Genomic DNA, 69,876 nt, shown 5'->3' with positions numbered 1-69,876 from the left:
GACCCTACGGGTTCGAGAACAATGTAGACATGACCGAGACACGTCTCCAGTCAATAAACAATAGCAGAACCTGGATGCTCATATTGGCTCCCACATATTCTACGAAGATCTTTATCGGTCAGACCGCATAATAACATACGTTGTTCCCTTTGTCATCGGTATGTTACTTGCCCGAGATTCGATCGTCGATATCTTAATACCTAGTTCAATCTCGTTACCGGCAAGTCTCTTTACTCGTTCCGTAATACATCATCTCACAACTAACTCATTAGTTGCAATGCTTGCAAAGCTTATGTGATGTGCATTACCGAGAGGGCCCAGAGATACCTCTCCGACAATCGGAGTGACAAATCCTAATCTCAAAATACGCCAACCCAACATGTACCTTTGGAGACACCTGTAGAGCTCCTTTATAATCACCCAGTTACGTTGTGGCGTTTGGTAGCACACAAAGTGTTCCTCCGGCAAACGGGAGTTGCATAATCTCATAGTCATAGGAACATGTATAAGTCATGAAGAAAGCAATAGCGGCATACTAAACGATCGGGTGCTAAGCTAATGGAATGGGTTATGTCAATCACATCATTCTCCTAATGATGTGATCCCGTTAATCAAATAACAACTCTTTTGTTTATGGTTAGGAAACATAACCATCTTCGATTAACGAGCTAGTCAAGTAGAGGCATACTAGTGACATTTTGTTTGTCTATGTATTCACACAAGTATTATGTTTCCGGTTAATACAATTCTAGCATGAATAATAAACATTTATCATGATATAAGGAAATAAATAATAACTTTATTATTGCCTCTAGGGCATATTTCCTTCATTCTTAACAATAAAATCATGTGCCACCATACTTTTATGATCTAGATAAACACGGGGTAGCACTTCTTCTTCCTTCTCAGCATGCCTAATAGGTATGTTAAAATGTGCGGCTAGGCGTGTGGCATAAATGCCTCCAAAGATGGGGCCCTTAGTACGGTTCATATTTAACCATCTAGCAATAATACCGCCCAAACTAAAAGTGTTATCACTATATAAACCTTGGAGCAGAATAATTAAATCAGGGATACTAAGGTTTCCAGAATTTCCGCGTCCAATTAAACAACGACTAGCAAATAATGCAAAGTAATGCAAAACAGGAAAATGTATGCTAGTGATTCGTGCATTGGAAACCTTCCTGGTTTCTCCTACAGTGATATTATCAATAAACCCAGCCACATCATCATGATGTGGTTCTTCTGTCTTTCCCTCAAAAGGGACTAAACAAATCCGACAGAAATCATAAAGTGACATCTCATTAGGCTCATCATATAAATGAAATTCCACCGTAGGTGGTGAGTTCCTAGGATGAAAATAAAAGTTTTGCACAAAGGTATTTGTGAGTAAGAGATACTGATCGCATTGGTCGTGGAGGAAAGTGGTGAGGCCTGCATTGTGAGCTAATTCATAAAAATCTTCATAGATACCGGCTGCTCTCAAGAAATCTTCAGAAGGCCATTCACACGCCCGAATCTCCGCGGTGCGTGGCAAATTATACTTAGGCTTAGGTGCCTTTTCCTTTGAGTTTTGGCTTGATGAGCCCCTCAATAATCTCCTCATCATTTTTCTGAAACAATCTGAAATTTTTAGTAACTTCAAAATAAAAGTAAACCAAACTCAATAAAACTGATAGTAACTACTGTTGGGTTTCGTAGTAATTTCAAAATTTTCCTACGCACACGCAAGATCATGTGATGCATAGCAACGAGGGGGAGAGTGTTGTCTACGTACCCAACGCAGACCGACTGCGGAAGCGATGACGCGACGTAGAGGAAGTAGTCGTACGTCTTCACGATCCAACCGATCAAGTACCGAAACTACGGCACCTCCGAGTTCGAGCACACGTTCAGCTCGATGACGATCCCCGGACTCCGATCCAGCAAAGTGTCGGGGAAGAGTTCCGTCAGCACGACGGCGTGGTGACGATCTTGATGTACTACAGCAGCAGGGCTTCGCCTAAACTCCGCTACAGTATTATCGAGGAATATGGTGGCGGGGGGCACCACACACGGCTAAGGAATAGATCACGTGGATCAACTTGTGTGTTCTAGGGTGTCCCCTGCCTCCGTATATAAAGGAGTAGAGGGGGGAGGCTGGCCGGCCAAGCTTGGTGCGCCAGGAGAGTCCTACTCCCTCTGGGAGTAGGATTCCCCCCCGCCCCCCCAATCCTAGTTGGAATAGGATTCACGGAGGGGGAAAAGAGGAGGAGGGGGCCGGACACCTCTCCTAGTCCTAATAGGACTAGGGGAAGGGGGAGGCTGCAGCCCATCTAGGGCAGCCCCTTCTCTTTTCCACCAAGGCCCACTATGGCCCATATAGCTCCCGGGGGGTTCCGGTAACCCTCCCGGATACTCCGGTAAAATCCCGATTTCACCTGGAACACTTCCGATGTCCAAACATAGGCTTCCAATATATCAATCTTTACGTCTCGACCATTTCGAGACTCCTCGTCATGTCCGTGATCACATCCGGGACTCCGAACAACCTTCGGTACATCAAAATGCATAAACTCATAATATAACTGTCATCGTAACCTTAAGCGTGCGGACCCTACGGGTTCGAGAACAATGTAGACATGACCGAGACATGTCTCCGGTCAATAACCAATAGCAGGACCTGGATGCCCATATTGGCTCCTACATATTCTACGAAGATCTTTATCGGTCAGACCGCATAACAACATACGTTGTTCCCTTTGTCATCGGTATGTTACTTGTCCGAGATTCGATCGTCGGTATCCAATACCTAGTTCAATCTCGTTACCGGCAAGTCTCTTTACTCGTTCCGTAATACATCATCTCACAACTAACATATTAGTTGTAATGCTTGCAAGGCTTATGTGATGTGTATTACCGAGAGGGCCCAGAGATACCTCTCCGACAATCGGAGTGACAAATCCTAATCTCGAAATACGCCAAACCCAACATCTACCTTTGGAGACACCTGTAATGCTCCTTTATAATCACCCAGTTATGTTGTGACGTTTGGTAGCACCCAAAGTGTTCCTCCGGCAAATGGGAGTTGCATAATCTCATAGTCATAGGAACATGTATAAGTCATGAAGAAAAGCAATAGCAACATACTAAACGATCGGGTGCTAAGCTAATGGAATGGGTCATGTCAATCAGATCATTCAACTAATGATGTGACCTCGTTAATCAAATAACAACTCATTGTTTATGGTTAGGAAACATAACCATCTTTGATTAACGAGCTAGTCAAGTAGAGGCATACTAGTGACACTTTGTTTGTCTATGTATTCACACATGTATTATGTTTCCGGTTAATACAATTTTAGCATGAATAATAAACATTTATCATGATTATAAGGAAATAAATAATAACTTTATTATTGCCTCTAGGGCATATTTCCTTCAGTCTCCCACTTGCACTAGAGTCAATAATCTAGATTACACTGTAATGATTCTAACACCCATGGAGCCTTGGTGCTGATCATGTTTTGCTCGTGGAAGAGGCTTAGTCAACGGGTCTGCAATATTCAGATCCGTATGTATCTTGCAAATCTCTATGTCTCCCACCTCGACTAGATCCCTGATGGAATTGAAGCGTCTCTTGATGTGTTTGGTCCTTTTGTGAAATCTGGATTCCTTTGCCAAGGCAATTGCACCAGTATTGTCACAAAAGATTTTCATTGGACATGATGCACTAGGTATGACACCCAGATCGGATATGAATTCCTTCATCCAGACTCCTTCGTTCGCTGCTTCCGAAGCAGCTATGTACTCCGCTTCACATGTAGATCCCGCTACGACGCTTTGTTTAGAACTGCACCAACTGACAGCTCCACCGTTTAATGTAAACACGTATCCGGTTTGCGATTTAGAATCGTCCGGATCAGTGTCAAAGCTTGCATCAACGTAACCTTTTACGGTGAGCTCTTTGTCACCTCCATATACGAGAAACATATCCTTAGTCCTTTTCAGGTATTTCAGGATGTTCTTGACCGCTGTCCAGTGATCCATTCCTGGATTACTTTGGTACCTCCCTGCTAAACTTATAGCAAGGCACACATCAGGTCTGGTACACAGCATTGCATACATGATAGAGCCTATGGCTGATGCATAGGGAACATCTTTCATATTCTCTCTATCTTCTGCAGTGGTCGGGCATTGAGTTTTACTCAACTTCACACCTTGTAACACAGGCAAGAATCCTTTCTTTGCTTGATCCATTTTGAATTTCTTCAAAATCTTGTCAAGGTATGTGCTTTGTGAAAGTCCAATTAAGCGTCTTGATCTATCTCTATAGATCTTAATGCCTAATATGTAAGAAGCTTCACCGAGGTCTTTCATTGAAAAACTTTTATTCAAGTATCCCTTTATGCTATCCAGAAATTCTATATCATTTCCAATCAGCAATATGTCATCCACATATAATATCAGAAATGCTACAGAGCTCCCACTCACTTTCTTGTAAATATAGGCTTCTCCGAAAGTCTGTATAAAACCAAATGCTTTGATCACACTATCAAAACGTTTATTCCAACTCCGAGAGGCTTGCACCAGTCCATAAATGGATCGCTGGAGCTTGCACACTTTGTTAGCTCCCTTTGGATCGACAAAACCTTCCGGTTGCATCATATACAACTCTTCTTCCAGAAATCCATTCAGGAATGCAGTTTTGACATCCATCTGCCAAATTTCATAATCATAAAATGCGGCAATCGCTAACATGATTCGGACGGACTTAAGCATCGCTACGGGTGAGAAGGTCTCATCGTAGTCAATCCCTTGAACTTGCCGAAAACCTTTTGCGACAAGTCGAGCTTTGTAGACAGTAACATTACCATCAGCGTCAGTCTTCTTCTTAAAGATCCATTTATTCTCAATTGCTTGCCGATCATCGGGCAAGTCAACCAAAGTCCATACTTTGTTCTCATACATGGATCCCATCTCAGATTTCATGGCTTCAAGCCACTTTGCGGAATCTGGGCTCACCATCGCTTCTTCATAGTTCGTAGGTTCATCATGATCTAGTAGCATGACTTGCAGAACAGGATTACCGTACCACTCTGGTGCGGATCTTACTCTGGTTGATCTACGAGGTTCAGTAGTATCTTGATCTGAAGTTTCATGATCATTATCATTGGCTTCCTCACTAACTGGTGTAGGTCTCACTGAAACAGTTTTCTGTGATGTACTACTTTCCAGTAAGGGAGCAGGTACAGTTACCTCGTCAAGTTCTACTTTCCTCCCACTCACTTCTTTCGAGACAAACTCCTTCTCAAGAAAGTTTCCGAATTTAGCAACAAAAGTCTTGCCTTCGGATCTGTGATAGAAGGTGTATCCAATAGTTTCCTTTGGATATCCTATGAAGACACATTTCTCCGATTTGGGTTCGAGCTTATCAGGTTGAAGCTTTTTCACATAAGCATCGCAGCCCCAAACTTTAAGAAACGACAACTTTGGTTTCTTGCCAAACCACAGTTCATAAGGCGTCGTCTCAACGGATTTTGATGGTGCCCTATTTAACGTGAATGCAGCCGTCTCTAGAGCATAACCCCAAAACGATAGCGGTAAATCAGTAAGAGACATCATAGATCGCACCATATCGAGTAAAGTACGATTACGACGTTCGGACACACCATTACGCTGTGGTGTTCCGGGTGGCGTGAGTTGCGAAACTATTCCACAGTTTTTCAAATGTACACCAAACTCGTAACTCAAATATTCTCCTCCACGATCAGATCGTAGAAACTTTATTTTCTTGTTACGATGATTTTCAACTTCACTCTGAAATTCTTTGAACTTTTCAAATGTTTCAGACTTATGTTTCATTAAGTAGATATATCCATATCTGCTTAAATCATCTGTGAAGGTGAGAAAATAACGATATCCGCCACGAGCCTCAATATTCATCGGACCACATACATCGGTATGTATGATTTCCAACAAATCTGTTGCTCTCTCCATAGTACCGGAGAACGGTGTTTTAGTCATCTTGCCCATGAGGCATGGTTCGCAAGTACCAAGTGATTCATAATCAAGTGGTTCCAAAAGTCCATCAGTATGGAGTTTCTTCATGCGCTTTACATCGATATGACTTAAACGACAGTGCCACAAATAAGTTGCACTTTCATTATCAACTCTGCATCTTTTGGCTTCAACATTATGAATATGTGTATTACTACTATCGAGATTCAATAAAAATAGACCACTCTTCAAGGGTGCATGACCATAAAAGATATTACTCATATAAATAGAACAACCATTATTCTTTGATTTAAATGAATAACCGTCTCGCATTAAACAAGATCCAGATATAATGTTCATGCTCAACGCTGGCACCAAATAACAATTATTTAGGTCTAATATTAATCCCGAAGGTAGATGTAGAGGTAGCGTGCCGACCGCGATCACATCGACTTTGGAACCGTTTCCCACGCGCATCGTCACCTCGTCCTTTGCCAATCTTCGCTTAATCCGTAGCCCCTGTTTTGAGTTGCAAATATTAGCAACAGAACCAGTATCAAATACCCAGGTGCTACCGCGAGCATTAGTAAGGTACACATCAATAACATGTATATCACATATACCTTTGTTCACCTTGCCATCCTTCTTATCCGCCAAATACTTGGGGCAGTTCCGCTTCCAGTGACCAGTCTGCTTGCAGTAGAAGCACTCAGTTTCAGGCTTAGGTCCAGACTTGGGTTTCTTCTCTTGAGCAGCAACTGGCTTGCCGTTCTTCTTGAAGTTCCCCTTCTTCTTTCCTTTGCCCTTTTTCTTGAAACTAGTGGTCTTGTTGACCATCAACACTTGATGCTCTTTCTTGATTTCTACCTCCGCAGCTTTCAGCATTGCGAAGAGCTCGGGAATAGTCTTGTTCATCCCTTGCATATTATAGTTCATCACGAAGCTCTTGTAGCTTGGTGGCAGTGATTGGAGAATTCTGTCAATGACGCAATCATCTGGAAGATTAACTCCCAATTGAATCAAGTGATTATTATACCCAGACATTTTGAGTATATGCTCACTGACAGAACTGTTCTCCTCCATCTTGCAGCTATAGAATTTATTGGAGACTTCATATCTCTCAATCCGGGCATTTGCTTGAAATATCAACTTCAACTCCTGGAACATCTCATATGCTCCATGACGTTCAAAACGTCGTTGAAGTCCTGATTCTAAGCCGTAAAGCATGGCACACTGAACTATCGAGTAGTCATCAGCTTTGCTCTGCCAGACGTTCATAACATCTGGTGTTGCTCCAGCAGCAGGCCTGGCACCCAGCGGTGCTTCCAGGACGTAATTCTTCTGAGCAGCAATGAGGATAATCCTCAAGTTATGGACCCAGTCCGTGTAATTGCTACCATCATCTTTCAACTTTGCTTTCTCAAGGAATGCATTAAAATTCAACGGAACAACAGCACGAGCCATCTATCTACAATCAACATAAATAAGCAAGATACTATCAGGTACTAAGTTCATGATAAATTTAAGTTCAATTAATCATATTACTTAAGAACTCCCACTTAGATAGACATCCCTCTAATCCTCTAAGTGATCACGTGATCCAAATCAACTAAACCATGTCCGATCATCATGTGAGATGGAGTAGTTTCATCGGTGAACATCATTATGTTGATCATATCTACTATATGATTCACGCTCGACCTTTCGGTCTCCGTGTTCCGAGGCCATATCTGTATATGCTTGGCTTGTCAAGTATAACCTGAGTATTCCGCGTGCGCAACTGTTTTGCACCCGTTGTATTTGAACGTAGAGCCTATCACACCCGATCATCACGTGGTGTCTCAGCACGAAGAACTTTCGCAACGGTGCATACTCAGGGAGAACACTTCTTGATAATTTAGTGAGAGATCATCTTATAATGCTACCGTCAATCAAAGCAAGATAAGATGCATAAAAAGATAAACATCACATGCAATCAATATAAGTGATATGATATGGCCATCATCATCTTGTGCTTGTGATCTCCATCTCCGAAGCATCGTCATGACCACCATTGTCACCGGCGCGACACCTTGATCTCCATCGTAGCATCGTTGTCGTCTCGCCAATCTTATGCTTCCACGACTATTACTACCGTTTAGTAATAAAGTAAAGCATTACATCGCGATTGCATTGCATACAATAAAGCGACAACCATATGGCTCCTGCCAGTTGCCGATAACTCGGTTACAAAACATGATCATCTCTTACAATAAAATTCAGCATCATGCCTTGACCATATCACATCACAACATGCCCTGCAAAAACAAGTTAGACGTCCTCTACTTTGTTGTTGCATGTTTTACGTGGCTGCTACGGGCTTAAGTAAGAACCAATCTCACCTACGCATCAAAACCACAACGATAGTTTGTCAAATAGACTCCGTTTTAACCTTCGCAAGGACCGGGCGTAGCCATACTTGGTTCAACTAAAGTTGGAGAGACAGTCGCCCGCAAGCCACCTATGTGCAAAGCACGTCGGGGGAACCGGTCTCGCGTAAGCGTACGCGTAATGTTGGTCCGGGTCGTCTCATCCAACAATGCCGCCGAACCAAAGTATGACATGCTGGTAGGCAGTATGACTTGTATCGTCCACAACTCACTTGTGTTCTACTCGTGCATATAACATCAACATAAATAACCTAGGCTCGGATGCCACTGTTGGGTTTCGTAGTAATTTCAAAATTTTCCTACGCACACGCAAGATCATGTGATGCATAGCAACGAGGGGGAGAGTGTTGTCTACGTACCCAACGCAGACCGACTGCAGAAGCGATGACGCGACGTAGAGGAAGTAGTCGTACGTCTTCACGATCCAACCGATCAAGTACCGAAACTACGGCACCTCCGAGTTCGAGCACACGTTCAGCTCGATGACGATCCCCGGACTCCGATCCAGCAAAGTGTCGGGGAACAGTTCCGTCAGCACGACGGCGTGGTGATGATCTTGATGTACTACAGCAGCAGGGCTTCGCCTAAGCTCCGCTACAGTATTATCGAGGTATATGGTGGCAGGGGGCACCGCACACGGCTAAGGAATAGATCACGTGGATCAACTTGTGTGTCTAGAGGTGTCCCCTACCTCCGTATATAAAGGAGTAGAGGGGGGAGGCTGGCCGGCCAAGGAGGGAGGCGCAGGAGAGTCCTACTCCCTCTGGGAGTAGGATTCCCCCTCCAATCCTAGTCCAACTAGGATTCCTCGGAGGGGAAAAGAGGAGGAGGGGGCCGGCCACCTCTCCTAGTCCTAATAGGACTAGGGGAAGGGGGAGGCGCGCAGCCCATCTAGGGCAGCCCCTTCTCTATTCCACTAAGGCCCACTATGGCCCATATAGCTCCAGAGGGGTTCCGGTAACCCTCCCGGTACTCCGGTAAAATCCCGATTTCACCCGGAATAGTTCCGATGTCCAAACATAGGCTCCAATATATCAATCTTTACGTCTCGACCATTTCGAGACTCCTCGTCATGTCCGTGATCACATCCGGGACTCCTAACAACCTTCGGTACATCAAAATGCATAAACTCATAATAATAACTGTCATCGTAACCTTAAGCGTGCGGACCCTACGGGTTCGAGAACAATGTAGACATGACCGAGACATGTCTCCGGTCAATAACCAATAGCGGGACCTGGATGCCCATATTGGCTCCTACATATTCTACGAAGATCTTTATCGGTCAGACCGCATAACAACATACGTTGTTCCCTTTGTCATTGGTATGTTACTTGCCCGAGATTCGATCGTCGGTATCCAATACCTAGTTCAATCTCGTTACTGGCAAGTCTCTTTACTCGTTCCGTAATACATCATCTCACAACTAACATATTAGTTGTAATGCTTGCAAGGCTTATGTGATGTGTATTATCGAGAGGGCCCAGAGATACCTCTCCGACAATCGGAGTGACAAATCCTAATCTCGAAATACGCCAACCCAACATCTACCTTTGGAGACACCTGTAATGCTCCTTTATAATCACCCAGTTACGTTGTGACGTTTGGTAGCACCCAAAGTGTTCCTCCGGCAAACGAGAGTTGCATAATCTCATAGTCATAGGAACATGTATAAGTCATGAAGAAAAGCAATAGCAACATACTAAACGATCGGGTGCTAAGCTAATGGAATGGGTCATGTCAATCAGATCATTCAACTGTTGATGTGACCTCATTAATCAAATAACAACTAATTGTTTATGGTTAGGAAACATAACCATCTTTGATTAACGAGCTAGTCAAGTAGAGGCATACTAGTGACACTTTGTTTGTCTATGTATTCACACATGTATTATGTTTCCGGTTAATACAATTTTAGCATGAATAATAAACATTTATCATGATTATAAGGAAATAAATAATAACTTTATTACTGCCTCTAGGGCATATTTCCTTCAACTACTCCTACAAGTGCCTAGAGCCTACATCAAGCATTAGAACTACTTGGAACCATATAAATTTGACATGCAAGCTCAAGAACATGGTCGCCTATGCACAGGGACGAAGCTAGAAAAAATTGTCATTGGGGTCAACCAATGTACAATGCCTACTACAGCACATGCTATGGTGTGACTCACGCTGAGAGTAATATAAAGAGCAAAAACCAAAAATATGCCCACTATAACACAAATAGAAATATCATCCAAGGGCGACATGAAGAGCGAAAATATGCAATGAGCCAATGATAAACTAGTATCATAATAATAAGATTGTCATACCAAGTACTGGTTCCGCAAAGTCATAAAATCATTTGTTTACATATTCAGGGAAAATAAGCAAAAACGATGACTTCCTGAAAAGGATGAACAAAAGTAATATATTATATTCACAACAATGGTGTGTAATAAATAATATAGAGAATAAATAGCATAAACAAAAAGTTAGAGTGATGTTAGACTCACATTTTATAACTTGCCTTCTCGATCTCCCATCTTCTTAAATAGATCAACTACGGCGTCATTCGTAATGGTAGCAAATATATCTTTCTCCACATAGCAAATCAAGCAATCACTCATGAACTGGTCACCCATTTTGTTGCGTAAAACACTCTTCACAATATTCATTGCTGCAAAGCATCTCTCCACTGACGCTGTGGCAACCGGCAAAATTAGCACTAGCTTTAGAAGTTGATACACCAAAGGGAAAGGAAGATGCTTCTTAGTATCCACCAACTTTTTAGCAAGATCCGCAATGCCATCCAAATTGGCAAATCTTTGGTCTGCTCGGACATTGTCAATGTAAATCCGAAGTTCATGTCCAAGATCCATCAATTTTGATGAATCGAAATCCTCAGGATAAAACTCAGCTAGCTTCAACAAACTCTCCAAGTTAAAAGCAGCGAAAGAGTTTTTTGGGTTGAAAGAAGCCATGTGAATAAGCAGTGCAGAATTTACTTCATTGAATCTGTCATCAAACTCTCGAAGTTGCCAATCAATAACAGTGTTAAGACACTCTATTTGATAATGATGCAGGTTTGTTATATTGGTTCTTTTTCGTGTATTATGTCGATTGACATATTCATCTTGCATGCTTAGCTTTGGAATGTCATGTTCTTCACAGAATGCATATACCTTCTCCAAAAGTGATTCCCACCCATTATCTCTTAGTTGTTGTAGATCATTCCTTGTTGACTTCACACATGACATTGCATTCAAGATATCTTGATCCTTTTGTTGCAATGCTTGTGACAGATTTTTGGCACTCCCTAATATATGGAACATCATGTGCAAATAGAACACAAAATCAAAGGTTCCAAAATATGATAGAAGACCACGTGCTTCACTTTTCTTGGAATCTTTCTTGCCTTCTTTTGATACATACTTGAGGACACTGACAATTGATGGGAACAACTGAATTAGGCTTGAGAGGGTTCTATAGTGAGAACCCCAACGGGTCTCTCCCGCCCTTTGAAGTGATTGATCTTGATTCAACCCTGTGCCGGTACTAATTTGCCCACTACTTATGGCTTTTTTCACATTCTCTCTATTAGTCTCTCTGATCATGTCTTTTCTTTTGCAAGAAGCTCCAACCACATTAAACAGAAGAGAAATCATGTAAAAGAAATCTGCAATATCTTCATTCTTCTTTGAAATCGCTACGATAACCAATTGGAGTTGGTGAGCAAAACAATGCACGTAATATGCTGACTTATTATCTTCCAGAATTTTAGCTTTCAAACCATTGAACTCACCCCTCATATTGCTCGCCCCATCATAGCATTGCCCTCTAACTTGTTTGAAGCTTAATCCAATATCAACAAGCGATTTCTCGAGGGCTGACTTGAGACACGTTGTCGATGTTTCCTTCACATGTACTACCCCAACTAGTCGTTCTAGGATTAACCCAAGCTTATCAACATACCTCAACACAATAGCCATTTGTTCTTTGTCTAACACATCGGAAGCCTCATCAATCAACAAACTGAAAACGTCACCACCAATTTCTTCAAGAATAGAATTCAATGTTATCTGTAACAAACCAGATAAAATATATTTTTAGGTGCTCGGAGAGATAAATCATATGAAATAAATAAAGAATAGAGATGCTAGAAAGTAGTAATTTACCTTTGCAAAATAATTTGCAAGTTCCTTTTGAATATCTGGAGACACCCATTTGCAATTTTTTGGAGCATTCTTAAGAACTACATTCCTCACATCCTCATTCTGATTTGCTAATGTTTGTACCAACTCTCGAAAATTCCCCTTATTTTTGGATTCCTCTGATTCATCATTGCCACGGAAAGCTAAACCTTGATGTAATAAGTATCTAACAGATTCGACGGAAGTATTCAACCGAATACGATTTTGCCTTTTTGTGATATCAGTTTGCTTGTTGAGGGCAACTTTAATGGACTGATCTTGATTCATCAAGGCATCACACCTTTTAGCAGCTACATTGTGATAGCTATTAACCTCACCCACATGAGTATCCAATTTGTATTTCTTATTCCAACTAGAGAAACCATTGACAACAAATGCATCATTCCCACCTTGACCGTCGATGCAATCTCTGAACAAATAGCAACATTGGCAAAATGCCTTATGCACTTTATCACTGTACTCTAGCCAATGATAATATTTAAACCATTCTGGCTTGAATCTTCTTTCGAATCCTCCGATGGTCTTCTGCGGATACACAAATCCTTCTTTTGGCCTATAAGGTCCTCTAGTTAAATATATTCTTCTGATCTCATCTTGCTTCTTTGGATTCTTAGTGTACTGTGATATTCTTTTTCGATTGGCCGGATCAAAAGGAAGTTCATCCAAATTAATATCTGCTATAGTAGTAGTACCAATATTTGATGCATGATCTTGCCTTAGTCTAACTGGCCTTGAAGTCCCTGCCAGATCAGTCTCCGGTGCCGTTCGTTTCAGCAGAAATCTGTCCATATCCTTCTAGCCCTAGCCTCCTAGATGCAGCAAAAAAACATAAACGCAAATTTAGTAATTAGCCATCCGGAGAGAGTGAGAGACAGAGTTGTTAGTGCGTGAGACCAAGAGAAACTAAGAAAGAGATTGGCGTACCTGCGTGAGAACAGCCTACGAGGAGGGCAAGTGCCAAGTGGGCAACCAACACTCTACGGCGGCGGGCGGCCAGCCGGAATCACCCTTGGAGATTAGGAATCGCCGCTGTTCGTCGCCGATGCAAATTAGGGATTAGGGATTGAGAGTTGAGGTGAGGAAAAGATTAGGGGAAGGCGATGAGACGGAGAGGCGACCTGACGATGGTGGAAGAGACGAAGAGGCGACCTGGGCTGTTCACGAAACGTCAAACGTGTACGTGTATTATGCATTGGGCCTTGTGTGCTACCGCTGTGTGGAGCTGTACACCACATTCTTTTTTATCTTTTACTAGAATTTACGAATGTTATGGGCTGAGACTATGAATAATTGGACAGTAGCTACTGGGCTGGGGTCAACACATATTTTGGGCTGGGGTCAAACGCAGTTTGGATGGACCTAGTTAGCTTCAAATACTCAAAAGCATTGGGGTCAATTGACCCCAGCGGCCATACTAGAGCTTCGTCCCTGCCTATGCAGCACAAATTTGCAAAGAATAAAGCACTAGAACAAAAACTAATTAGACCAATGGAGGAGTCACATACCAAGGAACAATCTCCCCAAGCAGTTTTGCGAGAGGTGCTTTGAGCAAGGAGATTGAAAATCGCAGCAAAAGTGGCTGGAACTCGTGCTTGAGTTGGTTTTTCGGGTTTGTGTGAGATAGAGGAAGAAGATGGGTGCTGGGATAAGTGGAGGAGGGCCACCGTGGGCCCACGAGGTAGGGGGGCGCGCCCTATAGGGGGGCGCCCACCACCCTCGTGACCAGGTGGCAGCTCCTCCCGCGGTAATTTTTGCACAGTAAATCCTCAAATATTCCTGAAAAAATCATATTAAATTGGCATGGCATTCTGAGGACTTCTATTTTCGGGATATTTTTATATTGCACGGATAAGTCAGGAAACAGACAGAAAAATACTATTTTTACTTTATTTAATGTAAATAATAGAAAATACAAATAGGGTACAGAAGTTTGTGCTTCTAGTTTCATCCATCTCATGCTCATCAAAAAGAATCCACTAACAAGGTTGATCAAGTCTTGTTAACAAACTCATTCCAATAATCATGAAACCGGAGAAATTTTGAATAACACTAAGTTACCTCAACGGGGATATGCACATCCCCAATAATAAGAATATCATATTTCTTCTTGACAGCAGGAAGAGGAAATTCAAAACTTCCAAATATAATCGATGGAATTTTTCCAATAGAGTTGATACTATGAACTTGAGGTTGTTTCCTCAGAAAATGTACCGTATGCTCATTACCATTAACATGAAAAGTGACATTGCCTTTGCAATCAATAACAACCCCTGCAGTATTAAGAAAAGGTCTTCCAAGAATAATAGACATACTATCATCCTCGGGAATATCAAGAATAACAAAGTCCGTTAAAATAGTAACGTCTGCAACCACAAGAGGCACATCCTCACAAATACCGACAGGTATAGCAGTTGATTTATCAGCCATTTGCAAAGATATTTCAGTAGGTGTCAACTTATTCAAGTCAAGTCTACGATATAAAGAGAGATGCATAACACTAACACCGGCTCCAAGGTCACATAAAGCAGTTTTAATATAATTTCTTTTAATGGAGCAAGGTATAGTAGGTACTCCGGGATCTCCAAGTTTCTTTGGTATTCCACCCTTAAAAGTATAATTAGCAAGCATGGTGGAAATTTCAGCTTCCGGTATCTTTCTTTTATTAGTAATGATATCCTTCATATATTCAGCATAAGGATTTGTTTTGAGCACATCAGTTAATCGCATACGCAAAAAGATAGGCCTAATCATATCAGCAAAGCGCTCAAAATCCTCATCATCCTTTTTCTTGGATGGTTTCGGAGGAAAAGGCATGGGTTTCTGAACCCATGGTTCCCTTTCTTTACCATGTTTCTTAGCGACAAAGTCTCTTTTATCATAACGTTGATTATTTGATTGTGGGTTATCAAGATCAACAGCAGGTTCAATTTCTACATCATTGCCATTACTAGGTTGAGCATCATCATGATTATCATTAATATTTTTACTAGGTTCATGTTCATTACCAGATTGTGTTTCAGCATCAGACATATGTATATCATTTGGATTATCAGGTGGCTCAGCAATAGGTTCACTAGAAGTTTGCAAAGTTCTATCATTTTTCTTCTTCTTCTTTTTAGAAGAACTAGGAACATCAATATTATTTATTTGAGAATCTTGCTCGATTCTCTTAGGGTGGCCTTCAGGATACAAAGGTTCCTGGGTCATTCTACCAGTTCTAGTAGCCACTCTAACAGCATAATCATTTTTCTTACTATTCATTTCATTAAGCACTTCTTTTTGAGCTTTAAGTACTTGTTCTACTTGGGTGGTAACCATAGAAGCATGTTTGCTAATAAGTTTAAGTTCACCTTTAATATCAGCCATATAATCACCCAAGCGTCTAATCATATAAGCATTTTCTTTTAATTGTCTATCAAAATAAGCATTGAAGTCATCTTGCTTATACATAAAGTTATCAAACTCATCCAGGCATTGACTAGCAATTTTAGTAGGAGGGACTTCAGCTTTATCATATCTATAGAGAGAATTTACCTTTACTACCTGTGTCGGGACATCGGGATCAGGAGGTTCTTCAGTAAATAAATGATTGAGATCATAAGTTTCTTCAACAGGTGGTGAATTAAGACCATGTATTTCTTGAATAGGAGGTAAATGCTTAACGTCTTCAGCTTTAATACCTTTTTCTTCCATAGATTTCTTTGCCTCTTGCATATCTTCGGGACTGAGAAATAGAACACCTCTCTTCTTCGGAGTTGGTTTACGAATAGGCTCAGTAATTGGAGCAGGAGTTGGCTCAGGAGCTGGCTCAGGAGGTGCCCAATTATTTTCATTTGTCAACATATTATTCAATAGAATTTCATCTTCATCCGGTGTTCTTTCCCTGAAAAGAGAACCAGCACAACTATCCAGGTAATCTCTGGAAGCATCGGTTAGTCCATTATAAAAGATATCAAGTATTTCAGGTTTCTTAAGAGGATGATCAGGCAAATCATTAAGTAACTTGAGAAGCCTCCCCCAAGCTTGTGGGAGACTCTCTTCTTTAATTTGCATAAAGTTGTATATTTCCCTCAAAGCAGCTTGTTTCTTATGAGCAGGGAAATATTTAGCAGAGAAGTAATAAATCATATCCTGAGGACTACGCACACAACCAGGATCAAGAGAATTAAACCATATCTTAGCATCACCCTTTAATGAGAACGGAAATATTTTGAGTATATAGAAGTAACGCGATCTCTCGTCATTAGTGAACAGGGCAGCTATATCATTTAATTTAGTAAGATGTGCCACAACAGTTTCAGATTCATAGTCATAAAACGGATCAGATTCAACCAAAGTAATTATATCAGGATCAACAGAGAATTCATAATCCTTATCAGGAACACATATAGGTGAAGTAGCAAAAGCAGGATCGGGTTTCATTTTATCTCTAAGTGATTCTTTCTTCCATTTAATTAATAACCTCTTAAGCTCATATCTATCTCTGCAAGCTAAAATAGCTAAAGAAGCATCTTGATCAAATAAATAACCCTCAGGAATAATAGGCATATTTTCATTATCACTATCATCATCGTATTCAGATTCAATAATTTCTCTTTCTCTAGCCCTAGCAATTTGTTCATCAAAAAATTCACTAAGGGGCACAATAATATCAGTCATAGAAGCAGTTTCATCATAAGCATCATGCATAACAGAAGTGGCATCATCAATAACATGCGACATATCAGAACGAATAACAGAAACAGGTGTAGGTGTCGCAAACTTACTCATAACAGAAGGTGAATCAAGTGCAGAGCTAGATGACAGTTCCTTACCTCCCCTCGTAGTTGAGGGATAGATCTTGGTTTTTGGATCTCTCAAGTTCTTCATAGTGTCCAGCAGATATAAATCCCAAGTGACTCAAAGAATAGAGCTATGCTCCCCGGCAACGGCGCCAGAAAAAGGTCTTGATAACCCCCAAGTATAGGGGATCGCAACAGCTTTCGAGGGTAGAGTATTCAACCCAAATTTATTGATTCGACACAAGGGGAGCCAAAGAATATTCTCAAGTATTAGCAGCTGACTTGTCAATTCAACCACACCTGAAAACTTAGTATCTGCAGCAAAGTGTTTAGTAGCAAAGTAATATGATAGTGGTGGTAGCAGCAACAAAAGTAAAGATAGCAAAAGTAATGTTTTTGGTATTTTGTAGTGATTGTAACAGTAGCAGCGGGAAAGTAAATAAGCGTAAACCAGTATATGGAAATTTCGTAGGCACTAGATCAGTGATGGATAATTATGCCGGATGCGGTTCATCATGTAACAGTCATAACATAGGGTGACACAGAATTAGCTCCAGTTCGTCAATGTAATGTAGGCATGTATTCTGTATATAGTCATACATGCTTATGAAAAAGAACTTGCATGCCATCTTTTGTCCTACCCTCCCGTCGCAGCGGGGTCCCATTGGAAACTAAGGGATATTAAGGCCTCCTTTTAATAGAGAACCGGAACAAAGCATTAGCACATAGTGAATACATGAACTCTTCAAACTATGGTCATCACCGGGAGTGGTCCCGATTATTGTCACTTCGGGGTTGTCGGATCATAACACATAGTAGGTGACTATAGACTTGCAAGATAGGATCAAGAACTCACATATATTCATGAAAACATAATAGGTTCAGATCTGAAATCATGGCACTCGGGCCCTAGTGACAAGCATTAAGCATAGCAACATCAATCTCAGAACATAATGGATACTAGGGATCAAACCCTAACAAAACTAACTCGATTACATGATAAATCTCATCCAACCCATCACCGTCCAGCAAGCCTACGATGCAATTACTCACGCACGGCGGTGAGCATCATGAAAATGGTGATGGAGGATGGTTGATGATGACGACGGCGACTAATCCCCCTCTTCGGAGCCCCGAACGGACTCCAGATCAGCCCTCCAGAGAGGTTTTAGGGCTTGGCGGCGGCTTCGTATCGTAAAACGTGATGATTTCTTCTCTCTGATTTTTTTCTCTCCGAAAGCAAATATATAGAGTTGGAGTTGGCGTCGAAGGGTCAACAGGGGGCCCATGGGGTAGGGGCGCGCCCTGGGGGGGCGCCCCCCACCCTCGTGGAAAGGGTGTGGGGCCCCTGGTCTTCATATTTGGCGATGATTTTTTATTATTTTTTCTAAGACCTCCCGTGGAGTTTCAGGTCATTCCGAGAATATTTGTTTTCTGCATATAAAACAACATCATGGTAATTCTGCTGAAAACAGCGTCAGTCCGGGTTAGTTCCATTCAAATCATACAATATAAAGTCCAAAACAAGGGCAAAAGTGTTTGGAAAAGTAGATACGACAGAGATGTATCAATGGGTACTTGGTATGTTGACTTTTTGCGTAGACTCCCCGGCAACGGCGCCAAAAATCCTTCTTACTACCTCTTGAGCTTGCGTTGATTTTCCCCGAAGAGGAAGGGATGATGCAACAAAGTAGCATAAGTATTTCCCTCAGTTTTTGAGAACCAAGGTATCAATCCAGTAGGAGGCCACGCTCAAGTCCCTCGTACCTGCACAAAACGATAGCTACTCGCAACCAACGCGATTAGGGGTTGTCAATCCCTTCACGGTCACTTACGAGAGTGAGATATGATAGATATAATATTTTTGGTACTTTTGGTATAAAGATGCAAAGTAAAAAGTAAAGGCAAAGTAAAAAAGCAAAGCAAGATTAAAGTGATGGAGATTGATATGATGAGAATAGACCCGGGGGCCATAGGTTTCACTAGTGGCTTCTCTCAAGAGCATAAGTATTCTACGCTGGGTGAACAAATTACTGTTGAGCAATTGACAGAATTGAGCATAGTTATGAAAATATCTAGGCATGATCATGTATATAGGCATCACGTCCGTGACAAGTAGACTGAAACGATTCTGCATCTACTACTATTACTCCACTCATCGACTGCTATCCAGCATGCATCTAGAGTATTAAGTTAAAAACAGAGTAATGCCTTAAGCAAGATGACATGATGTAGAGAGATAAATTCATGCAATATGAAATAAACCCCATCTTGTTATCCTCGATGGCAATGATACAATACGTGCCTTGCTGCCCCTTCTGTCACTGAGAAAGGACACCGCAAGATCGAACTCAAAGCTAAGCACTTCTCCTATGGCAAGAACTACCAATCTAGTTGGCCAAACCAAACGGATAATTTGAAGAGACTTGCAAAGATAACCAATCATACATAAAAGAATTCAGAGAAGATTCAAATATTATTCATAGATAGACTTGATCATAAACCCACAATTCATCGGTCTCAACAAACACACCGCAAAAACAAGATTACATCGAATAGATCTCCACAAGAGAGGGGGAGAACTTTGTATTGAGATCCAAAAAGAGAGAAGAAGCCATCTAGCTACTAACTATGGACCCGAAGGTCTGAGGTAAACTACTCACACTTCATCGCAGAGGCTATGATGATGTAGAAGCCCTCCGTGATGACGGCCCTCTCCGGCGGAGCTCCGTAACAGGCCCCAAGATGGGATCTCGTGGATACAGAAAGTTGCGGCGGTGGAATTAGGTTTTTGGCTCATGTTCTGATCGTTTGGGGTTACGTAGGTATATATAGGAGGAAGGAGTACGTCGGTGGAGCACCGAGGGGCCCACAAGGTCTTTGACTCCTTGGAGTAGGGTCCAAGTCTCCTGGATCACGTTCGGTAAGAAAATCACGTTCCCGAAGGTTTTATTCTGTTTGGACTCCGTTTGATATTCTGTTTCTTCGAAACACTGAAATAGGCAAAAAACAACAATTCTGGGCTGGGCCTCCGGTTAATAGGTTAGTCCCAAAAATAATATAAAAGTGGAAAATAAAGCCCAGTATAGTCCAAAACAGTAGATAATATAGCATGGAGCAATCAAAAATTATAGATACGTTGGGGACGTATCACTCCCTCGCCTCGTCCGACATGACGACCGCCCCCTCCGGCAAAGGCAAGCCTCGTGCCCCGCGCAAGACCACCGCCGCGCCCAAGCCAAAGAAGGCGCTGACACCCGAACAACGGGCAAGGGAGTCGGCCAAGAGGAAGGGCCAGAGGCACGCCACGTACGCGAGGAATGAAGCCGTCGCGGCTGCTGCCGACGCCGCCGCTGCCGCGCAGCAGGAGGTCACCAACGCCCGTGTCGCGGCGACAACGAGGGAGGCGCTCTATATGCTAGGGTTAAACCCTAGCCAGCACGGCCTCGTCAACGCCGCCGTGGCCAGCACCGGCTCATCCGCGTTCCCTCGGATGGTGCTGCCCGACTCGCCCCGCGCGTCGGCTTGCAACCCGATGCCCGGCTTCCACGTGTACCCGTAGGCCTCCCGCGTCTCCGGGGAGTGCTCGCCCGACGTGAGCGTGGTGGCGCCTTCCACGTCTGCGCCCGCGCCCATCGACCTCAACGTCACACCGGTGACCAGTGGCTCGTCATCGGGAGGCGCGAGGGAACGCGCGAGGCAGATGTCGTCCGACGTGCTACCGGACACCCGCAACCTGTTCGAGGGAATGCCGGCCGCCGGCGACGAGGAATACATGCAGAACCTCATCTTCGAGGGCGGTGCGCCGGCCGCTGGCTATGATCCCGACGAGACACAAAGCCAGGACGGCCGCGGGGCATTCACGCCGACCGCTGGCTATGATCACGATCAGGCGGTTTTCATGCGTGATCAGGTCGGCCTGGACCTGGACGGCTTCACTTGACCACGAGTTTCCGGACGACTACAGACAAGAGAAAGAGGACGAGTGCGGCATCGAAGTGAAGCCTTTGTTCGGGTCCCACCCCTTTTTGTGGCTGGCATGTGTGCCGGCCGCTGCGAGTGCGCCAACATGAAATGAACTGTGGTGATTTTTTTTAAAGCTGCAATGTATGTCGGTGTTGACATGGTGTGGACATGAAATGGGTCGGCGCGTTGGGCGCACTGCCGACCCAAATGCAAAACTGGGCGGAAGCCGGGCGGGCGGGCGGCCGACCCAAACGGACGGTGCGTTGGAGTTGCTCTTACCACGATCACTTATGTATGACTACTCCGCTAGAGTTGCTCTCAGCCGTCCCTAATTTCAGGCGTACACGTCCGTGGTCTGATTGCACGATGGCGTGCCCATGCCCGTGCCCGTGCGTGAGTTGGCACGATGGACAGCACTGGCCAAGTGTCCGCCCGCCCGCCCGCTTGTCAGCTGCCACCGCGTGACACCTCCCTCCTTCCCTCCCACCCTTTCCAATTTCCCTCCCCTCCCCTTCCCGCCCCGTTTTCCCTCCACCAAACCCCAATATATCCCCACCCCGCTCCCCTCTCCCTCAACCTCCCCCCGCACCAAGAACGCGCGCCCAAATCCACTACCTCCGAGATCCTCCCGCGCCCCCGTCCAGCCGCCCTCCGGATCCGCCCCGCCCTCGCGCATGGCGCACCCGGCCGCGGACCGCCGCCTCCGCTCACCGCAGCGCTGCGACCACGAGCACCACGGCCGCTTCCTCCGCCCCGGCGCGCTCGCCAGGCTCCGCGACTCCAAGATCGTCGCCCGCTCCCTCCGCTCCGCCGCCTCCGCGCGCCTCCTCCCGCCCTCCTCGCCCTCTCCCCCGTCGCCCGCGCCGGCCGCGGGCGCCGTGCCGCACTTCTTCGGGGGCGCGCGGGGCGGCATGCGGTACCCGCTCCGGAAGAAGCTCGCCGCCGCCCGCGGCGTCGTGTTCCTGCCCCCCCCGCCCGTGTCGCCGGGCGCCCTGGAGGCCTTCCTCGGCGCCTTCGCCGCCGCGCCGCCCGAGCTCCTCGCCGCGCACTGATAGGCCGGCCGGTCGACTCCTGTGCCGCTGGCCACTGCTGCTGCGGGATGCTTTCGCGGCGGCGCAGTCGGAGCTGGATGCTGCCGCCCACTGAAGACCAACTGCTGTGCCGCTCGGCTTCGGTAGATCTGTGTAGATGCTTCTTTCTTTTCCTTTTAGGAGCTGCAACTTTTTTCAAGATGTAGGAAGTGCAACCTTGGGAGTACTAGTAGAAAATATCTGTGTAATCTTTTATGTAAAAAAACAAAGAAATCTGTGGTCTTGATCTCTGAATAATCTTGTGTAATGCTTGGATCCTCATCTCTGATTGCTCTACCAAAATTGCTCCATCAAGCATATGTACCAATGTGCACATAATTAAACATCGCAAGCACAAAGCTCTACAAAACTGCTTCAGTTTTCATTTAGTTGGATACATCGATGCCGCCACCGTGCTCCTGATATGATGCAGCTGTTCATTTGTTACACAACACAAAATTCCTTCCCTTGTTTTTCTTTCTGTGGAATTTCTTCCCTTGTGTTTAGACAACCACTGATACATGCAACACCCCAAAACAACACAAGGACCATCATCGCTAGCCCTTGCTTAGGTATTTACTCGCAAGCGCAATAGACTTGGCGTCGATATCATTCATCAAGTAATCCCTTTCAGCACGGCGTCGGTGCTGCCTCTCCCTCCTGGCCCTCTTCGGCGCCAGCCTCGCGTCCCTCTCCACATACGCTAGCCTAAACCTCTCCGCGATCGGTATTTCAGGCGGAGCGTTTGGGTGAGGTGGAGCAGCAGCAGCTCTTCGAGGGGCAGCAGAAACCGCCCATGTTTTTGGATCAATATCTTCCACCACGGAATGGTCTAGTGGTATGCTTGCCAATGCTTCACTTGGGGTCTTGGATCCACCGAGGTCAAGAAGTGATGGCTTCGGGTTGACGATAACACGAGGACATTCTAAGGCGAGAATTTCCTTCGAGTTATCATCTATCTTGGGCTATAACAAGACACACAAAAGATGAAACATAAGGGGTACATTAATTGATTGTGAAATGCAAATATCATCATTCAGAGACGAGAGAACTTGCATGCTTACCCAAACTAGCCATCTTAAAGACTGTGCGCCACTGCCAAAATCTACTGCTTCAAGCTCCTCCCATGAGTCCTCTTCAAGGGTATTCAGTTTGGGTTTCAGGAGATTGACACACCCACGGGCAGTGAATTCGCTTCTTGGACAGCCTCTGCAATAATGGGATTTAAGCCTTTTTCATATCCTGCTACGCGGAATATTATGCAGTCAAATTGAAAGCTACAATAACCGTTAGCAGGGAGAGAGAGAGAGAGAGAGAGAGAGAGAGAGAGAGAGAGAGCAAATAACAACTACCTACCAAGGTTTGAACTAGTTACGCATGTAGGACAATCTATTTTTCAATTCCAAACTGCATACATTTCATTTTAGCAACTTAATGTTTACAGAGAACACACACGGTGCATGACAACGTAATTACATATTGACAATTGACATCAAATCCAATGAATCATTTTTCTCTTTTGCTAATTGTCAGTTACACATGAAGAACAAGCTAATTTTAAGTTCCAAATTGCATACGTTTGATTTCAGCAACTCCAACACTCGAAATTTAAAGCCCTGCATTTGCAAGTTTCATGGGACTGAATTCAACCATGTTACAGCCTTACAGGTAGGAATTGACCAGTGCACTGCACCCACATACTTGACTTATCCAGAAAGAATAGATGCAAAAACATGGCAATCACAGGCAACCAGATGATATAAGTTACCCTCAAGCCTAAGGACCAGAGAAGTAAAACATCGCTATAATAAATAAACTATAAAGTAACCCAAAGCTTGCAGATGCATTTAATTGGGGGGTCATACCCGCATCTTAATATCTCCAGGGATGGGCAGTGGCATATAATTTCTGAAACGGCAGCAGCACTTATTTTTTCACATCGACTGCAAAGGAAGATATGTCATAAATATAATGCAACCATGAACTAGACTGTCTGTTTAGCTTTCACAAAATAATAGCTGACATAGAGCACCGAAGCTTACCTAATATCAACTGCCCATAAGTTACTACAAGTATGTGCCACAGTAGCCAGGCCAACATCAGTAACCTCAGACCCAGATATATCTAGGATCTTCCAGGAGCTATCAACAAGAGAAACCAGAACATCATCATTCAGTAATCTTCTCCTCCTTGCGACAGACATAATTGCCAACTGTATCATAGAATTAACTCACTTATTACTGTTACATCTTACATGTATAGGTATGAGCAGATAACTAGATAATAGCAGTGTGTTGAGGATATGCAGTAAATACACCATCAATATTTCACTAATACCGAAACTGGCACTTGAACTGAACATCAGACAGAACATATTGGATTTGCTATTAGCTACTATTCTATAAGCAAGACATCAAATAGTAATAATAATCTCATGTCAAACAATCTTTCCCTAACTGTTGGCCAATACTCGAATCTTGCTGCGTTCGCTTCTAAAGTTCCTAATTTCAAGGTCTATGTCTTCTGTGCTATTTACCTCATCAAGATTCACGATTCCACATCATGGAAAGAAAGCAAAATATAGATTTAAGTGTTGCTTGAATACATTTCCATGTCTGAAGTATTACAAATAAAGCAGAAAGAGACTGTACTATGTAGCAGAAGAAATCGGCATTTCAACCCACCGTCTAAAAGGAATAACAGGGGGGAGAGTGTAACCTAATAGTACTGGCAGGCACAAGGTTCTTGTGGTTGACATCATGGGTTCAAGCCCCCATTCTGATGATCTCCTTCAAGAATACATACATTGTTCCTCCTACTTTCCATAGTTTTTGTTTGATTATAAGTCTAATACTACCTAGACGAACAGAACATTTTCCCCAATGGCTTACTTTCTAAATTTACTGGGTTTCAACTAATAGTAAAATGAACTAGCTAATTAAGTAATTACAAATCTGAGTACAGAGTGCATTCGGCATTAAGGCAAGAACGCTGACCACAGATCCAAATAGGTACCTTTATGTGTGGTGGGAAGAAGGCAGTAAATTCAGAAATATCATTGATAATATCTTCAAGATGCTGACCGAGGACGCCAATGCACAAACTAACCAATTTCCTAGGCCTGGCCTTCTTCATGGGAGAATCTGAATTAGTTCAAATTCAAAATTTATCACTTTGCAGATAATAAATCAAATTCACAGTACAACCTAAAATAACAAGAAACAGAACTCAGTTGTTCCAATCCATATGCGACTGGATTAAGGTCAACGTCAATGAATTAACTCAATCCCTGAAGCAACTAGTTGGAACTTGCAAGCGCATGTACTCTACTACCCTAGCAACAGGGGAATCCCGCAGTTCTTGTTGGTTGCTGCAAGATGAAACTTATTAAGCGTTCCGCCTAGCCACTAATGGAACAATCGAACTGAATCTTCAACCACATCCATTGCACCTTCCCTTGAGAACAATGCCCTCGTCTGTTTTACCATCTCAGAAAGTTGACGATCTATTTTCCTATCCCAGGCTGAGCAATTAACACAAACATCCCATGTTCACAGCTAGAAAGCAGAAACATCCCATCTCTACAAAAAAGATAGCGCAGTTTTAAAAAAGAAGATAGCACGGACTCTGATTATGCAGACCCTAAGCGCGCTTTTTATTATAAACCAATGAATGATATGCAACCATGACTGACAGCACATAGAACACATGATTTAAGGAAACCATGGATTACAGGGAAGAGGAACAGGGAGCTCACAGAAGCTGGCCGCTGGCGGCGTGCTCGCGGGCTTCCGGCGCGGCGTGACCTGGACGCCGCTGAACGACGCCGCGAGCTCCGCGACCACCGACTTCCCCTTCTCCATCGCCTGTCAAACCCTTGGTACCCGGGGAGGGCTAGGGCGAGGGTAGCCGGGGCGGAGGCGGTGCGGGGTGGGGTGGGCGCTCGCGCGGCGCTGCGGCCGTCGGGGGAGGAGCACGGGGGAGCCGACGGGGAGAGGCGGCGGGGCGGCGCGAGAGGAAGCCGGCGGGGGCGGGGGCGGGGCGGGGAATCGGGAGCTAGGGAGGCGGCTCTCCCAGGGGCCAGGGATGAGACCGAGACCAGAAAGAAAACGGTTCGGCCTCCTCCTCCTTCCTCCCTTCCTCGAGCCCCGACCCCTTCTCCCCCCTCCGCCGCGGCCGCCCCCGGCCCCCGCCCGCCTCCGAGATCCGGCCTCCTCCGTCCTCGGTGACATCCAGCTCTGCCCGAGATCCGACGCCAGTTCGTCCACAGGCTGATCCACCGCCGCGTCACGACAACGGGCCCCGCCGCAAACGAGCAATGGACCGAGTCGGCAGCGGCGAGAAGCACCTCGAGGACTGCACCGTCGCCAAGTTAGTCACTCGGCTCTCCCTCCCCTGCGTCCAACCTTGTGATTCTCGCTGCCGCTTCGGTCGCGGTCGATGTAGTAGTGCTTATCTAGGTCTGGGCTTCGCGGGCGCCCGCTAGGTGTTCGTTGAAATGCTCGAACGCCAGGAATTCCCCACTCGTTTCTGTTTTTCTGTTTGATTGAGGGGCAGAGACGTCAGAATGGCACAGACCTATGTCGTTGCCTGTTGATATGGTATTTCTTGATCCATGCTATGAGGCCACAAAGTACTGTAAAATCAGAAATGGTGTCACATTCACGAAACCTGAGCTTATGGACATGGTATGATGTAACTTTTCCCCCATAGTAACTCATAGATGTGAATGTGATTTGGGCATTAAGCACACTAGGCCTTCAGTTGCTCTACTGTCATGTTCCTCAACCATCACCCTTTTTTTTGGTACAATCCTGTGAGATGTGCAGGCCATATTAAAATAATGAATTGTGTAAACAGTGTGCAATTGAAAGTCCCTTGAACATGGGCTTTGGATTTGTAGACTTTTGCTTGGAATATGTGAGATGATGAACTTACCGTATACTAAAGTTAGCACCAATAAATGGCATGTTTAGATTCGTACACTTTGCAGATGTATGTCTAGAAAAGGATAGGCTATAACCGCTAAGGGTTTGTTGAAATCCTTGAACGCCAGGAATTCCCCACTCTTTTACGTTTTTCCTTTGATCCTTTGATAGACAGAGACGGAATGGCACAAACCCACTTCACACCTTTTGCCGAGTGGCGGGGATTTAGCAGTTGCATTATGTCTAGTTCCCTGCTGCTGGGATAGTATTTCTTGATACATGCTATAAGGTCCCAAAATATGTACAATTAAAAATGGTATCGGATTCATGAAACATGAACTTATGGACATGGCATGTTGTAACTTTTTTCCCATAGTAACTCATACTCCGGTTACTATGAGTTTTGGGCATTAAGCAAACCATGCCTCCGGTTACTCTAGTGTCATATTTCTTAACCATAGCTGAAATTTCCTGTTACATTCTTTCTGCGAGATGTGCACTGGCATATGGTCATATGCTATTGGGGTGTGCACGGCCATGTTAGAATAATGAATTGTGTAAACAGGGCGCAGTTAAAAGTCCAGTGAACATGCGCTGTAGATTTGTACACTTTGCTTCGAATATGTGAGATGACAAAGTTACCGTGTACTAAAGTTAGCACCAATAAATGATATGTGTAGAATTGTAAACTTTGCAGATATATATGTCTAGAAAAAGAGCAGTTCTTTAGGCAGCACTTTGCTTGGAACATGTTATGCTGATACAGTTCCGCACGTGCATGCAGTGCCCTCGGAACTTGGGTCTTCTCTGTTGCTGGTGCTCTCCTTGCCATTCCTGTGGGCATAAAGAGGAAGTCCTTCGCTCCGCTGGTGTTCTTCGGCACTACTGGAACTATGCTTGACATCATCATGGGCATTAGCCAGTGTGAGAGGGAGCATGCTGAGCGGCAGATGAAGCTTTTAGAAGCGCAAAACCTTGCAATGAATGCTTCAGTAGATGGTGAAAGCTTGACTGATAAGTGAAATGTGTCCTGGTGTGAGTTTTTTTTGTTCACAACTCCTGAGTTTAAATGTCATGATCCTTTGGAAACATTGTTGTTCTTCCTATTTCCAAATAATGTGTACTGAAGCAATGATCAGTGTGAGTCAGTGTTAGTCAAGATGACAATGGCCATGTGAGTCCCTAATGTGTTCTTGGGGTCGATGGCATGTGATTATGTTGGACTAACGATTTAATTGAGAATATTATGCAAATATTTAGTCCAATGGGTCAGGGCCCATCATCGCTTGTTAATCCAATTTTCTTTCTTTTTTGTCCTTTCCAGGTTTTAAGGGTGTGTTTTATCTGGTTTTTCTTCTAGGGTTTTCTTTTTATTTTCAGTTTTCTTTCGGGTTTTTTCTTTGTCTTTCGGTTCTTCCAAGTTTTTTCTTTCTTTCTTTTTTCTTTTCATCTATACAACATTTTTCGCTCATGAACACTTCTTAAAAATACACAATGAATAATTTGAAATTCATGATGAACATTTTTTTTAATACACAATGAATATTTTATTTTCATCTATAATATTTTCCGCGCGCAAACATTTTTCAGTATTTAAACTTGCTTCAAGATTATTTTTAAGAATCCCTAAATTTTTTTAAGAATATATTCCCGAAATGTTTTAAGTTTTTTCTATCTATGAAAATAAAATTATGAATATTGTGTCCGTAAAAAAATATGAATATTGTGGTGTTCGGGCCGTGCCAGAATCCAGCCCACGTGGGGACAGCTAACCCGCACCGACCCAAGCCCAGGCCGCTCAAAAACACAACGAATGTGACAAATTTTCTCTCAAAAGAAAAAATCAAGCTCCCGTCGAAAAGAAGAAAGGAAAAAACACAGCTCTCACACCCCGCCTCGGCCGCGTCTAAAACCCTAGCCCCCGCCGCCGGCGAGCGACGAGATGATGGACCAGCGGTGGCGCCCGACGGTGAACGAGCGGGAGTTCATCGAGCAGGCCCTCCAGTCGGACCTCCGCGTCGACGGCCGCCGCCCCTTCGACTTCCGCAAGCTCACAATCTCCTTCGGCAGGTACCTCGACTCGATCCCCTCCTCCCCCTCCCCCTTCTCCTTCCGCGGCCGACTGTTTGAGCTCAGGTGGCTTCTCGGCTCGCGCGCGCATCAATGTGTGGCTGAGGTCGCCGTTGGAATCTGCAGGGAGGACGGCTCCGCGGAGGTGCTGCTCGGCGAGACGTGCGTGATGGGCTATGTGACCGCCCAATTGGTCCCGCCGTACAAGGACAGGCCGAACGAGGGCACGCTCGCCATATTCACCGAGTTCTCGCCCATGGCTGATCCCGCCTTTGAGCCGGGGCGGCCCGGGGAAGCGGCGATTGAGCTGGGTCGTGTCATCGATCGTGGCCTAAGGTGGTCTCCGGATGGTTGTTTGGTAGTAGTATTTCTTTTTGTCAGAGAGTTGAAGTGTGGAGTTTAATTCGGATTCACTTCTGGTCGGTGCGTTGTTGCAGGGAGAGCAGAGCCGTGGATATGGAATCCTTGTGTGTTGTTGCGGGGAAGCATGTCTGGGCGGTGCGCGTTGACCTTCACATTCTGGACAATGGGGGGTATGGGTTGTATATTGCCTACTGATGTAATGTAATTAATGAGTGAATGCTTCTGGGTAGAGTGCTAACCGCGTGGAATGATATGGATGTATCTCTCAGGAATCTCATCGATGCAGCTAACATCACTGCATTGGCAGCTTTGTCTACATTCCGGAGGCCTGAATGCACGGTTGGTGGGGATGATGGTCAGCAAGTCACAGTACATGACCCTGAGGTACCTATATAAGGTTATTGTATATGCTCCAGTTTGTCGTGTCGCTATAACGAGAAGTAGCAAATTTGTATGACTTACAGAGCTTCCTGTTATACATTATCACAAACACAACCCTGTTATTAACTATCACATGCTGGTCCTGTCGTTTACACTGCCATGAAATTTGTCTTATGTATTTATCTTTAATGTATTTTACAGGTCATGGATCCACTTCCCCTAACAATTCATCATCTCCCCATAGCTGTAACCTTTGCATATTTTGGTGACGGTAATATCATGGTATATTTCGAAACATGAAGGGCGTGTTGTTACCAATCATCTTGTTGCTCTCATCTTCTCATGACAGTCTTTGGCTGATTTTTTGTGTGTAGGTTATCGATCCAACATACAAGGAAGAAGCTGTTATGGGAGGAAGGATGACAGCTACGGTTAACTCGAATGGTGATGTCTGTGCCATTCAGAAAGCTGGTGGAGAGGGTGTCATGTCAAGTGTTATCATGCAGTGTTTAAGGATTGCTTCGGTTAAAGCTGCTGATATCACAAGCAAAATAAAGACCAAGGTGAGGCAAGCTGCATCACTATATGGCATTATAATTTGGATATCTGCTTTAATGTTCTATGAAATATGAAACTATAGCAGGGGTTGCCAATTGGGAATGTGGTTCATGAACTCTGTGTGGTTAACCACTCTGACATGTAAAGTGTTTAAGCCACCCACAAAGTTCCATACTGAAACCCCTATGTAACATAAAAAGGGAAACAAAACAATGATAGAAAGTTGACATTGTGCTGGTCAGGCACATGGACACTAGAAAGCACCGATATGGTAGCATCAGTCATGTCCCCGTGCAGTACATACGTAATGCAGGGATACGCCGGCATACGTGTATCCCCAAGTATCCTTTTTGAGGGTTATAAAAAGTCCTAGGCGTTAATTGTGTCTTTTGCCACCTTTCTGACCAAAGCGCACATTAACCGCATTAAGCGCTAGGTGTTTTGCTAGCGCCTATGCCTTTTTCCGATTTAAAAGAAATAAAATAAATAGCGATAGGCTGGGACACTGGGCAGATACGGCTGTGATATGGGCAGGAGGGAGATGGGAACGGTGGCCGCTGGTGACGAAGAAGATCCAGGCGGGGATGAAGTTGTGAAGGCGGCTGCCAACAAAGAAGAAGCTCTGGGCAGGGAGAAAGATGGGGGCTGGGCCACCAGCGAAGAAGATTCAAGCGGAGAGGAAGATGGGGACAGAAGCGACCGACGAGCAAGAAGGTACATGCGGCGGTGCAGTCGTTTTCTCCTGCTCTGCAGCGCTCGGGCAGCTGGAGCAAGGGGAGGCAGATTGAGAATGGGAAAGGATGGAGGAGCTGACTTAGTCTAGAGTTTCTGAAATTGGGCTGTATTACGTATGCACTGCTCAAAGTCCTTCATTAATGAAATTGTCACAACGTATCTTTAGTACTCAACTTAAAATATCTCTTGAAAAATTATCATTTAATCTTTGTTATACAATCAAGCTAAATATTTATATACTTGGACGTATCCCAGTGTCTGTATATCCGATTATCTGTATCTGTGCTTCTTAGCGTGGCCGTGCCATCTCTGCCACGGCCCTGGTTAACACACCCATCTGCTACCAAATTTACCCTATTTTGGCTTCTTGCTGGTTCATCTCAAAGTAGCAAATCAAACCCCTGGATCAATCCATCGGCATGTGTGTTCAACGGCTCTTTGAATGAGCCTGGTGCATAGAAATCATGTGTTTCTGAACTTTGTTCTGTTTTCATGATCAGATATGCATGTCATTCTAAGGATCAAAACCCATGCTATTCTTTTGTGTTCAGGTTGATAAGTACACTACTGATAAGGCACTGCAGAAAGTAAAGCGTACTCCAGCAATAGTTGCTAAAGAAGTTAACGTTCCTGATGTCGCTATGAAGGAGAGCATGCATAGTGCAATGGAAAACCAAACCTCGAAGGCACCCAATGATGATCAGCAGATAAGTGAAGGTGATGACAATCATCAAAATACAAAAATGATTTCAACCTTGACTGCAGACCGAATTGTTAAACACAAACAAACATCCACGTTCGTTGGTGGCCCATCAAATTAGTAGCTACTGGAGTGCTGCACTTCTCTAAATCCGAGCATTGAATAGTCGCTTGATATAAGTTTTGCCAACCACCCTGATTTCTGCAATGTAGGGATCCATACTCCAAAGGAGTTTCATTAAGCTCCCTCAGAATCTCTCGGTTGCCTGGTACCATGAATTGTGTTTGCCTGTTATATTTTCATTTTTTTGTCTAGTTGCATTTTCTGAGTGCTTACTACCTATAATGAATTTCCCGAACATCGGGTTCAAGCTTCAGTTTTCAATTCTAGTCCTCACTAGCCATGAAATATGATAATAGTAAAAGTGCTGAAACATGTGTTCCATATGTTAAGCATGCTTCGGCTGAGTTAACTAATTCTGGAAAAAATATCTCTTAACTGGACAAGAACGATTCTTTGTTATGACATGCATACACATGTTTCTGAATTCTGGAAATTCTCCTTGCAATATGCAGATTCACCAGCTGTAGCAAATGACAAAAAGCATGAGGATGTCGAGCCAGTGTTGATTGAATCTAATCCAGAGGTGAAAAGTGTGTCAAATTCTGGAAGTGCTGGAGAGTCAGATGAGGTCAAGGAAAGCAGATCACCGGAGAGTCTAGTAGATTCTGTCAAACCAAAACATAAAAGGAAGAAGAAACAACATGGCAAGAGTTAGATTGACTGTAGCCTTAAAGTCTTAACTGCATGATGGTTGCAGACACAGTTAGTTAGCTTTCTTATTCTCTTGATGTGCACATGCTACAGTGGTACATTATTAAATTTTAAGCAACGAGTAATAGTGCTATCCTTTGCTATGCCATCATTCCTATAGTTTCTGATTGCGCCTCCTCGTGCCGTCTTCTCTTCGTCATCTTTTTCTTGTCCTGCGTTTCTTGCTTGGCTTTTTTGCCCTGTATTTTTGGTGAACTGAGTTTTGGATCCACAAATATTCAGTGGTCAGACAAAAAACTAAATTCCATGCATAACCCGATTGCTTTTTTTTTTTACATATTTGAATGGATATTTGAAAAGGTTTTAACATTTTGGGTCCCAAAATTGCATAACCGTATTGTAGAAAGTCTCAACTGTTCCAATTATTCGTTGAAAACATAGGGAAGCCAAAAAAATCCAACACTTGAATTGGAAAAATGAAAGGAAAAAATTAACATTTTGTCCATGATAGTTGTTCCCATTTATTTTTAAAAAATGCAATGGGACTCTGGCATTATTTCCCAATTCTTCCTCTTCGGAAGAAGACCATCAAAGATAGCATACCAAATGTTCCTGTTTAGTAGAAAATCATGATGACAGTACAAGAGCAACCATGCAAAGATGTACTCCCTCCGTTTCTAAATATAAATCTTTCTAGAGATTTCATTAAATGGACTACATTCGGAACAAAATAAATGAATCTACACTTAAAATGCATCTATATACATCCGTATGTGGTTCATAATGGAATCTCTACAAAGACTTATATTTAGGAACGTAGGGAGTAATGATTAATTTAATACATTACAACATGCATTCTTTTTCAAATAAATTGAAAATGTGAAGTACCACGAGAACATACAATAGTTCAAAGAATAGGTAGATGACATATCTTAAAAATTGGAAGATAGAACCATACGATAGCATATACTCCCTCGGTTCTTAATAAATACAAGGTGTATTGATTTTTTTAAGTCAAACGTTGTCCACATTTGACCAACTTTACAGCAAAATATATAAGTATTTGCAATAGTAATATATAAAATATATTTCATGGTGAATCTAGTGATAATGATTCGGTATTCTAGATATCGATATTTTTGTCTATAAACTTGGTCAAATTTAGAGAAGTTTGACTTTTTGGAAAAAACAATACACCTTATGTTTAGAAACGGAGGGAGTAGGTAATATAAATAGGTCCTTTCCATGAGAATTGTCTAGGTGCTACTCTCCCGAAAGAACACATGGTAAATCTTATCTAGGATCCTCCAGATCGCTTCACCCTTTGACTCGCTTTCCGAGAATACATTTTCAGATAATACAACTAATGCTTTTCCCCCAGTGCTTTCCACCGAAGCAGTGGAGATCGATGTTGATGAAGGCGACCCCCCCCCCCCCCCCCCCCCCCCCCGTTGTTGATGAAGGCGCCCCCCCCCCCCCCACCCCCACGGGGTTAAGTCACAGGCACGAGACCCCAGAGGAGAGGATCCATGTGGGGCCCACATGCCAGGATCTGCAAGGTGTATGGGCCTTGTGGGGCTCCTCTTGGATGGCCTTCCTGCACTGGTTTTCTTTCAGTGGAAAGACTTCATCTCAATTTGCTCGAAATTTTTAGAAGTCTAGAGATAAGATTTTCCTATAACCAAAAACATTCAGGGCTCCTTTAATTCAAAGGAATTACATAGGATTTTTGGAGGGCTAGAATCCTTAGGATTTTTTCCTCTGGTTGTTCTTTGATTCAAAGGATTGAATCTTATAGGATTTTTTTCCTATGGAATCAAGTGTACTACATTTCAATGGAAATCAAGCATCCACTCCAATCTCTTTTTATAATTCCTTTGTTTTTCCTGTGGCATCAAACACTCTATGCTAATCCTATAGGATTCAAATGGACATGCCACTCAAATCATGTGTTTTCCCTATTCCTACGTTCTGAAAATCCTGCAAATCAAAGAGGGCCTCAAATTGGACCCACACTTTGTTAATATGTTAGTCTAGATAAACGATACAACAATACATATTTAATAATATTATAGCCTGAAAACTAAAGAAGTTACAAATATGTTAAGAACGTATCATATTCACCGTAAAAATGGTATGAAATAACTCACTAATCACTATGACTTGCCGGCACATAATTCTAGTCACTTATTGAAAAGAACTTTGATTGCAACACATCCACTTTGGGCGCGCGCTTGGGGGGGGGGGGGGGGGGGGGGGGGGGGGGGGGGGACAAGTGGTCTCGCAGCCACTTTGGCCGCTACGAACTTTGAGGCAGTGACATTTGAAGTTAACTTTTTTTTCAGTGACATTTGAAGTTAACTTTTTTCGACAAAAGATATATTATTTCCATTTTGAAATATTTGTCGTAATTTGTTCAACAAGATAAGATTTTCCCTAGATAAAATTACGATCATTCTTTTGGTAATACATGTTTTATGTGACATGAAATGGTGTAATAGATTCGTTCCAAAAGTGTTTACTTTTGATTTGATTTTGTATGACAAAGACATTATATTTCCATGTGATTTTTGGTAAAAGATGCCATATATATTTTCTGAAATGGATGGAGTATATGTGAATGCTTGATTCTATAAGCAAATGCTAAATTTTAGGAAAAAAACGATAAGTTTGCTGCCCTCTACAAGGATGAAATTAACTATTTTTTGGCTTTCATTTTGAGACATGACGAACATATTAAAATGCCAAACTAAGATATGCTTGTTTTATCGAATCTCTATATTTTACTCTTATGTACACGTATGGCGCTCGATCCAGATCTGAAGGCCTCCGTCTACTTCAACCAGGGCTGCTTCCGATGGTCCTGCTTTGGGCGGCCTTTGTCGCCGGAGTTGTACCTGTATGGCGGCTAGAGGTGGGAGGTGGCTCCGGAGAAATCCGAGGCCAGCAGTGCTGGTCACGACAGCGGCGACGCCCGAGGGCGCCGTACCCTTCTTGTAGGTGCCGTCCAGGTTGCCTCCTTCCCCTCTTCCTTCCACCCAGCTCGTATGTCGGGCGAAAGCCTAAATCCTTGCCGGATCGAGCGACAGCGGCGCTCCGGGCATCGTCACCCTCTTGGGGGTGTCGTTCGTGGTGAGCTTGGGGTGGATGTGATGCTTTGGTTGCTTGGCGGTGGATTGGTCTTCAGCAGCCCTGCCGGTCTCGGCGGAGCGGTGCTTCATCCTACTCATTGATGGTGGTGTATCTCGGTGGCGTGACACAGTGGAAATTCGGCGTCCGATGTGTGGCGATGGACTCGCGCAGGAGGACGAAGCTGTCTGGTGTCGTGGTGACGTCGATGGCTGAGTGGCCAGACAAGGTAGAAGCCTCAATTTGATCTGAAGACGGACCTGTGGAAGATGGCGGCGACGACACGAGTACCGGATTGTGCCCCAGACCCGGTATGTGGCTCGGCTGGGGCTTCCGAATGTGTTTCGGCTTCCGACTTTTGATGTTAGGCTTAGGTGAGTGGTCTGGGTAGTGGCCCAGCTAGCACCCCTTCATCATTTTGGATAGAAGTAGCGGCATATGTTGCCAAGATGATGGATTCAGGCACACTGTTGTTATACTTTGTAAGGTCCTCGAGAATAATCAATAAAGTGGCCGTATGCATCTTCCAGATGCAGAGGCCGGGGGTCATCCTCCTTTTCTAAAAAAAGTAGCAAGGCTACCAACCACATGGATAAGCAATAATACATGTCATGCGAGCAAATTTATATACCATGCAAAATGCTGCCATGACCCAATAATCAATGGAACCAATTTGTTCAGAGTGGTCAAATAGATCCTCACCATTAGAGAACTTCAAAGAGGAGATTCAACCTTAATCTCTGGAAGCTACTGTCAAGGAAGTCGTTAGCCATCACCTTAATTTAATTTTAAAATAGGAAGGCCGAGATACAGTGGTGAAGACAGGACCCAGGCCGCGAGGCGGGGGGGGGGGGGCTTGGCCAATGTTGATCACTATTAATCATTGTAGCAATGTGGCAATGAAGCAGGCCCGAGGCCCGATGCTAGCCTGGCTCTGCCCCTGCCGAGATAGAAGTCGAAACCTAAGGACTCGGTCATATGGATATGAAAAATGCAAGATTTATGATCCTAACGGGAAAAGAGGGAAACATAAAAAGCGTCTTGCTCAATTGATTGGCTGGACTCTCGCATCGGCCACATAGAGGATTGACCATCACAGACTCAATCCAACTACGTGGAAACATCATAGGAGGAGACCTTATCGACGTATGTGAAGTTCCTCTATCACCTGTCCCCGCCTCCCCGCGACGTTTTTCTTAGCTCAATATTACACCATGTTCCAAACGTCCATCTCTTCTTCATCAGTCTTTGTTTTTCATTTGAAAATGGATCCACATATATTATAAAGGTTCACAAAAATTACATAGCACCACAAACATAATAAAATTACATCGAGGACCTTGCACCCCCGATGGCCACTACCACTGCCAGAACGAGTCGCTAACACACCACTTTCGTTGCTTCCCTATCGGAATCAACTTGACGTTGTCGATGACAGTTGTGTAAGTCTTCGTGCACGTGCTCCTAAAGGTAAACGCCCTAGAGCTGCACTCGTCTCCATTGGTCCCTTGAGTCCATCTGAAGCGTCTGCCACTAAATCTCGCTAGCACGAATGCACGACAAGAAACCCTAATTCAGCTCCCTAAAGAGAAGGCAATAATCTATACTAGAGCTCTGTCGACTCCATCCCGATGGACGAATTCGAGGAGGATGGAAGCCCGAAATACCATCTCGAAGATGAAGCGTCGCCATTCAATGGAACATCGCCTACTATAAAAAAACGCCGAAGCTAAACTACTGGCCAAAGCCGAGAGAACAGGATCCCCCTAGCCGCCACGGGCACTTGAGTGGTTGAGTTGCATGCAGGTGGATCCATAGGCTCACCGGCGAAGCTTGGAAAAGATAAGCGCCTTAGTAGCCATAGACACGAGAGGCAAAGAGAAATCCTAACAACCACCGTTTCCTGTTGCAGACGAGTTAGACACAGGAGGCGATTAACGAACCAATCCTCTTCTTTATTAGTCGCTCCACTAGAGCACGACATTTACTTCCTGAACTTCCCTTCTTCCTCGTCTTGAACTCTTCTACCTGCGCGGTATGAGTCCAAGCAACCACGGTGCCCACCAAGCTCATTAAATATGACCAATTGGATTGTTTGCAACGGATGTGTCCATGTCGATCTAGGTCAGGCAAAAATGATGATGCCGAAAGGTTAATGATTTGGGCAATGCCTTACAATTTACTGCATACATTGATTTTCCATATCACATTTTTTTGAAAAATATTACACATATTGCAAGTGTTTTGCCACAAAAAATTACACAGCCTTGAAAACAAATTTACAGCAATATTGCACCAAATGCGTTGCATCGGGGCTTTTCTATTGGTGCGGCGTGAGTACCCAGACCAGATGCCCGGCGAGGAGGGCCCCGCCAACCGAGCGGACCCCGGCGCGAGTACACGTGTCAAAGCCGCAGAGTTTCATCGGAAGCGAAAAGAAAAAAAGAGACAAAAGTGTAGCCGTAGCAACCGTGATCCGCCTCCGCCTCCCAAACGCCATTCTCAAACCGCCACCGCCACCGCTCCCCGCCGGCGAGCCCTCCCCCGCGAGCCCTGCCCCCGCCGAAGCACGGACGCCCCGCCACCTCGAAGGTAGGTATTCCCCTCCCGCCCCCGTCCCTCCTCGTCTGCTCTGCCGGGCAGCCAAGGGGTGGCGATCCTTCTCTCTCTCTGCGGGCCTCGATTGACCGCCCCTGTCGGCGACGAACCCTAGGTCGATTGAGCCGTGCCGGGGGTTCTGTTCTGGAATTTCCCTCGCCGCGATCCAAATCCCCGCCCCGTGGGGTGCTGGTGGCAGGCTGTTATTCATTTTGCGGCTAGATCCTCCCCTGTTATGAAACTGATAGCCATCGAAGCATTTGTTCGCCGAAATTCGTGGCGTGATTATGTGGGGCGTGAGCGGATCAAATGCCACCCCTCGCAGGCGAATGGAGCCGAATGGCCAGGGCATTACTAGGGCTGGTGACAACGAGCCAAGTATATTGCCTCAGTTTGTAATGGGGAAATGGGGAAACTGGTTCGAACATTGCGGTAGCAGTGCTAGAAGGCTCTTGAATTAGACGATATGAGGGGCGAGGGCGGGCTATCCATTTCCACCAAAGTAACATATTTGTAATGGACTAATGGTATCACAATGGTTTCCATTGTTTCAATATAGCTGTAAATAGGTGAGCAGCCCCTTAATATTGCGGAATAGGTTGCAGCCTTTCTTCTCCTTCACTCATGATGCCCATGCTTGTTTTAATGCCGGGTGCAGAAGGATCCCCTGTATCAATACAACATCCAATTCATAATAGCATCTTATTAACAGATCACTCCTATTATTACTGGCAAGATGGTTATTTATGACTGTGCTTGGCATTTGTTGAGTTGGCTGTGGGTAGGGCTAGGGGTTGCGCTTGGGCTATGGTTTGATTTTGTGGGCAGGACTCGGGTGGGGCTTGCGTTTCGGCCATACCTTGCTGCCAGTTAAATGTTCATATACTCTTGTGGTATTTCTGTACATTCCAAGAAAAGGAAACATTAGTCCCATGCTACATTTTCTATTTATATCTTGTAAGAGTTAGCCTGCCACAAAACTCACTCATATGCATATTTTTCTGTTTCAGGGTTAATAAACTAGCACCACCAGCTTAGGAGGGCCTGATAGCAGCTCAATCAGTGGATGTGAATATTCTGCATCCCATTTAAGTTCTGCTTGAGATGGCAGTTGGGATGACATCCCACCTCTTCCAGGGAGGGGCTACTACCAGCAGATTTAGCCAAATCAACAAATTTAGAGTACAACTTGCTCATTCTTTACTTGGTAGTCAATAGTTTCTTTATTTTCTGTTTCATCAGTGTTTGCTCTCCTCCCCCTCCCCCCTACAGAGCCCAGAGAAGCGTTGTCCTCTCTCCTTGCCATCCACTTCGCTTCCTTTTCTTGCTTATGTATGGTTCCTTCCTTTCAGTCTTGCTAAGCTAACAACGTATTCTAATTATTATAGTATAGTTTATAGAATGGGTGTTGTGATGCTTTTGTCTTACATCACTGGAAGACGTTTAACTGACGGTGTGTTGTTTATTTTGGATATGTGAAGTATCCTTCTATCTCTGTGCCTAGTGTAAGCTAGTACTTGTTAATTTAGCAGAAGCAAACATATGTTTGAAGCTGTACAAATGTATGTCAGACAGAATTAGCCATCCCTGTCTTTTTTTTCCCCCATAGACACACCAGACAAGGTTAGGTACAACTCCAAATACCTCAAGGGTATTTATTTTGCTGCATGTTCTCAGCACAAATAATGCAGAACTGAATCACATTTAAAATTAATATATTCTGTTCGAGTTGTCTTTGGGCAACATTTTTTTTGAGGAATGTCTTTGGGCAACATCATACACATGGTTCCATAGACCGTAGATCCTCTATGGAAATGGCCCACAAAAATTATGCCACTCCATTTGAATGGAACTATGCTTTTGGACACTGAAAGTTCAGCAACATGTATTTTAACCAGTAGGTCTTGTACCATGTTTTATCATATCTGCTGATAATTTGAGAAATGAGATCTAACTGTTGAACTACCGACAACGGGCAAGTATGCGCCAATGAAGACATCGGTTGCGTTGGTTGATTACCTGATGATGTTCTTCTAATACATCGTACTCCATTGGTATTTAAACATCATTTCAGGGGGATATGGAGTAATTTTTTTTCCAAAATTTGCATTACCAACAGTTTTACTGAAGCGGGCGTATCTTTTGGGTACAAAACATATGTACCACTATATCTGAAACAGTACTCTGCTTGACTGCATGAAAGTGATGCTTACTATACACACAGTGTCACACTTCCATAATGTTTGTTGTGAACCTTTCACAATGGCATAGCCTGGGTGTAGGATAACGCACACCGTGGATAGGGCATTCACCCTCATCAATCTGTCGACTCGACTTTTATCCCATAAGAGTCAAACTATTTCGAGTGTGCTGTCTGCTTATCCCTATCTTGAAATTCCTTACTAAACAAATCTCTTTCCTAATTTGATGATTGCCATTTGTTCGAACTTCTAGATAATCGATCAGTAATACATGGTAGATCATTTCAATCATGCAACCTCCTTTTGTTGCTCTATCATAATAAACTTTTTTTATATATATTTTGTGCCGGTACTGTATACCTTAAGCAATATCCCCTAGTATTGTAAATCTTCAGAATATCCCTTGCAGGGGCAGGATTTATTGGTTCAGAACGTGTTGGGTAGGAGCTACAGGCCCATGCTTTATGTGCCTTGTAGATATAGGGCCTCGGGTGCTAAATCTTTTGCTTTGCCAGTGTCTTGGAAGGAAATTCCGCTGGTCAAGAGCACGTCGTCAGCATTGGCTAGGTAGCCCCCCTGTGGCATCATTTACTTATGAAGTTTGTTGAATTCTTAGATAGTTCGCATTGATGACTACACATACTGCCAGCAGCACCAATCTGGACCTTTCAGTTTTTGTAAACCAGAATATCTAACATCTTATCTACACTATATACTGCTGGTGGGTATTATGGTACTGAAGTATCTTAGTAACACTATGCCAATCAGATGATTTGTTCAGTGGTTGCTCACTAGCTACTCTTATTGCACTTGCTAAGCCTTTCAGTAACTTCTTCAACTCAGTATTACAGGTTACTGATTTGCTGCCTTTCGATATGGCAGCATCGATATGGCGGGACATAAAAAAAATTTATGAATTAAGCTGCATACATGTTAGCCAAGATAGTTTGGTTAGTAATCTTAAATGGAACTTACCTTTATGATTGATGACGGTAGTCACCAACTGGATAAATTCTGTAGCCAATTCAATGGACTCTTATTAGGTTATTCCTATACCATCTTATATGCAAATGCTAATCAATTTATGCTTGACTTCCTATTTTAATAGCCCCTTTCCCCCCTTGACAGGTCGTGTGACAGTTTACTTGCAAATCCTGTCACTGCCCTTGTGACACCTGCAGTTGGAATAATTGTCTTTACCCTATGGGGCTTTTTGCCTCTAGTGAAGGACATTAGAAACCGTATTGATGTATGCTTCCGTTATATGCGACCATATTTATATTTTACTTAATTATGACGAGCTAAAAATAACTGAACATTCTGTAATACCTTGCAGCACGGAGGAAACTGGAAACAGAGCCCCACATACCTAATTTCTAGGTCGTACCTTCAACCTTTGCTTCTTTGGACAGGAGCAACGCTAATCTGCAGGTATAACCACAACAGTGTTTAGTGATGTTCTCTTGCAGTGTACTCCTATCTGATCGATATTGCAGCCTCAGAATTTTTAGCTGATCGATGTTGCAGCCTCAGAATTTTTAGCTGTGTATCAGTTGCAGATTTTCCTTTTTATTTCTGTTCTTTGCTCACACACGGCCTTACAGGGGTTTGGATCCAGTTGTGCTACGTTCATCAGCAAGCCAAGCTGTTAAAACGCGTCTTGTAACTTTTGTGAGATCTTTATCTACCGTCCTGGCTATTGCATATGTTCTTACAAGGTGCACATGATACATTCTCAAGCTTGCTGATTGTTTGATAGTTAGTTTAATGAATCAGCATTTCACTAGAGTTAAATGAAAAAGCCTGGGAAGTACTAACATGGTTTATCTTCTTTTAGCTTGATTCAGCAGGTACATAAATTCCTAGTGGACGTACGTAACCCCAATGACACAAAAAAAGTAAGATCATTTTTCTTATAATATAGCTAGAACCTCTTTACATTATTCGAGTACCTGCTATAGTTCTATCAACTTGATTTCGATCTTACTGATATAAGCCATTTTTTAAGGAACGTGTAGGAAATACATTTTATTTTTCATGAACAAGCAATAGGTGCCCCAACTAGGGGGTGCAAACGGACAACCTTTAGCCTTTAGGGAATCCACTGATGTTCGGTCAGCTTGGTGCATGTAAGCAAGCATGCATGACCTGAGCGCAGGTATGCAACTTGATTAGGTACTCTGTACACTAGAATTATGCATACACAAGCACACACTCATCCCGATGTCTGTATATGCAGCACACATGCATCTTATATGCATGTATGCATCCCTTCTCTCAGTTTTCATGTCTCATCAAAATCTTTTATTAGGTATACCATACATAAATAATTAAACAGGTGGGCCGGAGATTATGTGGTAGTTTGCTCAAAGAAGCTGTGTTATGATCGTGAAATAGTGTAGAATTTATTATTTCAAGGTTTTCCATGGTCTCTTTATTCCAAGCATATATTTCTTGTGAAATAAATCTGATGGCAACAGCATGTACTTGTTAGCTTGAATTGAACTCTGTTAATGTGATTGGAATTTAAACTTCTCAGTTGTACAATCAAGATATCCTCTATTTTTATTTTGCTTCTTATAACTTTGTTTTCCCCCTTAATTTTCTCCGTGTTGTAGTAGCACTTATCGAACTTTGTTTCTTGCAGATGGGTTTGGATTTTACCGTGAAAGCTATCTATACTGGCATTTGGATTGCTGCTGTTTCTCTCTTTATGGAGTTGCTGGGTGTCAATACCAAGAAGTGGATAACTGCTGGAGGTTTTGGGACAGTATTGCTTACGCTTGCTGGTCGTGAGGTACTACAGAACTTTTGTATTGATAGTATAATCTTGTGCGATAGCGCTAAAATAGGGCTAATAGCTATCCCAATTCGTTGCAGATTTTGATTAACTTCATCTCGAGTGTTATGATCAACGCCTCACGCCCATTTATTGTGAATGAATGGATCACTGCAAACATAGATGGTGTTGAGATCGCTGGCGTTGTTGAGGTCGATGTCTTCTTGAACTATTTCTCATTTACTGTGGATATGCTGTTCTGTTTGTTTCATTTTATATGTGTATTTAAACAATAGTCATCTGAGTATGTAGTTATTCCTTCCACGATACATGGTTTTGTTTTTATGTACTGATAGTCTGATACTAGTTGCACGCTCATACCAAATTTTGTTGATGCTTCATCTTGTCATCACACTAACTTAAACTAATTTGATTTTCAGCGTGTTGGTATGTGGTCTCCAACAGTTCTTAGAGGTGACGACAAAGAAGCTATATACATTCCTAACCATAAGTTCACAGTGTCCATAGTGAGAAATAACAGTCGAAGGAGCCACTGGCGTATTAAGAGCTATCTTGCGATAAGCCACATGGATGCTGGAAAAATTAGTGTAACAGCTTTGAATCAGTCTCGCACATTACACCTCTCTCTTCTACTTCTTTCATTATATGGTAACCTAACTTTAACCGGTCTATCTGTTTTCCTTTGGCAGATAATTGTTGCGGACATGAGGAAAGTCTTGGCTAAAAATCAGAATATAGAACAACAGAGGCTACACAGAAGAGTATTTTTTGAGAAAATTGATGAAACGACCCAAGCTCTCATGGTACTTTATTTATTATAAGTAATTCGGTTTTTAAAATGTAAATGCTAGTGCATGATCACCCGTTTTGAAACATTGTATCATGAGTGTGGGACACCTTGGTTGGCCACTGGCCAGAGCGTCCTTGTTGTTTACCTTGTTTAAAATATGCTCAGTAGGTGTCTCCCTACTACTCCCACCGTATCAAAATATAAGACGTTCTTGTAGGCTAGTTTAACCTACAAAAATGTCTTATATTTTGGTAGAGGTAGTATTACTAAAGCTAGAAACTGATCAAAACCCTGTGATAATAGGCTATTATTCAATTTCATTCAGCTCTCCTCAAAATTTGCAGCTATAGTTTTAGTGCAAAATCTAGAACAGACCGATCAATTTTACACCGGCAACACTTCAGCATGAAAATCATTAAACTCCTAACATGTAAGTTGTCCAGTTTTATGGAAGATGGATGTAGGTAGTAAAAAAAATGTATGTTAGTGGGTAGTTGTTTCTTTTCCTTTCTATTTTCACATCTACTTTCTTGCATTTGCGTTTAACTGGTGTCAAGATTTTTCATTTCATGCCCATGCATCTATTTTTTTAATTCTTTGAAATATTACATATTCTTCTATTCTATTACTTCCAATTTTACATTAGTCCTGAACTCCTAAATATCTAAGGTTGGTATCATTTTGTTGTGTTTGTCCTGTAGATTTACGTATCCTGCTTTGTGAAGACTTCACATCTTGAGGAGTATCTGAATGTCCAGGTAACATATCTGTATAGTATGCTATATATTCTGCTCGCAATAGATAACGGGCACATATTTTGTTTGGCATATGCATGTTTTGTGCTAAAATGTACAAGTTCTGTCAAGAACATTATTTTCTAGCTCGGTAGTGTTCGTAAAAATAGAATCAGCTGTACAAAATATTCTGATCCATTGAGTCTGATTCTCACCAGTTGGCGAGAACTGGATTTTGACCAGTTACTTATGGAAACCAGTGATAAACGACATGGAATCATTTTTCCTAATCATGAAACAAAAATACATATAACTGCCTTGAAACACCAATCAGGATGACAAGTTGATAATGAGCGGAGTATAAAAACTGCAGCTGGCTCTACTTTTTCCGATGTACACTAAAATTCATAGCATCAACTAGTGTCGTGAGCCATGTGCTACTAAAAAATCTAAACAAATATCACATAGAAGTGATATGGTGCGTAATTATTATTTTTGAACTGGATATGTGCGTAAACTTGGTAAAAATGGGATAAAAATCATGGAGACATGCAGCATGATTATTGCACATAATATTGCGAGCCAATCGCCAAACCTTGCTGATCTGTTTGGTTCTCGTCCTCCCTGTAAAGTTTGGTTGCTATGGGGACGTTGCAGTTGTTCACCTGTCATCCTGCTTTGTGAAGACTTCAACCCTGAGCCTTAAATTTGAAACACCCACATGATATTTGCATGAATCTATGCATAGCATCAGTGATTACTCCAAATGAGTTCTGAACCCCTCATCTGTTCACTATGTGGTACTACTTCATTTATCATTTCCTCTCTGATATTAATAGGGAAGACTACATAGGAGTTCTTTCATTTTGTTTGTAGATGGAGTTTGACAGGAGAAGCATAGAAGCCATTTTTGCACCATGTGTGTTTATTTTATCAGCATTTACTCCCTCCGTTCCAATACAAAGTTGAGTCATCTATTTTGGAACGGAGGGAGTAGATATCACTCGGAACACTTATACAATGTTTTTGATGTTCCAATACACAACAGGAGGAAGTTTTGTTGGACTTTCTTAGAATAATTGGCCATCACAGGGCAAGGCTTGCCACCCAAACTCGAACGGTCCAGAAATCGTATGGCAACGCAGACATAGATAACATTCCTTTTGGAGAGGAGATGTACACTCGTGTACGTGGCCGTCCACTTCTGATTGACACCTCTGCAAAGGTCAGTGAAGGCAAGCCTAAATCTAGATCAACCTCACGTGAAGATCAGAGAGTCAAGACAAGCGCATCGGCTGAGACCAGGGTAGGTTCACCAGATAGTGCTAGTGTAAGCAACTCAGACAAGAAGGAACAGAAAAAGATGGTGTCAGAAGATGGTCCAACGAAGAATAGCAAGAATGATCATGGGATGTCAACACAAGCATCTCTGGCTGGTAAAGGGGAGTCTCGAGGATCCGAGGCCACAGAGCGACAAGGAGATGGGTCAGTTTCTCTTCCTAATCCTAAGAAAGAATCTAGACCTGGCCTGGAAGATAACATTGTTCTGGGTGTAGCACTTGAGGGCTCCAAGAGGACACTCCCCATCGAACAAGAAACAGATCCTCATGCATCCGAAAGCGAGCAAGGCACAGTTGAGGTTGGTTCATTGCCGAAGGATAAGAAAGGTCAAAGCCATAAGCCATGAGGGGGGTCAATCAAGTCATCTAGAGAAGGCCGGCCACATGAACTTTGATTCTTGACAGGCGATACAAGCTCAAGCAGGGTCCTTGCCAGGGATTCGTCACCATGCCTACCTTTTTTGTGTGCTGGTGCAAATGCTATCTGTCGCGCCCTTTCTTTTTCCTTTTCTTTTTCTTTTTGTAAATCTTCGCTGATGCCTCCTTGTTTGGCAAGGAACCTGTTAGTTCATAAAATGTAGCCTAGTCATTGACTGTGCTCCCTGCGTATGGATATCTTGTACGTATGGTGAAGCGTATCAAACATAAATTGAGCTGACACGCGTCGGCTGTTGCATATTATCTGTGCTGCTTCATTCTGGCTTTGCGGAACAATCTTAGGCATGTTCGAAATGGTGCTCGCACACCAGCATTGTGTTCTGAGTGCTGTAGAGTGCAGTGCAGTGCTTGGTTTTGTTTGGCATAAGTGGGTGATTGCTTGGCCGGATCATGGGGGGTGTCGATGATCGGTCATGTGCTCCATCATATCCTCGTTCCTCTGGTGAAGTTTATGCCTATGTGTCTGATTTGAGATGTGAAAATAGGGCAGGAAGGGATAAAGGATCAAGAGCAGTTATATTGAGTCTTCACGAACATGCAAGCAGATAGGGTGATGATTCATATCCTCTGGTTTCCTGTAAACTACACAGACACCAACATGCTCATTGCCTTGGAATTAATTGCGTACCTGTGTTAACACAAGCAAAGCTTCAAGTAATTTGAACAAAAGATATTTGTTATGAGTATATACAGAAAAGAAAATATAGCCCATGTCCATGCACTCAAAGCTTGCCCCATCTTTTCGTCGCCGAAATTGGCAGCAATGGATCTCTGGTGTTTCAAAATACACCAGATGGAGTCATCCTTTTGGGTACAGGGCACAGCTACAACATTTGGCTCTGCAAAATTCCAAGCACCGACCTTCCTCTCAAATGGGAATGGGCCGGCCGAGGAGAACACTAAGCACCCAGGAGAAGGTTACTAGGCACTGGACCAAGATTTCACACTATCGCTGTCACATAACCGGTATTCTTGGGTGATCTATCTTATCTTGCAAATTCTTTCGCCTAAATCTAGCTTCATAAAATGCCTAACCAGAAACATCAACATTATTCTTCTTAACAACTGCTACGAAAGCAACAATATGCAACACAGTAATGAAGATAGATATATGCGGATAAAACAACTAGTAGCTACTAAAGTTTCACACTGCTGCAATGCCAAATCAATTTGCACTCGGCATTTGAATTTACAGACCATCCATTCCATGAAGGGACAATTTGCCTATATGTTGGGATTTTTCTGATTCGGCATACAGGCAAATTATATAGATGACAAGATAAAAAAAAACAAGAGACATGGACTACGACCTCTATAGTCTAGAGGATCCCACATATGCATAGCAGTGTCACTTCAGATCTAACTAAAGAGTGATAGAGTCTGCTGGTTCAAATCGATAACCTCGGCGATGAGCTCGTTCAAAACAGAGGGATAGGTCGCGATTATATGCTCCCAGCCATCGGTCGCCATTATTGTTTGCAAACATGAGGGAGACTGGACCAGGATAAACTTAATGCACGCCTCTTTCAATCCGCGGCAGTGGTGCCGCTCAGCCATAGCAAGGGTGGACGTCACCGAGCGGACACCTATGAGCTCAGATAGCTGTTTTTCACAGATGAACTTGAGCCGTTGGAGATCATATCTGTCTGCCGCTACAAACAAGTCCTGCAGCCATTGCACGCGCGTTTCATCCTCTACTGCTTCCTCTCCTAGTCCTTGTTCCGCAGCTTCTGGCATTTTGTCTTCTGCAGCTTCCTCTCCTTGTCCATGCTCCACAACGTGTGACATTTTGTCCTCCTCCATGCTATCCTCGTGCATCGCAGGGAATGAGTCTGTGTAGACAAAGCTAAGCAAGGCTCTGAATATGCTTGCTTCCATGTCTTCGATCCGTATGACACTGGATGTAGTAGCAGTACTGCCCTCCTTCATGGGGTCAAAGAGCTGTGCCCTGAAGACGTTAGATCGGGCTGCAAGCACGCATCTGTGTGCAGCGATCGTCTCGCCACCGACCTCGAACGTCACATCAGCACCCACATTGGTTTGAAAGAGATCGCCGAAATGCCGGTGTATGTCGGGCAGGAGCGCCTCGCCGCCGCCGCCCTTGGTGTCGTGGACAACCATGATGTCGCACCGGATGGTGAAGCAGTCACCCCTTAGGTTCGCCGATCGTTCGAGGGTCAAGATGGCAACGAGGACGAAACCCACCGGGTTTTGCTTGCCCAAACCCATCCTCACGAGAAAATCGTAAACCCGTCCCCGTCTCCGTCAACATGCGCGGGGTTAAATTTTTGCCCGTCCCTTAAACCCATCGGGTTTTCAAAACCCACGGGGAACCCGTCCCCACAAGAAGTCAATGAAAACATCAACAGTTGGAAGAAAAACAGGAGCATATTACAGCAGCAGGCGACGGCTGGGGGACCTAGGTTTAGGTTTAGGTGTCGTGTTGTGCGGGAGAGAGAGTCCTAAAGAGCGAGCAACACTGCAGCGACCGAGTGAGAGGTTGGTTTGTACTCCAGGGCCTCGATGCTGTGGGGCTCGGCTCCTCGGGCACTGTGGCTTTGGGCCACTTGAGTCAAGATGGATCGTTGCGTGCTAAATAATGTATTTTGACGGGTTTTTTCGGGTTTCGGGTTCGGGTAGTACTCAAACGGGTTTAAACCCGTGAAACATGCCGGGTTTAATAATGTACTCACGAGGAGCCCCGCGGGGATAGGAAGTCGCCCATCCCCGTTCTCTAATAGGGTAAAAACCCGCGGGGATACGAGTTTCGGGGCTCCATTGCCATCTTGATTCGAGGGCGTCTCTCCTGACGAACTTGTCGTAGCTCCACGAAGAACCGGGGAAGGGGAAGCTGCACGAAGACAGAGTTTGCGGCGGCGGCGGCGGCTCGTCGTCTTTCTGTGCGCGCGGACTGGGCCTGCCTAGGGCGGGCGAGCGAGCGAGCTAGGAGGGAGGGTTACCACGTGGCTGGGCTTGAAGGCCCATCGCTCAGGGTAAAAAAAAATCTAAAAAAAGGTTTTCCGGTCAAACGATTAGTGCTGCTATATGATATTCGAATTTGCTTATGGAATTTTAAATAAGATTTGGCTGCAAATTTTACCATAAAAATAAGTTTTTTTAATTCAATCAAATCATTTCCAACTCTTTAATTATAGGAACTCCCGGTTGATCATCGCCTCATTTTTCTTTGACACAGAAGATATTTTCTGTTGGTCTCGTCCCTTCTCACAACGTGGTTGGCATCCTCTCGCACATCGGCACCTCCCCCTTTCCTCTCGGGCATGCCGCCGTGATGCCCGGCCTCTTCATCCACCACCGTCGGCACCTTGTCATTTCCGTCTTGCTGAAGGATTGTGTGCACGTGCAACCGTGTTGCCGTTTGTTTTGTCTAGACTAAATAACCTTGGCAACCTCGTGCGATGGGTGTTGGGGGTACTCTAATTTTTTTTCTCATGTCAAACAAATTGGCACCCTTGATGGGACCTGGTTCTCCTCACATCTCTGATTCGTTGTGGTTGTCGGAATCGTCTTCCCCGTCTATCAATCTGCATAACATATTGCATGACAAGGCATCGGCGAGGAGCTCGGCTAACCAAGATCCCTTCCATGCGGATGGCTCTCCCATGACAACAGCTCGAACCGCTGGTGACCCACTTGGGTAAATCAATCTTCGTATCTACATAGTTACTGAGAGACCTCAACAAATCATGAAAACTAGAAACGAAACATGGGACGCGGAGTTTGTGAACTCGAGCACACAGGCCCTCGTTATCTGAGCGGTTGGGTATAGCCTCGCGATTCGCCGCATTTAATGCGCGCGACAGGCTCGGGTTCTGCCAAAAATAGAGAAAAATGAGATATACGTACACATGCAGACCTGAGCAGTGGGCCATGTCTCGCACAGATGATGAACGCCGTCCAAGAGTGGGAACACAGCCGTGGCTCGAGACGTCAATGTCGTCCTGATCCGTGGCTCAGGTTTTCTGCTTTCCCAGTAACTGCGAGAACCGACAGTAGCCGAGTAAATGCAAAGGGGTCGCTAGGAGCAGTTGTCTTCTACCTCATGAGATTGGATCCTTCCTTTGTCGACGATCTCGGCGACCTACGGCGTGCGAGAAGATGCCTGCGGCAACCCGCGAAGATGGAGTTTTTTTATGCAGCCCATTAAGAGGTACGAATCTGAGTCGTTGTGTATGTATTGAATTATAATTTGTGGTGGCGATTTCTAAAGATCTAAACTGTATTTCGCGATTTGTGGTGTGCAGACGGCAGACCTCCCCATGGAGGCGGTTGGGCTGCTGCCCATGATGGCAGCAAGTGCGGACGGCCAGATCTGTGCCGCACAAATGGCGGCGGGGACAGGGATTGAAGATTCCGCTCAAGCATCTGAGCAATCTGTAGAGCAGATCGACCTCAAAGCTGCTAGGTGAACGCAAAGGTATGGCTTTGTGACGATTTAGATTCTGTGTGACATAGTTCGTGGTGTGTGTTTGAATGACCAAGAGTTGAAACACTTAACGGTTATTTTTGCACTATGGCTGGTGCGCTGTGGGCAAATAATTGATTTCCTGTATGGTGTTTGTGCCTGCGTGCTGCTTGAGCCAGGCTGAATTTTTAATCAGGGAGTAATTTAGAGTCTTTGTTGTATGTGATAGCTCGGCAATCTAGTTTTTTCTGGCTTTATGTTTGCATCGACTATTTTTGTCTGAACACTGTGATTTACATTTGGATGAGGAGAGTAATTTGCATTTGTTCGTTATCCGTTTCTGTCTGAACACCGTGATTTACACCCAGAGTCACAATTGGGGTTGCCGAGCCAGGCAGGGCGCCATGCCCTAATAGGATGATTTTTGCACTGGAGAAAATGGGGAAACTAAGTGAAAGTGTTCTGGCCGGTTTCTGGGATACTTATGAAACTGCCTTGCATTTGCAATTTTATCAAAAAATAGTGTTATTTGCTCGCAGAGTTAGGATTTATGCTGCCGCGGTAGGCAGGACACAGTGTCTGGTATTTTTACACTGGAGAAAGCAATCCGTGGTTCTGCTAAAAATCTTGCAGATAATGTAATTGTGCCAAAATTGGGGACAAGTTTTGATACTTCGGATGAAGCCTATGATCTTCACAACATATACTCTTGGGAGAAATGCATGCAAGAAATGCATGCAAAAAATAGTCTGTGGCCGCGCTGTATGTAAAAAATGCTTTGGTATTGCTGAACACTGCTAGCTACTGAATTGTTCATTACTAAACTTATTTCTCATTGTGTACAAATGGGCATCAGGGGAAGGCGTTCGTGGAGAACACTAAGTCTTGTCGTTGTGAGTGCCCTGCTCTGATAAGGCTGCAGCGTTCCAATTCCATGGACAACGGTTGGTACATAGCAGATAAAAGGTGCCATACAAAGGTTTCATCAAGAAAACAAGATTTTGAATCATTTATTGGCGGCAGAGCACAAGCGGACGACATGCCCAGATTGTGGAGATGTTCCAAACCAAGCTCGGAAACCTGCGCACTGCAAGAATTGTGGGGTAGAAGGTCACGGTCGAAACAACTAGAACAAAACACCGGAGCTAAGAATGAATGAAGGCTGATTTGAAAAAAAATAGTGTTGAAATGTGCTCGTGTAGTTTGAATGTTGCGTGTTTGGAAAATCTTCAGTTATGTTGTACTATTACTTTGACTATGCCTGTAAATTGTTCAGACAAAATTGTTTCTGCATGTTTCGAATCGGAGATGTGTTGTGACATTACATTAGTTCCATATTATTGACAGGCAGTTTCCTGAATAAAACAGTGGTGGTCTTAATTTTTTGCATGCAATTGTTATCTTTCAGAGTGGAACCGATCATATACTGTTGTATATTCAGAAAGTTGTTATCATAGACGTGGAACAGATCATATACTGTGTTTTATATTCAGAAAGGGTTATATGTGTTGATTGATCTTTGTAGATCAAATAGATGGCCACCTGCTTAGTTTCTGCTTGCTGAATGCTCCAGCAAGTTAATGAAGCTTTCAGTAACTGACAGGCTTCAGACAAGCGAAGCTATGGTAATGCTCATGTACATATGGTAGTTCCATGCGTTCAAATTTTGAACTACATGAGCACTGTGGAGACTGTATACATATTTACCATGTGAGACTGAGATGAGTTGTCCCCTGCGTTTGTCATTGGTTCATGTAGATATAGCAATACTGTTGTGCAGCTCTTGGCAAAGAGAGGAGATGGCTCCCCCTGTCTTCTCGGACGGCGGATCAGCAATTACACGATCAGATGCATACTCCGAGCGAGATGTGCTTTTGGTGGAGGTACTTTGCATTCGTGTTGTATGTGGCTCTTTTCTATGTTTTGGGGATGTTCGTCAGTTTGGTATGAATGACATTTTCAGGTCGATGTAGCTTCGGAGGGCGTCCGTGAAGGAGAAGGATCTGAGGTGCCATAAATTTGTCTTCAGCTCTTTCTGCTGTCTCGGAGGATGCAAGCATCTATAATCTAGTTGATATTCAGGAATGAACACCTGCATGATCTTACGAATGTCTGAAGACTAACGCCTGTATTTTGCAGGGGGCTAGGTGCTGATGATACTGATCTGGACGAAACGCTGTGATGGTGGAAGGCCACAGGAGTTGCCGGCGCTGACACTCTTCAGGGATACGGCGACCACGATCCTGCCGCCGGTGGCTGCACCTGCGTCGCGGCAGAGAAGGATGAAATGGGGACGATGTTGGTCCAGAATCCGATAGATGACGGCCCATACCGTCGTCTCCCATCCGAGCCGGTTTGGGCGTCAATAACGGGGTAACGTCGGCCACTTTTCAGATGTAGGCCATGGGCCCTGAATAAAATAACAATACAGGGAGTATACCTGGGCCTATACCTGTTCGGTCGAGCATCCCGAAGCCAGCTGATGGCGTAGATAGCGAGCTTAGGTGTGCTCGGGCTCACATGAGCACTTTCCCGAAACATGGCCATTGTAGTAACTTGCTACACTTGACAGTGAGTGATGAAGCTCCAATATTAGAATAATAAAACCTTTGAAGATTATCTGAACAAAAGAGTAACAATTTCTCCTCCCCTTCTTCCTGCTAACACAAATATCAATTCCTTTTGTCTAAAAGCAATTGTCTGAAAAGAGCATGATAACTTTTACATATATAAGCTCCGAGATCGACATTGTCCATGTAACTAAAAACAACAATCACATGGAAGCAACTAACCTATAATTATATAAGGTATTCCCTTGACATACTTTCAGTTAAGTGACAGATTTTTCATAGGAAGCCACGAATGGCAAAGAGCACTGCAGAGTAGAACTTCCCTGCAGAATTTACATGATAGAAACGCATTAATAAGCAAACTGGTAAAAATAGGATATAATATTACAGATTCCATTTGTATCTATCAAAAAATTGGTACGTGGTCACACGTAAGCTAACTATACATATACTTTTGGGCACCCTACCCTCTATGAACTACTCCCTCCGTTTTAAAATATAGTGCTTCCTCTATTCCCGTGCTTCAATTTTGATCATAAATTTAACCAACGAGACTGACTGCGGCTGGAGCAAAAGTTATACTAATGAATTCGTATTCAAAAGAAGTTTTCAATTATATAATTTTTTCTCCTGTCGCAGTCGGTTTCGTTGGTTAAATTTATGGTCAAAGTTGGACCTCGGGAAGCGCGGACGCATTATATTTTAGAATGGAGGGAGTACTACATTGATAACCATGAACGAGAAAAGAATAAATGGAATCTGTTGGGGCCTAGACTGCATGACCCATGACCATGGTTTTGATACAGGGCAGCTACAAATGACTAAGTATCTCATGACACAACAAATATTATGAGCATCCAGGACAATTATCTTTCAAACCTAAGGTGATCTGTTTCATTTGGCATCAAGACAAATTACATTTTAGGTTTGTCCATGCCTAATACTTATGGGTTGGACAGATACACATACTTTCCACAAAAAAAGGATAGATACACATATTACCACAGGGTTCATCTTCTAGAATTATGAAAAAATAATTCACAACAGTACTTCTTTAATCTGTTGTTCCAGGACTCATGTGTCTGTTTTAACTTTGACATGTTACCTTACCTAGTACTCTTGAACTAAAACCACGACGAGTAAATCAGAACGAAGGGAGTACATCAATACCAGTAAACAGCGCTCAAACGCAAAGGTTATAATTATGTGGCAAGGGCTCCAATCGTGAAGGGTGTAATCTGGGATGCCCTTCCTGAACTTAATTAACCATCTGACCCACCCATTCTGCAGTCTTAAATTGCTGAACAAAAAAAATATTGGGAGGCTGATGGATAAGAGACATGAAGAGATCGATCGATGGAATGCACTTGGAAGTGTAGATCAAAACTAGCCCGAACAAAACCAAAGGCATCTATCTGAATGAATGGCATCAGAACACTGCCAACACTAACATGTGATGGATTATTGATTAATCGTTAATCGATGATTATGGCGATTACTGATTAGCAACTTCATTGGACCAGTCAGTCATGTCCCAGCAGAGCAGTGACAGGGCCAGCAAAACCGACCCGACCCGACCGCACCACCTGCTCTCCAGAGTCCAGACTAGTCCTCGCCCACACCGGCGCCCGCGGCCCGTACCCCTCCCCTCCGGTCCGGCGCACCACCCCCCACGCCCACACCCGCACCCGCACCCACCCCCCAAAATCCCACTCCCTCCCGAGTCCCGACCCCCTCGCCGCGTCGATCGAATCCCGAATCCCAATCCCCGGCCAGCCGCCGTCGCCGCCGCCGCCGCGATGAGCGTGGTGGGGCTCGACGTGGGCAACGACACCCTGGTGGCGGCGGCGGCGCGGCAGCGTGGGATCGACGTGCTGCTCAACGCCGAGTCCAAGCGCGAGTCGCCGGCCGCCGTCGCCTTCTCCCACAGCGCGCGCCTGCTGGGCGCGCACGCGTCCGGCGCCGCATCCTCCCACGCCCCCTTCTCCAGCCCCAAGCGCCTCCTCCTCCTCGCCTCCCGCCCCGCCCCCCGCGACCTCCCGCGCCTCCCCTTCCCCGTCGACGTCGCCCGCTCCGGCGCCGGCGGGGGCGCCCGCGTCCACGTCGACCACCTCGGCCGCCGCATCGCGCTCTCCCCGACCCACATCCTCGCCATGTTGCTCGCCTACCTGCGCCAGCTCGCCGAGGACGACCTCGGGGCCCCCGTCGCCGACTGCGTGATCTCCGTCCCCTGCTACCTCACGCAGGCGCAGCGCCGCGCCTACGTCGACGCCGCGGCCGTCGCGGGGCTCCGCCCGCTCCGCCTCATGCACGACCTCGCCGCCACCGCCCTCGGCTACGGCCTCTACCGCTCCGACCTCGGCGTCGCCGGGGGCCCCACCTTCGTCGCCTTCGTCGACGTCGGCCACTCCGACACCCAGGCCGGGGTCGTCGCCTTCGACGCGTCCGGGATGAAGGTGCTGTCGCACGGCTTCGATGCGGACCTGGGCGGCCGGGACTTTGACGAGGTGCTGTTCGAGCATTTCGCTGAGGAGTTCAGGGACAGGTATAAGATCGATGTCGTGGGTAATGTGAAGGCGAGCATGAGGCTGAGGGCCGCCTGTGAGAAGGCGAAGAAGGTGTTGAGCGCGAACGCCGAGGCCGTGGTCAACATAGAGTGCCTCATGGAGGAGAAGGACGTGAGGGGGATGATTGCGGACCTGGGCGGCCGGGACTTTGACGAGGTGCTGTTCGAGCATTTCGCTGAGGAGTTCAGGGACAGGTATAAGATCGATGTCGTGGGTAATGTGAAGGCGAGCATGAGGCTGAGGGCCGCCTGTGAGAAGGCGAAGAAGGTGTTGAGCGCGAACGCCGAGGCCGTGGTCAACATAGAGTGCCTCATGGAGGAGAAGGACGTGAGGGGGATGATCCGGAGGGAAGACTTTGAGAAGCTCTGTGCTGAGTTGCTGGAGAGAGTTGTTGGGCCGTGCAGGCGGGCGATGGCAGATTCAGGTATTGGATTGGATAAGCTGCAGTCTGTGGAGCTCGTTGGGTCAGGGTCTCGGGTACCTGCTATTGCTAGAGTTCTGGCCGGATTCTTTAGAAGGGAGCCTAGTCGCACAATCAATGTCAGTGAGTGCGTGGCTCGTGGTTGCGCGTTGCAGTGTGCAATGCTTAGTCCCACATTCCGTGTTCGGGAGTATGAGGTATGCATGCCAGCTTTTATCTTGTATAGTCTCTTGTTATATAAGCTTAGTGTGGTACTTGAAGCATGCTGTATTGCTGGCTGTTTACTGAGAAATGTTGCATTTGGTGTATTTCAGGTGCAAGATGTAATCCCTGCCTCAATAGGATTTTGCACAAATGAAGGCCCAATATCAGCATTGACAAGCAACACATTGTTCCGGAGAGGCCAGCCCCTTCCTAGTGTTAAGATAATTACTTTGCATAGGACCAGTGGTTTTACTTTGGATGCTTTTTACGTGGATGAGAATGAACTGCCCCCTGGCACCTCAACACAAATCGGTAGTTTTGAGGTATGCAATTAACTCTCTTGACTGATAAAATGTGATCATGTTTTAGCCTTTTGATCCAGATGTCTCTTTTGTTTTATTTAGCTCTAAGACTCTGTTATCTCCATGTGAATACAATAGCTCCAAGACAACAGTGTTTCATCATGGCACAAGTTTTGTAGAACCTTTGATGCTTTCACTCCTTGCTTACAAGTTAATTACAAAACCAGATACTTTTTTCATGTCTTCTGTTCATTTCATGGCACCACTGTTTCTGTAGAACCTTTGATGCTTTCACTCCTTGCTTACAAGTTAATTACAATAATCAGAAGATACCTTTTTTCATGTCTTCTGCTGCCTTATCATCTAGACGCCTTGTTGTGTTCACTTAATTGGTGCTTTAGTAGGCAATGGACAATACTCCTAGAATGGATAAACAATCTTGTCAATCATAACACATGAGTATAAAGATGGTAATCAATTTGTAGTATCTCTTATTTGGAAGTGCATATCTTCAATGTGTATGCCTGGTAAGTGTGAACCATTGTAAACATTAGTGCTAGAACAAGACAATTGGAACTGTAGGATTTATATTATAGATCACGAAATGATTCTCTTCAGAAACTACCTTGCAACTTCATTCTCTAAAGAGATTGCAACACATATTTTCAACAAAAAAGTATTGTTATGTTTTCCTGTCATCATTGAAGTCATCATATTCACAATGCTGCCTCTCTTCAGTTGACCATGAAACACTAACATGCTGTCTTAACAAATCATAAAATTTCGTCTTGTAAGAGCTCATGTGGTGCCTTTATTGTACCGCAAAGTATCAGGTTGTTTAGTTTCTGATCAAGTGATCATCATTTTGAAAAACATTTTAGATAACTTTTGTGTTCCTAACTCTAGCTGACCTTAATGCACTCAAAGATCAGTGTTGTGCTCTCTCGCAGTTTATTTATTTATCCCTGAAACTCTGGGATCCACAGTTTGAATCCTTAATTTCGGATGGACCGGTGGTAGCTCCATACATATTAGGTCATGGTTCGGGACAAACTTTTTTTTTGGGGTGGGTGGGTTAGGGGTTTTAGGGGCTGGGAGAGGAGGATGTAACATGCACATTTACCTACTGCGGTGACCTCATAATTTGTAACTGTTAAATGTTGATGTCTTCCATGATTACTTCTAATCATTCTAGTGTTGTAATTTCCTTATTGCAGATTGGACCTTTCGAAGCACATAGTGAAAAATCTAAAGTGAAAGTAAAAATCCGGTTAAATCTCCATGGACTTATTTCAGTGGAATCAGCTGTTGTAAGTGTCAACTTTCATAGTCACTGCCAGATTTTAGTTATAAGTTGTTCAATATTGTCTTTCTAACCTTTAAACTGCCTCAGTTGATTGACGATGATCAAAGGGATGCAAATTCTGCTGACTCTATGGAACTCGATTCCAATGATAACATGGTAAGGAATTATGCCAGCCCTCCCTGGTCCTAGATCTATGCTACATGTGTTCCTCTAACTAAATTGCAGTATGATGACCAAAGGCATGCAACTTCAGCAGACTTTCACAACTATTGTAGTACATGAGTTTCTATATGAGTATAATTGCCAGCTGGCGTTCTGTGTTGAAGTTGGTAATAAACGTGCTGCACTAACTTGCAAGCATACTCCTTTTGTGGGTACTATATGCAAATCCACTGGCATATATATGATACTTTAACTATTTAAGGTGCTAAATTTTGTGATAATCTTGTTAATCCTTAGCTGGTTGGGATAAGGTACCGTAAGATTATTTATACCTTGTATGTTGAGTATTTGAAATGGGGGAGGGAATACCCTACCAGATGCATAAAATGTTAAAAGTCGAGAAATGATGCAACTGTCATCTTTCAATTATTGCCCAACTAACTAGGTGTGACAACTGTTATTATGTGCAGGATCACAAGTCGAGAAATGAACCGCCAATGCACCGGCAGGACTTGCAAATTGTTGAGTCTATTTATGGCGTAATGAGCAAGCAGGAATTGCTGGAAGCTCAAGAGCAAGAACAACAACTGGCCTATCAGGATAAACTTGTCGAGCGAACGAAAGAGAGGAAGAACGCATTGGAATCCTACGTGTACGACACCCGTAATAAGGTGGCAGTCTGAGAGTGTTTTCCCAATTCCTTTCCCAACCTAAAAGTTCTGTTCGCTGATAAATTGTTTTCTAGCTTTCTGAGAGGTATCGGAGCTTTGCTACTGATTCTGAAAGGGAAGAAATCTCAGTTAATCTACAGCAGACAGAAGATTGGCTTTATGAAGAAGGTGATGATGAGACTGAAGCAGTTTACACTAGTAAACTCGAGGAGCTAAAAAAGGTACAAATGGTACCTTTTGATGTTTTTTTTATCTGCATCCATGGCCCCTTATACACCTTATACATATTTTCTGATATATGTTTGTCAATGTATTTTCTTGTCCTCGGTATTAATAGTATTTCATGATTTATCACTTCACCTTTGGGCTTAACTGACATTCAAGTTGTATAGTTTTTATACCTGTTCTTTGTTGTCCATCGTATCCTATCGCACATTCCATGTTAATGCACGGATGATTCCAATGTGTTCTTCCTATTTTTGGACTATGCACCTCTTTGTTGGACTATTTCCTTATGTTTCTCTTTATATTTAAAGCTTGTAGATCCCATTGAATATCGTTGTAAAGATGAGGAAGCCAGAGCTGAAGCTACAAGGGAGCTTCTGAAGTGCATTGTTGACCATAGAATGGCTGCCAAGTCATTATCTGCGCCTGAACGAGATGCTGTAAGTTATTTAACCATTTTTTGTGTGTGCCCTTATTAACACTTGAGTCATTGCATATCTATGTGTGGTCTGCTAGTTTGTACTAACTCAACACGGCGATAAGTTGATCTAAGTTGTAAAGTGAAACTGTTCATGTTCCTTGCAATATGTGTATTATAGTAATTCCTTGAATTACAATAATCAAATGCCAAAAGAGAAAAGGGATGAAGCTTTTGAAATAAACCTAGGTTACTTAATAATGAACACACGAAGTGTTGACAGTAGTTTGTTTTAACTTAGTCTTTCTGTCTGCATACTGCATAGTATCATGCTATATAGAATTCTGTTGCTACTTGCACTTCTGATGACCGGTTTATCTGCCAGATTGACAATGAGTGCACTAAAGTTGAGCTGTGGCTGAGGGAGAGCTCGCAACTACAGGAGTCCTTGCCCAAGAATGTTGACCCTGTAGTTTGGTCTCATGAAATCAAGAAAAAGGAAGAGGAGCTGGACATGTATTTGACCTTTCTTCCTTGAATCCAAAATTTGGCATTTTGTGCTCTTTTGAAAAAATGTTTGGTGTTCCATTCCACGATATCTTAGATTTGGCTGATTCCATTTGCAGGTCATGTAGCAAAATAGTAACTAGCAGGGCACGGGGGCATGACAACGATGATGGATGCTAGCAGGTTCAGATCAAATGCATAAATCAGATAGAGATATTAGACCTTGCTGAGGATTCCCTGCAGAATGGCCATGGCCAGGTTTGACATTTTGTAGAAATATACGGACGTACGGATATCTTCTAACCTTGCCATACGATCAACTCTGTACCACACTGCCCGCCATTGGGTGCCTGCATCTCAGTACACTGACGTGCAGTTTTCACTAGCCATGATTGTTGATACATGTGAATTCTTTTTCTTCGTAATCAGATAAAGGTTGTCGTCTGCTTTAGTTTGATGTGAACGAACAAGATGAGAAATGGAAGCAAATTTGTGTGCAATGTATCTACTTACCAAGGAGTCGTCTGCTTTAGTGGTTTCATGTGAACGAACAAGATGAGAAATGGAAGCAAATTTGTGTGCAATGTATCTACTTACCAAGGAGTCGTCTGCTTTAGTTTCATGTGAACGAACAAGATGAGAAATGGAAGCAAATTTGTGTGCAATGTATCTACTTACCAAGGACCGCATGGTTATAACTTGCTGTATTCATGTATGGAAGATATGATCAATGACCATAGATCTTCATGCTTGAATGTTTTGTTGCAGTGAGATTTTACTTTTGAATGAGTTGATTTTATTGTGGTTTCACTCTCTTAGTATTAAATTTGCATGTTTGTTTAATGTTAGATGAGAAGCAATTCTTTGAATATATCATGGCATTTTTTTCTTTATGTGCTTACAATCATATTGTGCTATTTTTGTGGGAAAGTGCAAGTTCTAACTTGGATAAAACGTTAGAACTTAAATGAAAAGGGAGTGCACAATTTCTAATTTGTGGCAGATGCCAGTGAAGATAAAAAAGGGGAAACCCTAAACATCACGAGTGAAATCAGAAAAATTGACTTGGTTGGAAATATGGGGTTTTATTGCCGCTATGCCTTCGAATCCCCTACAGGACATGGAGAGGGTGCTTTCTTTATAAAAAAGGTATATGAGGAGACGGGCTGCCCCCTAAGAAGACAACGGGAGAGGGAAACCGTGAGAGAGAGACGCTTTTGAGAGAACATATTTGTTTGATAAACTGAAGAGATAAACTATTCTCAAGAGAGGACGTGCGGAAGGCGTTGTTTCAGATTGGAGACATGAAGGCCCCTGGTCCGGACGGCCTGCATGCTCTATTTTTCAAGAGATTTTGGCATATTCTTGTAGAGGAACTAACAAACGAGGTTCTTGATGCGATTAACAATAAAAAAAATTCCTAATGGTTGAAACCAAACAAACATTGTCCTGATCCCAAAGGTTGAGAACCCGGAGGTAATCACTCAATACAGACCTATTAGCCTGTGCAATGTTGTGTACAAAATCATCTCCAAAATGCTGGCAAATAGGTTGAAGAAAATCCTACCGGATGTTATTTCACCAACCTAAAGTGCTTTTGTTTCGGGTCGGCTAATTACGGACAATGTGTTGGTTGCCTATGAGTGTTTCCATGCAATTAAGAAAAAGACCCACGGCTCAAACGGGGTTTGTGCAGTGAAACTTGATATGTTAAAAGCTTATGACAGAGTAGAATGGGAATTTTTGAAACAAATGATGCTGAAGTTGGGGTTCCACTCTTTTTGGGAGGAGTTAATCATGGAATGTGTGACCTCAGTAAGTTACAAAGTGAGATTTAGTGACACCGAGACTGAAGAATTTATACCTACTAGGGGACTGAGACAGGGGGATCCTCTGTCCCCTTATCTATTTTTGTTGTGCTCGGAGGGCTTATCTTGCTTGTTAGCCCATGAGGAAGATATTGGCGGAATTGAAGGTATTCTCGTATGTAGAAATGCTCCATCTATATCCCATCTCTTGTTTGCTGATGATTCCTTGATATTGATGAGGGCCAATGCCCATAATGCACACACCTTGAAGAGAATACTTACCACATACTGCAGTAGCTCTGGGCAGCAGGTTAGCACTGCTAAATCAAGTGTTTTTTTTCAGTCCAAACACCAATGTCCACGTCAGAGAAGAGATTTGCAGGGAACTGGATATCTTAACAGAAGCCCTTTCTAACAAGTATTTAGGTTTGCCTACGATGGTTGGACTGGATCGAAGTGACTGCTTCCAGCATCTCATTGATAGAATTTGTCAGAGATTGAAAGGGTGGAAGGAGAAGACTCTATCTATACAAGGGAAAGAGATCTTATTAAAATCAGTTGCACAGGCGATCCCTACTTATGCCATGCCTGTGTTTAAACTCCCAAAAGGGACTTGCAAAAATATTACTGATGAGATTGCGGGGTTTTGGTGGAGAGATAATGAGGAGAAAAAGAAATTGCATTGGTTTGCATGGTGGAAGATGTGCATCCCAAATAGGAAGGGTGGTATGGGGTTTAGAGACCTTCACAGTTTTAACCTTGCTTTATTAGCAAAACAGTGTTGGCGACTTCTCCAGAATCCAGATTCCTTGTGTGCACGTGTTCTGAAAGCTAAGTACTATTCAGATGATGATATTCTCAGTGCGGGCCCCAAGAAGGGTTCCTCGTTTACATGGCAGAACATTGTTGTGGGCATTCAAACATTCAAAAGGGCTGTATATGGCATGTTGGAACTGGCTCAAGAATTGACATTTGGCAAGATCCTTGGATACCCTCTAGTGAATCCAGGAAAGTGATTACGCCTAGAGGAGGGATAATGTTGAATAAAGTGGAAGAACTAATAGATCCACACTCAGGTTTGTGGGATGAAGAACTTGTTCGTTCAGTTTTTTCAGTTGTGGATGCACAAAGAATTTTACAAATACCACTGAGGGTTGAGGTGTTCGATGATTTTGTAGCTTGGAATGCTACGCGGTCTGGTACTTTCTCAGTTAGGTCCGCTTACCATGTTGAATTTGAACACCAGTTCGGACACTAGTGGCGTTGGGGAGATGGTCAGGGTGGTTCTCAGTTGAATGATATCTGGAAGACCATTTGGGCCCTTGTTTTACCCGGGAAAGTGAAGCATTTCACCTGGAAAACATTAAAAGGAGTCCTCCCCTGCTTTGGAACCTTAGCTAATCGCCATATTCCGTTAAGTGCACAGTGTCCACATTGTAGGATTGGTATGAAAGATATCCAACATTGTCTCTTTGCGTGTCCTCGAGCGATGGAAGTTTGGTCAGAACTTGGCCTTGAAGACGACATTTGTCGAACTATTTCTGAAGATCGGTCAGGACCTGTAACCATGGAGATTCTATGCAGGGCTCAAGGTGTTTCGAACGAGCTCCCAAAGGCAGAGTTGATTGCGGTTTCAGCATGGTATATTTGGTGGCAACGCCGTCAGTTTGTGAGGGGGGTAAGCATACAATCCCCTGATCGTACAGCCACATCGATCAAAGTACTATGTACTAATTTTATCCGAGCATCATCGCCCAAATTTCCGGTGCGTAAGAGGGAGCATATGTGGTGGAAACCAGCAGCGGGAACGGTCAAGATAAATGTGGATGCATCCTTTTGTTCTGAAAACATGTCAGGGGCTACGGGAGCTATTGCTCGAGGCGATAAAGGTGATGTTGTTGTTGCTGCTTGCTGGTTCATTCTCCATGTTAGCAGTGTGGACTCAGCAGAAATTCATGCAGTATGCAACGGTATAATCCTTGCACTCCGGATTGGTTGCAGCTCAGTGGTTATTGAGTCTGATAGTACAAATGCAGTTCAGATTTTCAACCAAGGCGATGAGTTCTTTGGACCAGATGTTGCCATAGTACTAGAATGCAAACAATTAACAGCAGATCTTACAAATGTGGAATGTATCCACTGCTTCCAAGAGGCCAATGAAGTAGCAGATAGCTTAGCAAAATTCTCTTTCAAAAATAGATTTTCCGATTTTTGGAAAAGTTCTATACCTGACTTTGTTTCTCACCTTATTGTAAATGACTTGGCTATCATATGAGAAATAAAGTTTTAAGTTATAAAAAAAACTATGTTGCGTATCTTCCCGTCGAAGAGAGAGAGAGAGGGAGAGGGAGAGGGAGGGAGAGAGAGAGAGAGAGACCGCAAGCAGGAGGATTTCCATTCCCGGCAGGCATGCCACCGCTAAGCTAGCTCTCCTCTCCTCTTCGCCCAATGCTCCTTTTGCTATGGCCTAGGGCACAATGAACTTTTTTGTAGTCCCAAGTTATTTAAAGTAGAAAAAAATGTAAACGGAAAAGAAAAAGATGAAATTTAAAAAACAGGCCGTCCGGACATGGGCCAGCCAAAACAGGTGTGCTGCATCTTCTCCCAGCGCGCAAAGCACGGTATACGAGGTCCTTACTGCATGGGTCGGCCCAGGCGGGAGATTCCCCTTTGTGAAACGTTTTTTTATCACTGATAAGTGACATAGGTGGGTAATATTTTGCAACTTTGGGGCAATTTCCGTGATGTATATACTTTTTTATGCGAGTATATATATACCACTTCTTATGGAAGAACATAATTTTTTTATTTTTTGACAGAGTATATATACTGCTATTTGCATTGTAATTTATAGTTTTTTCTGCATACAAGTATGTACTATTTGTGCGAGACAAATATATACTACTCTTTTTTTTATAAGGGCTATATGCTACTTTTTGTATGAGTATGTACATGTTTTATATTGTAGTATATATTACTACTATGTTAGTCTGGAAACATATACCTTTTGTTGAATATACACTCTTTTTTTTCAATGGGGGTATATATATACCGCATATTGCGACTCTTTTTTTGGGTAAAGGAACATATGCTATTTACATCAATATACTTCACAATATAGTTTACTTAGAATGAAGTATAATCCACTTGGAAATATAAATAAGTACAAACTAAGGAGTATTCAGAATGAAGATACCAAAAAAAAAGGTATACTCCATTCGAAAAGAAGATTGAGCAAAAACAGGTGTAATTTGTATCGCACTGAGCAAACAATAGCATGAATAAAAGAGTAAGAAACCATATGAAAACAATGGGGGTGTTAATTTTTTTTATATGACGCCAAGCACACAAGGCTTCCGCGAAGCAAAATGAAGCACTCGTTGAAGCCGGGAAATGCATGTACCCTTTTACAAATAGAAAATTAAAGCAGCAATTTAAGAAAACCGATACTAACATAAAGGAAGCAAGGTAGTGCACTCTTCGACAACTAAACAGGTAGGATCCTCTAGGCTCTAGCTTCAGTCAAATCAGTACTCACTTATTTTAGGACGGAGGGAGTAGTTTTCTACACAATAGATTAGCAACCGGAGCTACTGTTCCTTTTGCTGGGGATACCAATTTCCCAAGGCGAAACAACAGTTGTAGACAAAACTATACATTTGATCACTTATCCACTAACAGAAGTAACTATGAAGTACGTATGCTAATCAGGTTTACGGCTAGCTGGGCGCCGCGCCGTATGGCCATGAGAATTCGTTGGAGATCGACAAGCACACGACGTGTGCTAGCTGTTGCCGCCATCGACCACCAGAAGCCACTGAATCGATTCTTCCATTCTAGACGCCCTCATCCGCAAGCCTCTGGTAACAACCACGGAGCACATAAATGTTCTTCGTTCACGGAATTCACGTACGCCGGCAAACGATGAGGCCCATCTCCTGGAAAGGATCTGGAAGCAAAGCAAGAGGACTGTGATCAATGGACAGGAAGATGCTACAGATGTAGGTGTAGCCATGGAATCGGCATGCACAGAAAGTTGAAGAACAAACCGTTGACCTCTGATTCCAATCAACATCAAGTCGGTCGTGTCGTGCTCGATCGATCTCTGATCCATCGGCCGGCGGCAGCTAGGATTTGGATCGCCTGGAGAAAACTAGGAACATCAAGATCAATGATTAGACTAGCGGCATGAGGTGCTAGATGCATGTGAAGGAAACGATCAGCTCATTGCTGCCGCTGCCGCTGCCGGATGCGATCAGCTCGCCTCCCAATGGGATGTGCTTCGATGGCCACCAGATGAGCCGCACGCTTCTTTGTCTTGCGGATTGAATCCATCGGAGATCACAAGTGATTGAATCCGTACTGTCACGGGAGTTGTTCGAGTCAGGGAGATAATTGAGTCGGTATCTAATTGTTTAATAATAAGATTAAATAATTAACCAAAGACTAAACCGGCACTCGTTTGTTACCCGCTAGGACGTGTGTGCGTGAAGTTTATTTTTAAACACAGTAGCAAGCGCTCATACATACGCGCATACACTTACCTCTATGAACGCACACACGCCCTCTCGAGGGCGACTCGGGGGCGACCGATCTCCCCGTCCACCTCCCCTCTTCTCGATCCCTTCCTTCACCGCCGCCAGAGACGGGCGCCGGGTCCCCCACGCGATCGCCGATGAGGGTGGCGGCGAGGCCCTCAGCCGTGACACCGCTCGGGCTCGGGCCTAGGGTTTGAGGTGGCGGCCTCTGCTGGTGAGGGCGGCGTCGTCCTGGGCGGGTGGCACTCGCCGGTGTTGAGGGCGGCATCTACTCGGTCGCGCGGGCGGCGAGTTGGCGGTGGATGCGGGCACCGCGTTGGAGGGATCCCCTGCTGCTCTCCTTCGTCAGATCTGAAGACGGCGCCCCCGTGTTGCTGCTTCCTCCTCGTCAGTCCCGCCGGATCCGGTGGCTGATTGCGCGGATGTGGGGTTGCGAGCTCTGGATTGGAGTAATTTCTTGGCCGGCTGCGGCGGCCACGACGCCGGCAGCGCTCCGGGCGCTGTTTTCTTCTTGAAGGCGGCTTCGAGATCCAGCTCCCTCCCCTCATCCTCCCCTGCACCCGGGTGAAAACCCACAACTTTGGTTGGGCGGCGGCGGTGCCCGGCTCCGTCACCTTCTTGAAGGCGCCGCTTTGGGTCCGCCGGGAGGTGGGACAGCTGCAGCGCGTTCTTGGTGTTCCTGATGGCGGCGGTTCTCTCTTTAGTGGTGTCGCTTCGCCATGGCGGTCGGCTGGTCCGGCTCTCGTGGTGATTGTGGTGCTCAACTCTTTGTCGTGTCTTCCTAGGGTGCTCCCATTCAGAGAGGCTGGAGGTGGAGCGGCTTCGTCTTGCACGGAGCTTCGGTGGAGATGTCAAGTCATGCCTGACCGACAGATGCTACACTTTGTCATGCCTGGTCGGCAGGTGCTACGCACGACAAATCTTTCATAGACTTCAAGTTGTGTCGGCTAGTGGTACTTGGCAGCATGGTGCTGGGGTGTATCAGTGGCGACAGCGACGTGCTCAGCTGTTTGCGCGCAGGGAGGAGGTGCTGTTGGGCGCCGTGGTGGCATCGACGATAGCTGGACCGATCAAGGTTGATGCATCAGTACAGTCCTGAAGATGGAGCGGTGGCAGTTGGCGGCGGCGGCCTCTGAGTGCACGTCGGACCGGTGAGATCCATGCCCAGCAGGCGTCCTGGATGGGACCCCAGGTCTTAGATGTTAGGTTTGGCCGCGATGTCTGTTTGGTATTAGGCACAGACTATCTGCGCCCCTTTATCAACTGGATAGGTGTAGTGACAATTTGTTGCTTAGACGGCGGCTTTAGTATTCCTGTTGTATTTCTTTGTAAGGTCTTGTGAGAATAATTAATAAAGTGGCCGTATGCATCGTCGTCCAGATGCAGAGGACGGGGGTCATCCTCCTTTTCTAAAAAAAATAAACACACACACGTACACCTTATCCCTATGAGTATTTTTGAGAGACTGAGCCGGCATATCATTTTGAGATTTACGAAGTCGTCGTAGGCGCCTCGTCGTCGACAGAAACGTCTTCGCCCACTGAAAGTATATCGCTGGAAATCTTAAAGTAAATTCAGAAATAATGTGAGTACCGAAAACCCTGGTAGGCTGAGGATACCACTGTCCGTCTGACCAAGATGAGAGTATATACTCTAGAAGTACTTTTTGCGAATGAACCCATTTTATATGAATACACAGTAACCAACCGGCCTCATCCCCACCCGTATCGATCCATAAATTGCAAGCACATACCAGAAAAAAGTTTAGTTACATAAGAAGATCGGATGAAGCAGTCAGAAAGCTTCGTTGTTGTTTGATCGTGCGGCTGGTCTGCAACTATTTCGTATCGGCGTGGTGTGTTATCGCAGCAGCATGGAAAATTGAAGCAATCGGTAGGCAGAGCAGCGTGCAACATGTACGAGGCAGTCTCAGGGAGATCGGCGACCGCCGCGGTAGATCAGATCGATCCGGTCCAAAACAGCGTGCAAGCAACGGCGTCGGGCAAAGCGCTAGGGGCAGGCAGAGGATGCAGTTCGTGCTTCAGGCGCCCATTACTATGTATTTTGCAAACGGGCACCTGAAGCGCCCCGTGCTGGGCCGGTCCATATAGCTTTTTTTCTGTGTTTTTAATCCGAGAAAAAATGTGCGTGGGTTGTGAATTGAACCAGCAACCCATCCCGCCACCCAACGAGATCTGATAAGTTACAACTTTTCCCACTTTATTCTTGCTTTTTTTTCTTTTTCCTTTTTTCTTTTTTGTTTTTTTGTTCTTCCTAGTTCGATGAATTGTTTGCAAATATATGAACTTTTTCCTCAAACCGATGAGCTTATTTTGAAATTCAATGAACCTTTTCAAATTTGATGAACCTTTTGTCAATTTCGATGATCTTTTTTGAAATTGATGAATTTTTCCTCAAAATCCATGAAAAAAATTATTCACAATTTTTTTTGTCTTTTCTATGATTTTTTGTTCTGTTTTTCAAATGCGATCGAGCGTGCTCTACATGGGCCGGCCAACTAGGGTTGGTGCGTGGGCCATGTGTGCAGGGCCGAAGCCCAGCAGGGCTAGGGTGGACCAAAACATTGTAAAGGCCTAGGGCAGATACAGCACTTAAAAACGCCAGTCCCTCACTTTTCTATATCACTAGCAAATATGCCTGTGCGTTGCAACGGGAGACAAAAAATTATAGCTAACCAAATAAGTATAACTAAATATCCTGATATATGTGCATACTCTATTTTAACACAGTGGCTCACCATGTTGTCATTTATTTTCTTTCTCACCCT

The 69,876-nt window shown here is 44.1% G+C and overlaps 7 protein-coding genes across 12 annotated transcripts; 5 read left to right on the top strand and 2 right to left on the bottom strand.

Moving 5' to 3' along the window:
• The first annotated feature begins 21,916 nt into the window (after nt 1-21,916).
• Nucleotides 21,917-22,692, top strand: LOC125525097. Its single transcript, XM_048690123.1, has one exon. It carries the CDS (start codon nt 22,029-22,031, stop codon nt 22,404-22,406), a length of 378 nt encoding a protein of 125 aa, XP_048546080.1. The 5' UTR covers nt 21,917-22,028; the 3' UTR covers nt 22,407-22,692.
• A 95-nt stretch (nt 22,693-22,787) lies between these two features.
• LOC125525096 lies at nt 22,788-26,443 on the bottom strand. The gene is made up of 6 exons (XM_048690122.1): nt 26,182-26,443; nt 25,440-25,567; nt 24,467-24,636; nt 24,290-24,367; nt 23,489-23,633; nt 22,788-23,389 (listed from the first exon to the last, which is right to left on the bottom strand). The coding sequence occupies exons 1-6, from the start codon at nt 26,285-26,287 to the stop codon at nt 22,982-22,984; spliced, it is 1,035 nt and encodes a 344-aa protein (XP_048546079.1). The 5' UTR covers nt 26,288-26,443; the 3' UTR covers nt 22,788-22,981.
• Nucleotides 26,444-26,553: 110 nt separating this feature from the next.
• LOC125525098 lies at nt 26,554-28,611 on the top strand. The gene is made up of 2 exons (XM_048690125.1): nt 26,554-26,795; nt 28,137-28,611. Exons 1-2 carry the CDS (start codon nt 26,743-26,745, stop codon nt 28,372-28,374), a joined length of 291 nt encoding a protein of 96 aa, XP_048546082.1. The 5' UTR covers nt 26,554-26,742; the 3' UTR covers nt 28,375-28,611.
• A 570-nt stretch (nt 28,612-29,181) lies between these two features.
• Nucleotides 29,182-33,076, top strand: LOC125525094 (exosome complex component RRP45B-like). 2 transcript variants are annotated; one of them, XM_048690120.1, is made up of 8 exons: nt 29,182-29,422; nt 29,549-29,758; nt 29,860-29,955; nt 30,055-30,169; nt 30,368-30,448; nt 30,541-30,729; nt 32,011-32,176; nt 32,735-33,076. In XM_048690120.1, the coding sequence occupies exons 1-8, from the start codon at nt 29,295-29,297 to the stop codon at nt 32,935-32,937; spliced, it is 1,188 nt and encodes a 395-aa protein (XP_048546077.1). In that variant the 5' UTR covers nt 29,182-29,294; the 3' UTR covers nt 32,938-33,076. The 2 variants fall into 2 exon arrangements, with proteins under 2 accessions (XP_048546077.1, XP_048546078.1); XM_048690121.1 differs by lacking the exon at nt 32,011-32,176.
• Nucleotides 33,077-38,443: 5,367 nt separating this feature from the next.
• On the top strand, nt 38,444-47,206 carry LOC125521189 (mechanosensitive ion channel protein 2, chloroplastic-like). Of its 5 annotated transcripts, XM_048686246.1 has the most exons (15): nt 38,444-38,654; nt 39,671-39,842; nt 39,933-39,992; nt 41,271-41,428; nt 41,990-42,110; nt 42,198-42,292; nt 42,466-42,579; nt 42,699-42,759; nt 43,509-43,658; nt 43,742-43,852; nt 44,081-44,248; nt 44,351-44,464; nt 45,153-45,209; nt 46,234-46,670; nt 46,742-46,883. In XM_048686246.1, the coding sequence occupies exons 2-15, from the start codon at nt 39,765-39,767 to the stop codon at nt 46,746-46,748; spliced, it is 1,731 nt and encodes a 576-aa protein (XP_048542203.1). In that variant the 5' UTR covers nt 38,444-38,654; nt 39,671-39,764; the 3' UTR covers nt 46,749-46,883. The 5 variants fall into 5 exon arrangements, with proteins under 5 accessions (XP_048542203.1, XP_048542199.1, XP_048542200.1 ...); XM_048686242.1 differs by having other exon boundaries at nt 38,452-38,654; nt 46,234-47,206; XM_048686243.1 differs by lacking the exon at nt 39,933-39,992 and having other exon boundaries at nt 38,455-38,654; nt 46,234-47,206.
• An 865-nt stretch (nt 47,207-48,071) lies between these two features.
• Nucleotides 48,072-49,192, bottom strand: LOC125519262 (BTB/POZ and MATH domain-containing protein 2-like). The gene has a single exon (XM_048684127.1). The coding sequence runs from the start codon at nt 49,190-49,192 to the stop codon at nt 48,323-48,325; it is 870 nt and encodes a 289-aa protein (XP_048540084.1). The 3' UTR covers nt 48,072-48,322.
• A 6,444-nt stretch (nt 49,193-55,636) lies between these two features.
• On the top strand, nt 55,637-61,513 carry LOC125526062 (heat shock 70 kDa protein 16-like). The gene is made up of 10 exons (XM_048691090.1): nt 55,637-56,610; nt 56,827-57,144; nt 57,262-57,474; nt 58,671-58,763; nt 58,847-58,915; nt 59,392-59,592; nt 59,667-59,813; nt 60,129-60,257; nt 60,621-60,751; nt 60,862-61,513. Exons 1-10 carry the CDS (start codon nt 55,759-55,761, stop codon nt 60,920-60,922), a joined length of 2,214 nt encoding a protein of 737 aa, XP_048547047.1. The 5' UTR covers nt 55,637-55,758; the 3' UTR covers nt 60,923-61,513.
• The last annotated feature ends 8,363 nt before the right edge of the window (nt 61,514-69,876 follow it).

Source organism: Triticum urartu, chromosome 7 (genome assembly GCF_003073215.2).
Source record: "Triticum urartu cultivar G1812 chromosome 7, Tu2.1, whole genome shotgun sequence".
Taxonomy (NCBI): domain Eukaryota; kingdom Viridiplantae; phylum Streptophyta; class Magnoliopsida; order Poales; family Poaceae; genus Triticum; species Triticum urartu.
This window is presented reverse-complemented; position numbering and strand designations above follow the sequence as displayed.

What these genes read in the sequence shown, in the direction of transcription:
- LOC125525094 (XM_048690120.1), top strand. Translation starts at nt 29,295, where the DNA reads ATGATGGACCAGCGGTGGCGCCCGACGGTGAACGAGCGGGAGTTCATC. An exon ending in TCACAGTACATGACCCTGAG is followed by an intron (nt 30,170 to 30,367) that starts GTACCTATATAA and finishes TGTATTTTACAG; the next exon opens with GTCATGGATCCACTTCCCCT. An exon ending in CAAGCAAAATAAAGACCAAG is followed by an intron (nt 30,730 to 32,010) that starts GTGAGGCAAGCT and finishes TTTTGTGTTCAG; the next exon opens with GTTGATAAGTACACTACTGA.
- LOC125521189 (XM_048686242.1), top strand. Translation starts at nt 39,765, where the DNA reads ATGGCAGTTGGGATGACATCCCACCTCTTCCAGGGAGGGGCTACTACC. An exon ending in GGAGCAACGCTAATCTGCAG is followed by an intron (nt 42,293 to 42,465) that starts GTATAACCACAA and finishes ACGGCCTTACAG; the next exon opens with GGGTTTGGATCCAGTTGTGC. An exon ending in AGGAGTATCTGAATGTCCAG is followed by an intron (nt 45,210 to 46,233) that starts GTAACATATCTG and finishes AATACACAACAG; the next exon opens with GAGGAAGTTTTGTTGGACTT.
- LOC125525096 (XM_048690122.1), bottom strand. Translation starts at nt 26,287, where the DNA reads ATGGAGAAGGGGAAGTCGGTGGTCGCGGAGCTCGCGGCGTCGTTCAGC. An exon ending in GCCGCCAGCGGCCAGCTTCT is followed by an intron (nt 25,568 to 26,181) that starts GTGAGCTCCCTG and finishes GAACTAATTCAG; the next exon opens with ATTCTCCCATGAAGAAGGCC. An exon ending in CTGGAGATATTAAGATGCGG is followed by an intron (nt 23,634 to 24,289) that starts GTATGACCCCCC and finishes CCATTATTGCAG; the next exon opens with AGGCTGTCCAAGAAGCGAAT.
- LOC125525098 (XM_048690125.1), top strand. Translation starts at nt 26,743, where the DNA reads ATGGACCGAGTCGGCAGCGGCGAGAAGCACCTCGAGGACTGCACCGTC. An exon ending in GAGGACTGCACCGTCGCCAA is followed by an intron (nt 26,796 to 28,136) that starts GTTAGTCACTCG and finishes ACGTGCATGCAG; the next exon opens with TGCCCTCGGAACTTGGGTCT.
- LOC125525097 (XM_048690123.1), top strand. Translation starts at nt 22,029, where the DNA reads ATGGCGCACCCGGCCGCGGACCGCCGCCTCCGCTCACCGCAGCGCTGC.
- LOC125526062 (XM_048691090.1), top strand. Translation starts at nt 55,759, where the DNA reads ATGAGCGTGGTGGGGCTCGACGTGGGCAACGACACCCTGGTGGCGGCG. An exon ending in TGTACGACACCCGTAATAAG is followed by an intron (nt 59,593 to 59,666) that starts GTGGCAGTCTGA and finishes ATTGTTTTCTAG; the next exon opens with CTTTCTGAGAGGTATCGGAG. An exon ending in AAGGAAGAGGAGCTGGACAT is followed by an intron (nt 60,752 to 60,861) that starts GTATTTGACCTT and finishes TTCCATTTGCAG; the next exon opens with GTCATGTAGCAAAATAGTAA.
- LOC125519262 (XM_048684127.1), bottom strand. Translation starts at nt 49,192, where the DNA reads ATGGGTTTGGGCAAGCAAAACCCGGTGGGTTTCGTCCTCGTTGCCATC.